This window comes from Cyanistes caeruleus, chromosome 3, assembly GCF_971803275.1.
Source record: "Cyanistes caeruleus chromosome 3, bCyaCae1.hap1.1, whole genome shotgun sequence".
Classification (NCBI taxonomy): domain Eukaryota; kingdom Metazoa; phylum Chordata; class Aves; order Passeriformes; family Paridae; genus Cyanistes; species Cyanistes caeruleus.
In genome coordinates this window covers 54136800-54208888 of record NC_141703.1, presented here as the reverse complement: position 1 = coordinate 54208888, position 72089 = coordinate 54136800, and the positions used below count along the sequence as shown (strand labels likewise).

At 34.3% G+C, this 72089-nt stretch overlaps 1 long non-coding RNA gene across 2 annotated transcripts; it reads right to left on the bottom strand.

Annotated features, from left to right (window-relative positions):
- Window positions 1-30609: 30609 nt before the first annotated feature.
- LOC111932439 (uncharacterized) lies at window positions 30610-63808 on the bottom strand. 2 transcript variants are annotated; one of them, XR_015284559.1, is made up of 5 exons: window positions 63601-63808; window positions 61939-62002; window positions 39437-39650; window positions 33370-33514; window positions 30610-33265 (listed from the first exon to the last, which is right to left on the bottom strand). It is a non-coding gene; the product is annotated as an uncharacterized LOC111932439 (long non-coding RNA). The 2 variants fall into 2 exon arrangements; XR_002866180.2 differs by lacking the exons at window positions 30610-33265; window positions 33370-33514; window positions 39437-39650 and adding an exon at window positions 60423-60511.
- Window positions 63809-72089: the final 8281 nt, after the last annotated feature.

Below are 72089 nucleotides of genomic sequence, written 5' to 3'. Positions count from 1 at the left end.
AACACAATTTTCCCTTATTCTCTGCCAGTCTCATCAATGATGCAATTATATGCTATGAACATGGCTCCAAAACAAGTTTTTTAGGAAAACTTGCCAGCATAGAGAACATAAACTATGTAGCTCTACAGCAATTGGGCACAAATGCAATAGCTCCATACATAAATTATGGCTATTGTTTGTTTGCTTTTCACTTTCTTGGCAACAACATATTGATTAACAAACAGTGACTAGCAAGAGATTATAAAAAATTTAAGGAACACAGCATAGCCTATTTTTCATCTCAGACCCCATTTAAACTAATTTATACATGTTTTTAATAAAGTATAGTAATTTGTAAGGTTTAATATCTGGTAATTTCTAAGTATTGGTTCTAATTTACTGGTGAAGAAAAAAAACCTTTTGTGTAACATTGTAAAGTTATTCTTCCAATTGAACAACCTACTAGAAAGACATGGGAAATTGTTTTGTTTGCTTTTTTTCCCCATTATCTACTGTTGTTCCTGATTATAATCTTTCAATGAATGCAGAAAACTGTATGTATGATTTCTTTTCAGCTAGTACTGAAATATAATTTTAATGTTCTTCCCAGTATATCATTGTGTACAAGTATGATTTATATTTAAAATAGTCTGGTTTGTGTATTTCATTCACCTGTTGGTGTATTAAATGTTTGCAGACTACATCCACAATAGAATTTAAATGTAATAATGTATCTGCAAAGAAAGGAGTGAAATTAAGTTTTTATCCTTTTCAGACTGCAGAAGTAATAGTAAAATGAAGAAAGAAAATAATAAGAACATTCTGTATGTATTTAGAGACAGAAAACATACGTTCACTTCTAAAAAATATAAAACACACTGAAACTCCTGTTGGTTACTTTATGAAAGAAAAGATAGGGTGGAAAAGACAGGCACTGATATTGAAAATTTCCAAAAAGGAAAATGTAGTATGGTGCTCTTTCAATCAGACAGTCTGGGTTTACTTTCAGTAGAAATCAGTAACTAGGAAAAAGGAACTCTTAGTTTCCTGAGTGTTGTTCTGTTAGGGAACAGGGACATGGCTGGTGTGTATAACTTAACTAGGAACCTAGAAGTTTTCTCAGTTCGATTAATATGAACACAGAAGAAAAGATGAGATACTCCAAATGAGCTGACTATAAAAAAGTAATTTATAGATAGAACAGAACCCTGAAATTCTCTGAAGAGAGACTTGGCAATACATTTTTTGTTTGTGCATTGCTTTGTTTAACCTAGCCTAATGTCCAGAATCTCAAGATTTTTCTGTCTGTATTCATAAAGATATAGATTCATCCCATTTACCTTTGGATAGCCCAGTGATCTTTAAGTTGGGAGCCTACATTTTTTTAAAATTTTCAAAGAAATTTTCTCTAGAGGTTATGGGGAGGTCTAAGCCCTTTTCACTTAGAGAGTGAATTTCCTACTGGTAGACTCTCTACTCTGGAATGGACTCGCATAAACTGGCCTCAAACATGCTTGTGAATGCATGTAAACAACATTTGTCCGAAGGTTAGTGACTTCAGAAACTCAAAAGTACTGTGGACAATTTTGCCTGCAAAGTAATACCCAAAAATAATGTGAAGAAGTGACCAGCAATTGGAGATGAAAGAGATAATGACTGATTAAATCATCAATGGTCAAATAAGGGACATTCAATAGGCTGGCCCATGCAACACCCAGGCAAGAAAGTGATTGTACAAATGCAGTGAAATAAAGCAAACTTTGGGGGAAATGTTCATTGATATCAGAATAACTAGTAAAACACCCACCGCCTTGTAGAAGCACAGAAAAATCAAGGCAGGGGGGACAATAGTCTTGCCCTTTTCAGTGAAACTGGGACACAACATACTGTGATTTGGACCAGTTCTGATAAGTGACCTGGGAATTGAGGAAACCTGTGTGCCCTCCTCTAGCTCGTGTAGAAATATGTGCACAGCAGTCAGATTTCCCTGCTGTAGTTGTGATGTGGTCATTAGAGTACTTGTAGGGTACATTTTTTCTCACTCAGGACAGACATCAGAAACACTGATGTCATCTGAACCACAGCCTGAACTGGCTAACACCTTGGAGAGTACAGCCTTGTAGAAGTGAAATGTTGACTTTCAGTTTTACAATGGAGTACATGTTATTTAAAGAAACCACAGTAAATATGTAGTAGTACTTAACAAGATAGAGGTGTCCTCTGTTCTCCAAGTAAGGCATTAACCCAAGGTAATGAGGATGCAACTAGCTTAATGATTCTTGCAGTCATCTGGTACCAGGAATAGAGTACCTGGCATATAAGGTCACCTGTCATTTCTTGTGAAATTGTCCTTGATAGTTGGTGGATTACTTAATTTCCTTCTCTTCTGAGACGTGTAATTATTTTGGTAATGCAAATTCTTCACTATCTATGATGGAAATAAAGGAAAATTTACCATCAAAATTTGAAGTAAGGAAAATAAGGAGTTACTGAAAAGGAATACAGAAACAATTGAAATAATAAAATGTAGTATTCTTTTAGGAACAGTCTTTGCTATTTGAGTACATTTTAATATAGTCTAATCATTGAGTGTTTTTTTTCTTAGGCACTTAAAAAATGCAGAAATAAAATATCACCTAGTTTTTGTGGCTTTGCTGTAAGGGTTTGGTTTCTTTGTTTTGTTTTGTTTTTCTGTTGGGATTGGTTTTCTAATATTAATGAACAATCATTTGAGTTTATCTACAAGGGGAAAAATATTTTGTTTATTACAGCTTCCAATCACATTTAATAACAGTGAAAGGCATGGATACTTTATTTTTTTTTCCGATTTTAGACATATGTGCAGCCTATCACAGAAATTAAGGAGATAGTTAAATGTGAGTTGAAGAAGGAGATGCTGAACATGAGTTTAATGAAATGGTTTCAAGTTGGTGCTCCAATGAACATTTATTATTTATACAAGAAAGAACATTTTTGCCAAGGGAAATTGAGAAATATGTGCCAGCTCAAAATAGCTAATAGAGAATATGATTTCCAATAACTTTTAAATTGCTATATCTATCTTTTTCTATGTGTGATTTTCAGTTTTCTTCTGCTAGTGGATTTTCTATCTCATCTTCCTAATTACACCTGAATTCATTTCTTTGCCCATCACATTGGGCTACAAATCCGCTGCAGTACCTGAGCTCTCTTAAATTACTACCTTCTTTAACTTTGACTTTCTGGTAAGTTACTCCCTAAGGTCACAAGTTAGAAGTATTGGAACATTTATTCCTAGGGAAGAGGAGAGAAATTAAATGGAGTTTGCCAGTCAGGAGACAGTTCGTATTGTACTGCAAGTCCCCAGAGGTCAGCCACAATTTTGGCCATTCCAGATCGTAAATTGTTGTGCAGTGTTCAATATGTTGAGTTTATTTCAGAAGAAGGATCGAAGAGAACATGCCTACCAAGAGAATTCCTCATTACATTATAGATGTCCAAGTCCCTGTTATGCATTTTTAAAACACATTAATTTAAAGCTTAATATTTATGAACAGGCACTATGTACGATAGCTTTCATTAGAAATAAAATTTTACAGAAGAAATATACAATAATAATATTATATTCAGAGATTTTGTTTCAGTCCAAGTGGATTAGAAACAATGGCCAGCACCTTGAAAAATATCCCAGGAGGGAAGACAGCTCTGGTATTCATTTAGTAAACACTATTTTACTATCATGATAGTCAAATAACAGTTGACAACTGTGTATAATGCTTTCAAAATGATTCTTTTTAAAATCAGATTTCAGAAAAAAAGTTTATATAAGCATTAGAAAATTATGATTAGCTTAGTCTGTCCACAAACAAATTCATTTAATCTAATGTTGTTTTCAAAGCAGAATAAAATTTAAAATGAATAGATAAAAACATTTAAAGCTTGCCTTTGTTGGTCATAGGTATGTTTGGAAGTATTAAGGCCTCTTCCTGCACAGCTTTGTGAAAGAATCAATTATTCCTTGAGCTTCCCATGTTACCCAGTGATACAGAGTCCAATTCCTCAGCAAAAAAGCACTGGTACTTTCCACTTATTGTGTTCAGACTGTTTTACTTTTATGTGAATGGAACTACAGTATTTTCCTGTGTCTTTTACTTGAATGACAATGTATTTTCTGCAAAGCTGGGGAAATAGTTACTTATCTGTTATTTTCTTTTCCTGAGTTCCAGAGTTCTTGGTTTCTTAATCCCATATATATTTGAAACTTGGTTTCTTTTGCATTTTCTTTTGAAAACAAAATAGATGAATGCCTTTAACTTTATACATACTTTATTTGATCTTAATTCTACCACAGCTTAGTAGTTAGTAAAAATTGTTCCTTATGGTTCTTCAGTAACTTCCATGAAATTTATTTAACACTTGCAAAGTACTTAAAATAATTGAAATTTGCATTACTTTTTTTTCCTTTTTTTTCTAACTAGAAGTTGAATTAAAAAAACATTTGATTTTTTCTTGTGCCCTGGTTGACAGCATCTAAAGAAGTTGCAGCGCAAAACACTGACTTACCTCAGAAGCTGCCCTTTCAAGTAAGTTGACAAGAAACTTGGAAGTTTAGTTTAAAAAGTCTGCTACTTTGTTTATGGGAAGGCAGATGGATCTGTTCAAAGGTTCTCCTTTTGACTCTTGAAATTCATTGAAAGACTTTTATGAGCAAGGTATTAGAAGTATTCATATCTAATCATTGAAATTGCAAAAGCAAGAAATCAGGACTTCTTTCCACTCCTATATCTCTAATTTTCAATTAAATTAATGGCTTATACTATTTTTATGTTTCCAGCAAAATTATCACCATCTTATAAAGAAAAACCAGTCATCTATAACTACAGTTGAAAGAGGGGTGACAAATCAGTGGGAATTAGTAGGCTAGCACAAAATAAAAAATTAATTTTCTGCAAGATGACTTGCCTTTGCAAAGAGATCCATACTAAGTATTCCTGACAAAATGTTGCTCTATTGTTGCCAGCTGTTCTGGTGCATAAGGTTTCACAGTAATATTTTTGGTTGTGAATATACATCTAAAATTTTTGCAACGTCTTAAAATATAATTCCCCCTTCTTGAGTGAATTTTCTGTTTTAGAAATCTATTTTTTTCCTAAATTAGCATAGTCACCAAGAATAGACACTGAGCTGATAATGCCACAGTTAATATTTTAATTTATTTTTTTTGATATTTGAGGCAAATAAAATGACTTGAAAAAACCTCAACCATACTTCACAGTTTTTGCAGCAGGGTATTTAACAATATATGAAGCATTTAAAATATGAAAGATACTGTTCTTTAAGGCTGCAAGTTAATTGTGACCATTCAGAGTGAACGCAGAACTTGCTGAAACACCTCCCTCCTGCCTTCTGAAACTATGTTTTGAACCATAATGGAAAACTGACATTTCACCTTGTTGTTTTGTCTGAACAAAAGGAGGTTCAGGGGGAAATTTATCACTCTCAACAATTAAAGAGATAGTATTGAAGTGGGGGTAGGTCTGTTCTTTCAAGTAGAAAGAAATAGAGCAAGAGAAAAGGGCCTCAAGTTACACCAGAGAAGGTTTAGATTGGATATTAGGAAAATATTCTTCACTGAAAGGATGACATTGACACAGGCTGCTCAGGGAATTGGTGGAACACCATTTCTGAAAGTATTTAAAAGATATGTGGATATGGTACATGGTCATGGTTTAGGGGTGAACTCAGCCATGTTAGGTTAATGGCTTGACTTGATGATCATAAGGATCTTTTCCAGCCTCAATATTCTATAATAAAACTGTGCAAGCACAGAAGCTGTCCCTTTTTGATTAGGATGGTTAGTTTTGCAGAAGCGTGTGGAGGAGGCTGGGCATACCTTTGAGAACTAGCTGTGAAACAGGGAATTTTTCCCCACAGCTTGGGGATACCAGATTATTCATCTCTTTTACACAGTCTCATTTATTTAGAGACATTCTCCTTATATGCTAAGGGCATAATTTTGTGAAACTGGGGACTGTACAGGGAAAAGAAAAAGAACCCATCAAAAGATGTGTACTATTGATGTAATAACACCCTTGGCTTCCTTTGCTAGTCAGGGGGAGGAAGAGAAAGAATAGTCCAAGTGAAATTCACTCAGGATTTATCTCCATTGTCCCTTAAAAACAATATCCAAACCAACATCAGAATTGCTTAGGTGTGGCAAAATCTCATGATGTGCCGGGAATGGAGTGAGACAAGAATATCATCAAGCACAAATCCTGCTCATTATCTACTAAAATGGGCAAAAACCCCTCTGATATCTCTCTTACCTCCCATGCTGAAGCAACAGAGATTCACAGAAATCCATTTCATTACCCACACAGTTGCATTATACAAACATTCATTTGGAGGTTCTGAAGAGCCATCCCATGAAGTACACCTAATCCTACATCTGAGAAAACTTTTGTTGCCTAAGTACGCACGTGTCAAGTTCCCAGTTAAATCATGGAGGATAAAATTTTGATGTGTAAAACCTTCTTTACCTTAGGTGGAAAATATTCCTTAGAAATTCAGGCTTTTTTGGTGGGTTAATACTTTAGTGCACCAGCGGTTTTACTGCCACCTCCAAACCAAATAGCCTTGAAACAGTATCAGTTACCCAGGGAGACATGCTGGAATCACTCAGTTAAAGTATTGCTGGAGATGGGTATTATCTGCCACACCACTCTCCCCTTAACAGTCCTATTTGGCCCATAAAAAAGCCAGATGGTTGCTGATGCATGATGGTAGATTACCACCTAATAAATAAAGCAGCCTCTCCCCTGGCTGCACTTGTCCCAGATGTATTAAAACTGTTCAGATGTATTGAAAGAGAATCCCAGGAACAATTTGACTTTTCTTGGGAAAGACTACAATATACTTCCACTGTCCTGACTCAGGGGCTTTTGCATAGCCCTACCTGTCTGCCAAGGGCTAGTGGCACAACATCTGGAGAATAATAACATCTCTCCAGATTGTAAATTTTTCCATTACATGGATCTTACTATCATTACTGGGCTCACTGAGCAGGAAGTCAGAGAAACTCATAACAGTATTTTAGACAACATGAAAAACATAGATGGGTGATCAATCTCAAAAGATTATTAGATATTATCTCAAAAGATAATAGAAGGGCCCACTACAGAAATTATGTCAGAAATCCTGACACATTGCCTGAAGTGGCTAAACTATCTTACTTACGTACAAATACAAAAAAAACAAACAAACAAACAAAAAAAACCACAACAAAAAAAACCCAATTTTGTTGGAATTCTATATTATGGGACACAATTTTTCCTCATGTCACACACATCTTATGGCTGTTGTACCATATATGAAGGAAAAAGGCCTAACTAAAATTGTTGGAAAAGGAAAAATCAACCTTTCTGCAAGCCAGACAGGCTGCCTCACATACTGTGTCTTTGGGGCCCATATTTGGCAATAAACCTTTTGAATTTTAATCGCTGTGTACATGATGATACTAGGCCTAGTAGAGCTTTTGGCAATGGGGGAAGGGAATGCAATCCTCCATGGGCTGTAGTCTCAACTCCTCTCTAAAAACTGCAACCTTTTTTAAATACTACTTTTAGCTGCATAGTGAATATTGTCAGAAGCTGAAGAGATGACAAGGCATTGCATTGTCTTCTCCACCAAAGATACTTGATGCACCCATTTTGGAACTATAGCTTTATGAAGGAAAAAGGTTTGGGAATGCTTTCTCCAAGGGACTATTCAAAGCTGAGCCCACAGTGCTAAGTAAACTTGACTCCAACCAGTGACTGCTGATTAGAGAACCTGAAATGCCCAGACCTCTATGTCAGTGCCTTGAGAAGGCCCCTGAAAGAAGAGAAAGTGAATGAAATGCAAGACATTTTAAAAGCAAGCAAAACAAGGATATAATTATTAAATAGGTATTAAATTAAATACATAATAAACATATTAAATTAATAAATTTAGTTATTAATTTATTGATAATATTAATAAACATATTAAGTAGGTATTAAATTAAATAATTATGATCTTTTATAAAAATATTTTTCTTACAATATTACTTTCCTATCAATTGTGTTATAATAAATACTTTGATACCTTTTCTCAAAAAAAAAAAAATCTAAGAAAAACAGGAAAATCTAATTTTCATCTTGTCTTGTGTTTTGTTTCTTCTTGTGGTTCCATTTCAAAAAAGTTTCATAACTTCATTATTAAATAAATACATTATGAATTCTATTTTTTATAATATCTGTTTTCATGTTGATTATAATCTTATGTCACACAAGTGATGAAAACCAAAGCAACATCTTTAAAATTCCTTCAAACTGGTACTTAAATTTTTTAGTGAAAAGGAATGTAGTTTAAAAAATCTTAGTAACAGGTAAGGTAGGATGTGCTGTGTTCTATGCAAGAAAGGATGCCAGAAATTCTCCAGGAAATACTAATGCTTCAGTCACATCAATTTGCATTGTTTCGAATATAGATTTGAGCTGTAACATTCCAGCTCAAATTCCAGAAAAATCTGAATCACGCATCACAGATTGAATTGTCATACTTCATTTCAAAACTTCATCTCTCAAAATCCTTCTCAGCTGCATTTCAGACATTTAGTCAGAGCAGTTTTCAGCATGACATGCAATTCAAGTGTAGGCAATAGTAAGAATTATCCTTGAATAATATCCTTGAGTGACAGATATTCTGAGTTGTTCCACTTGTGCAAAAATCCCTGTGAAGTCTGCTGCATATGTCCCATTGTCTTCCTACCGGGGAAAAAAGAAAATCCCCTAGTTCTGCTATTTTTTCCATTGGTGCAAGCAATGTGCCATATTTGGTTTCCATGCAAAAAGAAGTCTAAATTCTTGAAAGTGAGTTGTATAAATTTTCACATCACATTTCTTTTTATATGATGAAAAATTCTCAATTTTCCATTTTAGTCTGGGGCCTATGTTTTAGAAATAACTATGAGATTTCAAGTGAAAGGTTGTAGAGAACATAAGTTCACTTTTCTGCATTCCTGTGTTGTTCATTCGTGCTTGCTGAGATGTACTGTTATAGGTGAATTATTGCTCAAGAACTTGGCATTCTACATTTCACAGCTTTTAAAATGTAGAGCTCACACAGAACTCATACTTCTCTTACCTATTATCACTTTTCTCCTTTCTTGCCATATATTTTAACATAATGAATACCTCTACCATCACATTTTTATTTATTTATTATATTTTTTGTTTTGCCATCTTATTTTGCTCTGGTCTTAATTCCATCTTGATAATTAAGAGTATAAAAGAAGAAATTATATTTTCTGGTACACTGAACATTGGAAGGTGAAAGCAAAAAATACTTTCTTGAGAAAAAAGAAAAAAGTTGATTTCTTTATTTGCATATAGATTAAGATGCCTTCCTTCCTTCCTTCCTTCCTTCCTGCCTTCCTTCCTGCCTGCCTTCCTTCCTTCCTTCCTTCCTGCCTTCCTTCCTTCCTGCCTTCCTTCCTTCCTGCCTTCCTGCCTTCCTGCCTTCCTGCCTTCCTTCCTTCCTTCCTTCCTGCCTTCCTTCCTGCCTTCCTGCCTGCCTTCCTGCCTTCCTTCCTGCCTTCCTGCCTGCCTTCCTGCCTTCCTTCCTTCCTGCCTTCCTGCCTTCCTTCCTTCCTTCCTGCCTGCCTTCCTGCCTGCCTTCCTGCCTTCCTGCCTTCCTGCCCATACTCTCTCCCTCACTCTCCCTCTTTTTTTAGTTTTCCTTTTCCTTTGAAGAGCTGATCAAGCTGAATATCAGACCGATTTTACAACTCTTTGGACCTTTGATAAATGTAGCTTGTATACATAAATAATTCTGGCAAATATATGGAATTATTAAAATAATAAATGGGAGACAAATATTCTGATAAATTGAAAGATACTGCTTGTATAATCAAAAATTATGGTTTAGCCTATAAATAAAAGTAGCTTGTTTGTCTCAGCTGTTTTCTTTTTGGAAACAGGCCTTTATGATGGTGGTTCACAACATAAATCTTATATATTTTATAACAACTGTCTCCTATACACTGAGTTATTTTCTGAGGTAATGCTGGCCTGTCTAGGTAATTTTAAAAGTGGATTAATTGAACAGTTCCTGAAATTCCATATTTCTTCCTATTTAGGAGCTTCTCTATGGAGTACAAGATATACTGGTACTATAAAAAACACTGGCATTTAAAATACCTAATTTTATTAAAAGCTATTTAAAATAAAAGGAAATTATAAAAAAAATCAGAAAGAAGCTATTGAAGGTTTTTAACTTAGTCCAATTTACAATCTATTGTCTGTCTTCTGAATCTTGTTAGCATTTCAAAAAAAGAATTCCTAAGACTTAATATGAACTAAAATATAATTTTACCTCCAACAGAGAACATGAAAAGCCATCTAAAACCTATTTCTATCAAAATAATCTCAGAGATTAAAAAAAGAGTGGTTCACATTTTCGCAACCTACTTTATATGTTTAATTCTTTGGAGAATATTGAGATTTGAGACACTAACCATTGTATTTGAAACTAACAGCTTGAATTATGAGACAGGCCACAAAGATTGAAATAAAAAATAGACTCAATCTATAATCATGTGCCTCAAACATTGTGAAAGTATTTTTATGTGTTTGTTTTATATTATTTGGTGTATAGAAATACAGATGTTCATATCTGTATATTAGAATTTAGTCCAGTACACTCCTGTTTCCTACATTTTTACTTTGTTATTTTCCAAAGCAACAGTACAGTGATGTTGAGAAAAAGCAATGTTTGCTGAGCTAGTCTTCCAATTCTGCATATGTTGTCCTAGTGAAAGAAAAACAACTAGTACTACTGATAAAGAAAGGTGGAGAAAGCTGACATTTACTCAACATTCAGAGTACATTGTCTTCTCCAGTAGCACAGTACCCAGTTATTAACTTCCTTCATCTCTTCCACAGAATTTCAGTACAACTTTCACAGGTTCTTTCCATTTTCAGACCTCTCTAAGGGTTTTTAATAGCATCATATTTTGTCTTTACATACATCTGCATCTACTTACACTGCTCATTATCCAGGTTCCTTTGGATATAGCTTAAATTATAATTTTCCACTACTGTTTGCTTGTTTTTGTCTTTTGCCCTTGTGTATGACTTGTATCAATAGAAAAAGAGAAGACATGAGAAAGGAGAAATGAGAATAACCAGAGGGAATAAGTGTTTTCCAAAAGGAATTTCATTAAGTTTAACAAGAAGAAATGTAAAGTTGTGCACTTGAGAGCAATACCATGTACCAATATATGCTAGGGGCCATCAAGCTGGAAAGCAATTGACGGAAAGGGATATGGTGATCCTGGTGGCACAAAGTTCCACCGGAGCCAGCACTATGCCCCTGCCAGAAGGAAGGCTAATGGTACCCTTGGCTACTTTAAAAAAGTACTGCCTGCAGTTGGAAGTTGTGTGTTCCTTTATTTTATTCAGCATTGGTGAGGCCACACCTGGAGTATTGTGTCCTCTTCTGGGCTCCTCAGCACAAAAGAGACATGCACATACTGGAAAGAGTCCAACTAAGGATGACAAGGGTGATTAAGGGACTGAAACACCTCACATATGAGGAAAGCCTGAGAGAGCTTAGACTGCTCAGCCTAGAGAAGTGAACACTCCCAGGGTATTTTATGAATGTGTATAAATACCTGAATTAAAGATGCAGAGATGTGTCCAGGCTCTTTTCAGTGGTCCCCAGTGACATGATCAGAGGCAATGGGTACAAGCTGAAACACAGGAGGTTCCATCTGAACATCAGTAAACACTTTTGTTACTTTGAGGATGACTGAATGCTGGCACAGGTTGCCCAGAGAAACTGTGAAAACTCCATCTATGGAAACATTCAAAACCCGTATGGACATGGTCCTGGGAAACTGACTCTAGATGGCCCTGCTTGAGCAGGATGGATAATAGTCTATTCACTACTCAGTAAAATATTGAAAACCAAAAGATAGTTAGCCTTATATGACTGCTTAGCACAAACCACAGAAGCTGAAGTAAACTCTGTGCTTAAAGAGGTGTTATGCACTAAATGGTCAGGGCCTAATAAATACTCTGACTTATAAGGGCAGTGAGAACCTTGTTCTTGACTTCATTAATACAAGTTACTGGTAAAGAGCAGGATCATTAAGCTGCAACACCCACAAAGACTAATATAAACACAGGCTATCCTTTACTCCTAGTTCTATACTGCTCTTAATCTCAAGAGAACCACTATACTCTTACAGAAATACTCGAGCCAATAACAATGAATTGCAGTAAAACCCAGTTTGCAGTCCAGTCCTTAAAAATAGCCAAGATAAACAACCTGATTAATCAAAATCATGTGCTATGATATTTCAGATTATTTTCCAGATCATAACTATACAGAAATGTCAGGCTTAAAGTAAAAAAGAAATAAAGAAAGGAAATAAACCCACACTTTTATTGCTTTGTTTCAAAAAAATTCTATCAATAAAAAGGCATTGTGGAAGAAAAAGCAGGTAAGTCTCATACAGACTTGAGGGAGAGGTGCCATAGGTTGTACTATGCACTTCACAGTTATTTCACATGTAAAAGAATGACTTGTTTATCTCCATGGCATTGCATTTCACAGCACTTTTTTAAAGGCCTTAAAAATTAATTGTGATGAGATATAAAAAAGTAATCTCATTAGTACTGAAAAGAGCCTATAGAAAGAATTGTATATTCCAAACTGATACTGGGCCTACATATGCATGCATCAGTTTTGCAAAAATAATATATATGTATATCTGTTAAACATAGTTACAAAATATTGTTCCAGATGTATTAATTGGCACAGTTGTATCTGTTTTTCACATTATAATAATGGAGGATGCTGAGCATAAAAAGAAGAGTTGTTTAATGGTAAAGTACTTTATAGTGTTTGTCTTATTGACTTGTAGAATATTTAATTGCCATACAGTCTTGATTGATGCATATGCCTTTGTTATTATCTTCTTAACTTGGGTCAAGGAGTCTCTCCATCTTGCATAATCAAATAGAACATAAATGCAGTTGCAACAGAATATTGCTGACATTGTTAGAAAAAAATTACTCTTAAGCTAAATAGGTATTATCTACTGGAACAAAGAAAATATGTACACCATCAATAACACAGTCACATTAATTTAAAGCAATATAATAAAAATGTTACATAGGAATTCATAATGATTACCCTTCCATGGAGACAAATATTAGAAAAGCGAAAGATTTATTCGGTCACCTAGTGAGTTTCTTCACAAAATTATACCACAAATCTCACTTGAACTAACTCAAGTGCTGCAAAATTCCCCTACTTCTAGAGAATTTATTCTGTTATTCAACAGGGTAATAGAGCACTGTTGTCTTGAAGGCTTTTACCTTAATATTCACTTTTTTTCACTGCTCATTTTTAACCCATTTTCTTAATTATGCCTCTAGGATGTACTTTGAGATTGTTTTCTAAATGTACACACTGCAAATATTTACAGACAACTCCATATCCTTATGCCTCACTATGACCTCTTCATTCTCCTTATTCCAGTCAAGTCTGTAATGCATTTATTTAAACTCAAGTATTCAAACACATCCACAAAAAAATTAAAAAAAAAAAATAAAAAAATGAAAGGATGTCCATAGGAAGGTCATAGTGAGGGTAATGAAAGCAAAGTACTTGCTGAATGTACTTTTCATTTCTAAAAAAAAAAAAGAAATCTAGCCAAATAGTCCAGAAATGCTGAATATTTTAATTGAAAGTATTGGTTATATAAAATAATTCACTATTTTTTTCAATATACGGAAGCAATTTTTAGAGCTTAAATTCTAGAAATCAGTTTAACTTCCTCACTGTAGAATATTTATATGCAGAGCACCATTCAAGATGACCTACATTGTCTTGTTTTGTCTGTTATTCCTAACATACCCAAGACTCCTGTGAATTCTTTTTATCAACTATTCATGGACCAAGATACTTAGGGTTTCTCATGGTATTAGGTACTTATGTGTCTGATGACAGGCATGTGTTTAGTGACTGTAGACAGAATTTGAAAATATTAAAATTAATCCAATTTCAGAATAACAAATACTCTTTAAAGTCACTGATGTAGGAACTGTTTCTCTAGGCGCTTAAATAGAAGTATAACACAATACTAGTATTAAATTCTAAAAAACAGCCTTTACTACCATGACCTTTTTTATTGTTTATATTTAATGATGCTTTGATCAGTCCTGCATTTCATTTTCATATCACAATAGAACTATAACTTATCCAGAGTTATTTCTGAAGTGTTATTTCTGAATTATAATTTTGTAAATTATAATTGATTTACTATATTATTTTGGGCTAGACTATTTTATAACAATTGATATTTTTAAATTGCACAACAACTCTCTAAGTTAAACTTCTTTTTTTTTTTTCATTTTTAAATGCATGGACTTAATCAGTGGCTATATAATTTTATTTATTTATATGTTTGTTTTTGTCTCTAATTACAAAGCAGATATGCTTAATCAGATGAATTTCTGAGTATTTAAAACATACAAGAAAATAATCATTTATTATCAGGAGTGTTTTAAACAGGAGGTATTGTTTAATGCAGTGCGTGCATTAATTTTGAATAATTATAGATGCAGCTGCCAGCCAAACAATGGAGGGAAAATAAAAATTTAAGGCATGGAAGAGATGGTTCTGTTCAAATGAATATGTCTTGGCAAACATGAATAAAAACATTAAAAAAACCCTAACCAACCAAAAAAACCCTCCCTCAGAATAAAGCAAATAGGAATCTGAACACAAAATAGTACCAAAACAAACAAAAAACAAAGAACAAGAAACCCCAAAACTACCCATTGACAATACAACTACTTCAGTTGATTGCTCCCTTGATCTTCTGGTAAAACAGATGTTTTTTTTCCTGCAATTGTTATTATTTCCTGCATATGTTTTTAAGAAGTAAAGCTTGGATTACAAATTAGTTTTCTTATTTGATCTGGGGACTTATTCTGGCATCTGTTGTAAGTACTGCATCTCTGTGATGTCACATAAATAATAATTACATGCACCTTCTCTAAAAAAAATTAATCTCTATTTTCCTTTGCAGCATAGCTTGACAGCTATTTCACTGGAAGTTAATTTTCTCAACTTCATAGCCAAGCCTCTTGGTATGAATATACCAAATAAAATCTGCAATTTTATTTTGTCACTCCACAGACTTAACACACATTATGGAAGTTTGGGATAAATCTGTGCCTTCACTTTCACATCCTTTAATTGAACTATTGGCTTTGTTGGTATTACCTTTGCTAAATTCCCTCTATCCATGGTCTACCATGACTTTTGATCCAGTAAGTAATTTGGGATTAGATCTTTAATTTTTAACATATTTTTAATTGATTTTTCTCCATTTGCTCTGTTGATAACTATAATTAATTGAGATGTATCTTTCATGTTTTGGAACAGTCACAGACATTAAAAAAAAAGTTATTGCACTGTATATCCAGTTACATACTGATATCTCTCAGATTTATATTTTGCTCCTAAGACCAATATTGATTCTGGTGTTACAGAAGCAGGCCTTATTTACTGGACATAAAACTATGAGCAAAGCAATATATTTATTGCTAATTAAGTAAAGATCTTTGTGAATTGGTATTATTGGCTCTTCAACAGCTTAAAAGTATTTTTCTCTGAATGTTAAAAAATTACATTTTTTTTCTTGAAAGTCATTAAATCCATGATAAAAAAGCTTGACAGTAAAAAGAAGCCATTTTGCCTTCATTCATAATTTGGCTATTACAGTACCAGCTTTTCTTCCCTCCAATTTGTATAATAATGATTAGATTATTTCAATGCTTTCCTCAACATTTAGCATCCAGCACAGTTCACTTGAGTTTTTCTTGCCTTGAGAATTCAGCTACTAAAATATTCTGCTGGCTGATTTGCTTGACAAATCCTTTTGGCTGAACTTTAGTATGCATAGGAAACAGCTGTTCAATTACTGACACTTACTAAAAGAGAACCTGAGTAATCCACAAATCACTACACTATTTGCCTTTAGCCCTTTGCTGACAATGGTACTTGAGTAAGCAGGGAAAATCTTCCCAAGATGATGCATCTTGTAAAGGAGCATATAAACAAAGACTATGAATCCACTTCAAATGTATGAGGGGACATAAAAGATTATAGCAATATTATTTATACAACATTCAGCCACAGGTTGATAAATAATTTTCCTATGATCTGCTTTGAATGTTCTATTTAACCATATATATAAGTTTTCAGCATGCATATATCATACACCATGACAAATAAGTTTCTTGTACACAAGATACATTTTTGAAAATTAGACCACAATATTCTTCAATGCATAACCTTTGTGCTAAATCTTGTAATCATTACTGTAATGTTATCAAGACCCAAGACAAAAAAAAAAAAAAAACCCAAAAAAAAAAGCCCCTCATGGAATATTTCCTATGCTGTCTTAAAAATAAAAGGAACAGAATCCAACTAATTTTTTTCATATTATATGACAAACACAGTTTCATGACAATATTTTCTCACTTAACAATGTTACTATCTTTATATGCCAATAGTAAAACTTCTATTTTAATATATCTTTTCAATTTCATCAGTTGGTAAGATGAGCAGACAAATTTGTATATGCATGACACCTACAAGTAATACCAATATGCATAAGACTAGTAGAATATTGTTTTATATTTTTCACCTAGCCATAATTTTAAATTGTTAATCTTTGTCCATGCAAAGAAATTCTAAAATATCCTGAAAGAAGGAGGCTTTCCTTTTTCCTAAATGAATTGATTTTTCCTCCTGCCTCACCCCTCATTACATTTTTATTCTTGTTGTCTTCAGCTGGGACTTCTGAGATGATCTTTCTACCCAAAAACCACTCCCCAAACAAAGAAAAAACTCCACAGCTATATTGTAGTTGTAGAATCTATAGATATCTATACAATATATAGAATCGATATTGTAGAATCTATAGTTCCTTTAAAATTCCTTATTATTATGTGTTTTTACACAAGGATGTCCTTTGCTAATATACTATACTCTTTTCAGATTTTTTCATACATGATTAGCAATCTGCTCAATAGAAAAAGTAATAAAAATAACTTTCTAATGACCCAAACCGCTTCCCCATTTACTTGTGTGAAACTTTTCTGTGCACTTATTTAGCTTGAAATTTTCAGCTGTTATGATGGATGTTTATCTCAATGTAATCAAAGTTGATTACATTGGATCTTATTACATTATTACTTATCTGAATTTTATTTACATTGATTAAAAGTACTGCCAGTTTCTTCTAAATTTTAGTTTCTAATATCATACACTGTAAATATCATGATATCATAAATGACCTCTGCATGACACAATTCAAAGGAACCTCAGACTACTTCCTCAGCAGTTTCAGTACCTGAATTTTTTTTGTTGTCAATGAAAGACTGCTGTCAAGAGATATATACTTCTCAAGGAAACCATCAAGACCCCTCAGAACATTCAGTTTTAGAAAAGGAAAAAAAATTCTCTCCTCCTCAGAGTTGTATTTTTAAGTACAAAATACAGAAAGCTGCTAGTCATTTGTTTTACAATTGATTATTTATTAACTCTTCCTTTCTCCCTAATCCCTCAGCATTTCAAACAACCTCTGTTTCCAACTCTTCTCTGTCCAAGAAGATTATTGCCCTTGCTCTACTTCCACTTTGTCTTGCATTCTTCTCTTGTCTTCTCATCCCTTTTCAACATGAATAGCCTTCTGTTTCAAAAATTGCCTAACTGATGCATATCTATTTAGATCTGAGCTGTTACCTTAAATTTACAGCTTCTATTTCAGATATGAAGAATGGCTTGGATGCCCAAAAGCTTGGCTGTCTTTTTCTGTCCATTTGCCAGTCAGTCCAGTAAAAAGATACAGCCTGTAATGGCAGGGCCAGGGCCAGGTGTGGGGAGGTGCAGCTGACAGCAATCCCAGGGCCTGGGGTGGGGAACTGCTGCCCCTGCCTTCCCACATGGCATTTATTGGTGATGGATGCACAGGCTGTGGCATCCTGCTGTGGCATGTGTGTTGCTTGGAGAGGAGACTCGATGAGAGGAGACTCGAGGAGAGGAGAGAGCAAGGCAAAGAAGAAGCATCAGTTACTACCGCCATGTACAAACTGAGGCCTCAGTTCTAAAGTACATGAGATGCCAAACTCACGTCATTAATGTGCTATTGATAAAAGGATGTCTCATTGTTAATAAAGTATTAGTTGTTACTGCCAAGGTTTAATAAATAAGGGACATAATTTTACTTGCCCTATCATTATCTAAAAGTGAAGTAGGTAATAAAAGTATAATCTCATTTGTATAAATTGAAAGGAATGGTTTATGTATTTTAATTAGCAATTGACTAGATAACTACCACTATACTAAAATAAATGCCAATTAACATGTTAATTATTTTTTGGCAATTATTGATACCAAATCAACCCACACAGTTATTTTGTTAATCAACAGTTAAATCCTAAAAGTCCTTACAAGTTTAATTTATCAGTTACAGAGCAAAGACACACATTTGTTGCTGGCATGGTTGGGTTATTTATGAAGAAAATAGATTAGGTTGGTATTACTTTTAAACTATATTAAATTAATTTAAAAGGTTATGTATTAAGTGTACAATAAACATTTATTCTAAATTAAATAGTTGAATTTAATTAATTTTTAAAAGTTTCATGCAGCTTCATGCAATGTTATAGTAGAAATAGTATCTCAATCCTGAGAACTAAACTGTTGTCTCCCCTCTCATAATGGAGAGGTTTATTTAAAGATATGTATAATATCAATAAGAGAAAACTACTTATTTCTCAACCACATACATCCTTCATTATGTATTAGTTTCTTAGAATATACCATTAAACTCTTAATGCTCATAAAAAAGTCTTCCACAGACAGACACTTTCATGTTAGTGAGTATGTATATGCAAAAACATTTGTTTTGTATAATAAGAAGTTATTCAGAGGATGTTATGCACATAAAAACAAAACAGATTAAAATATAATGGTTAATAAAGACAGTAATTTAAGGCAAAATGACTAGATTTTTGTTTCAAATATTTCATTCAATTACTAGTGCAAATGAAGTCACTGGGAAGACAAAGATATAAAAACATCCGTCAAATTAAAACGGATGCAGACTTCTTAATACAGCTAATATTTGCTTTTTGCAATCATATGTCTTGACACTGGAAGTTTCATGATGCTTTTTTTCTTTGTTTCTTCATCCCTTGGAAACAATAAGTATTTAACCTGTATTATTAGAATTATTACTGGGGGTTTGACATTATCATTAGTAGTGGTAGTAGTAGTATACTTATAAATTTCTCATGTTTCATCTTATAGCAGGAATCAATAATAATCTAATTCATCATTTCAGCTGTGCATGTTTATGAAGACATATTTTTCTTGTGGTGGATTTGCCTAATTCCTGTTTCAACTGCTATAAAGAACATAACTAAAAAGCAAACCTGTTCTTTCATAGTATTTGCATTTTGGTTAGATTTATAATTCGTGCCAAAGAATCAGGTGTGCAGTTTTTTAATAGATTAAGACGTTAATAGCAGAATTGTAGTAGAATTGTATTTAAAATGCTTGGTTATTGCTTCAAAGACTTTATAAATCTTAATAATTCATGCAAGTATTTATTTGAGAAGCATACAGGAATAAAGAGATGGGTTTTTCTTTATATAGCAGGGTGTATGAATCAAGACCATAATCATGTCTTCAGAGCTCTTCTAGTTCTAGGACTTTTGTCAGCTTGTTTAAGCTTGTGCTAGATGTCCTTAAATACTGAGACAATCTTAGCATAAATACTTTATTCTTTTTAGAGCCAAAAATCTTGAAAAATACAATTACAAGTGCTATTAAAAATTATGAAACATAATACATGCAAGCCAATTAGAACTGATCAAGTTGGACATTGCCATAACTGGGCATTCATTCATTTACAGGCAAATTTCCATTCATAATACTTTCTTCCTAATAAATAACAAGAATGATGCATTAGATTTAATAAAGCAGAATATAAGTTAAATTGTGTTTAAGCAAGTTAATAAAGATTTCAGAAATAGCTTTTCTTTTCAGTCTGTTTCTTTTCCTTTTTAGATATATGATAAATGTATTTCTGGTCTCAGTATACATTTTTAAATGGTTGGTTTAAACAAAGGAATTAACCATGAGTGGTGAATTTTCTTTTTTTACACATAATAAATGATGTCTGAAAAAAATTTGGGGATTGTCGAGGGATATGAGTTGCCTCTTTGCTTCCTTCTCCCACAGCACCTAATGAGAATCTTTTCTTGAGAAAAGATGATACATGTTAAATAATTCCCAAGCAACATGCCACTTCATGAGCACAAGGCTTCCTGACACCTCAGCTCCTCACTTTCCTAAATCTGAACCATATGATAGATGAATAATTTTGCCTAATAAAAAATATGACTACAAAGATACACATTCTTTAGGTTAGATGGACTCAAATGCAGTGGTTTTAGGGTGAAAATACAAAAAGAATAGAAAGGTTTTATTTAAAAATTTCTTACTAAGGAAGTTAATAAGAAAAATGCAAGAATAATACCACTACATGAATGCTTAGCAGCATCAATCTTTCTCACCTTCTCAGAAGCCTTTCTTCTATCTCCAACCACGTAGATGTAAAGGAAAGATTCTCCCAGTGGATCTGTGGAAATCAACAACAATATTTTCATTGAAACTCCTGATGAGGGCAATTTTCATTACAGCCATACAAGGGATATCTAGAGGGCCTTTGATTTGTTTTCAACGCAAATGAAGAATTTTAGTATTTTTAAAGGAACCTGCTAAATATTTCCTCTCAACAACAGCTTTAGCAACATTGCTGCATCACATTATTAAATGATGCCCAGAATTTGGGAGAGCAGAAGTGATGAGTTCCTAGGTTTCTTTGGGGCTGCATTTTCTTTGATGACAGTTTCTGGTTGGATGCTGATACTCCATTTAATCTTATTTTCTTTTCAAAATGTCCACCATGGCCTTGAGTGCAACAACAGCTGTATTTGCAGCCTCCTTTCCCACAAGGATTTAGCTGCCGGTGTTAAAGGTTAGGGTTTGTTGTTGTTTGGGTTTGCTTGTTTGTTTGTTTGCTTGTTGTGTTTCTTTGTTTAGGTTGTGGGGTTTGGGGTGGAGATTTTTTTCTGTGTTTTATTAGTGTTTTGTAGTGTGTTGTGCTCTTTATGTTTAGCATCAAGAGTTCAAAGTGATGCTTAAAACAAAGAAATAAAATTGGAATGGGACTTATAAATACTATTTAGTGAAAATGTGGACTGCATTAATTCTAGTGGAGGAGCCAGTTTTAGTTCTGGAGCAGACTTCAGCTACTGTGGAATAGCTTCATTAAAATCACCCTACTCCCTCAGATTTGTTCAGGTAGAAAATTTAACTGTGGTAGAACTGATAGCATTTTATGTTCCTAAGAACATAATGAAAAAAATGCTTTAAATATGAGTCTTACTACTGGGTTCACTCAGAAGTCATATGCAATCAGAACAATGGTCTTTAAAACATGCAAATAAAATGAAATATGATTTTAACAGCAAGTATTATAGCAATAATATCTGAGTGAGTAGAGAGAAAAATATGCTTAAAGTGCTGTCACAGTTTAATCATGTATTAATTCTATTTGACTGTATCCACTATCTAATTTTATTCTCATTTATGAAAATATTTTGATGGTGTGAATCTTGGTAGAAAATTAATTTCACATCGCAGACTTATTTTATGATGCAACAAAATATGTCTGTGACAGAATTAATTTCATTTAAAAGAGTTCAGAAACAGTCTTTGAACACAATATTACACTATGAAGCAGCTGATAAAAATATGGCAAGTCTTATATAATGAATCAGTTATATCATATATTTGCTTTAGTCAATTTGTTAGATCTAGCCAAATAGCTCAAACATAACGAAATCATTTCATCTAAATCAGCAATGTAAAAACATGTATTCATATTCTTAAGAAATTAAAGGAAACAAAAGCCAAATTACAAAAACCCAAAGGAATTACTTTAAACCGTGAACTTTAAAATCTGAACTGTGTTAATTTTAAATATTTTTCAAATATAACAACGATTTGCAAAAATAATTTCATTATAGAAAAAGGTAAAGGCACTAAATATGAAAAATCAATTATCCATGGTGCATTGATGTCCATTTCCCTCTTCTTGCAAATCCCGGACCACATCTGGTGTTAGAAAAGCATTTGTTTGTAAGTGAGAGATCAAATCCAGCTGTCTGACAAAGGTGAAGTTCTGCAGTTCCAGGTGCACAGGTCCAAACAGTAGCAAGGCTGAGCACACACACACTCACCATACACAGATATTCAGTGTATGTGCATATGGTCACACATCAGCCACATTGATCAATGCAGACAGGCACACTCAACTAATACTAACACAAAGTGCACCAGTGGCTGTATCCTGATCCCATTTCTGGCTGAATTTGATGGAGGCCTGTTAGTGGGAAATATATACATACACATGAACATATACATTTTGTATATATATAAATACCCATATGAGCATATATATACTTAGAAACATATACATAAATATATAAACCCTCAATACTGCGTGCAGTTTTTAACTCCACAATATAAAAAAGACATTAAACTACTAGAGACCATCCAAAGGAAGGTAATGGTGATGGTGAAGCCGTATGTGGAGTAGCTGAGGTCACCTGCTCTGTTCAGTCTGGAGGAGAATAAGAGGAGACTTCATTGCAGTTACAACTTCCTCACAAGGGGAAGAGCAGGGACAGACACTGTGGTGCCCAGTGACAAGACCCAAGGGAATGGTCTGAAGCTGTATCAGGGGAGGTTTATGTTGTATATTCAGGAAAAGGTTCTCCACCCAGAGGGTAGCTGGGCACTGGAACAGGCTGCCCAGCAAAGTGGCCACAGCACCAAGCCTGGTAGAGTTCAAGAAGATTTTGGACAAGACTCTCAGGCTCAAGGACTCCTGGGGATAGTGTTGTGCAGGGACAGGAGTTGGACTTAATGGTCTTTGAGAGGCCCTTCCAACTTAGCATAGTGTGTGATATAAGTGCACATACACATATGCATATATACATAAATATGAATATGCATGATGTGGAACACTTCAGCATCTTGGCTCAGAAACCCTGTTGAATCAGTATCTACTCCTTTTATCCCAGTCACTCCATTTGTTATTTCCTGCACCTAAGAACTCTCAGGCCTAGAGGCTCACACACAGGGACACACTCACAATGGACCTCCCAGTAGATTGCCTTGGGCAGGCAATCCATTGAGGACTCTTTCCCAGATCCATGCTCTTCTGAAGTAATTCATATCTAGGGACACACACACACACACACACACACACACACACATGTGCTTGCAATCATATCTCTGAATCAATCACCAGACCTCTCAGTTTCTGCAGCAGCTGGCCAGAACTTCTTTTGTCCCTCTAATATCCAGACTCCTCTGTAGTATCAGCCTTGAAAAAACAAACAGCTTTCCTTGGCTCCCAGGCCTTCTCAGCTACTTCCTGGATAGCCCAGCTTGATCTTTGCCAGTGTTCACCTGCTTTCTTGCACACCTGCACTCATTCCAGGTGCTGGCACCACCTACAATCAGGCCTCTGGCCACTGGTTTAGCTCCAGGTGCTCACACCATACATACACACCGTACATAGATGTGCACACAGATGAGAGGCCTTTGAGAGGAAAATAACTAAATATGGAACTTAATAACATGTTGGAAGATACTCTTGCTCAGGTGTGGAGTGTGGCCAGACAAGTGTACTGAGCATCAATCTGCTTACTCCAGCCACTCATTTTTATTCACTCAGTCCTCTCTTTTCCCATGTTTTTTCTTCCCCAAACCATTGAGATTCCTCCCTTTCCCTTCCTTTTTTGCCCTTCTCTAAACATCCCATAATAATTTTATTATGTATTAATTGTATTATATTCCTCAAATATTCTGTCTGTACAGGTGTCCCAAATCTCCCAGTTAGTGACTCCCCAAGTTAGTGATTCTGTAAAATGATGGAAGAACATTTCCTTTTGTCTCTGGATATGAGAGCTACCTCTAGACCCCAGGGCTAAGGTTCTCCTGAGCATTCTTTTCCTGATGCTGGGATTTCCCTACCTTCCATTGTGTTCTTGTGCTCCTTTTTAGTGTGCACAGGTATGCAACCTAACAAAGTTCTTTCGGGATAAGTCAGGTATGTGCGAAAATACTATGCATCTGAAACAAGAGTCACAAGCATTTTTCTTTAATTTTATTACAAATAAAAAAAAGATCTTATATATGAAGTAGGAAAAAAATTGTTCTTATACAAACAACTTGCTTTAAATTTTAACAATTTGCATCCATAGATCTGTAGTGATGAAGCGAGTAGTACTTTCAGTATGCTGACACCTCTTGGTTTATCTCGTAACAATGTAGTTATCAGAATGCAATGTAAAGTAAGACACATACAAAGATATGGGAAAGTATAGACCAGTTATCTGTCTCAGATGCAGCAGCACAAACAAATTAAAAATATTCTAAAAGAAACAACAATAGAAACTAACATAAAAAGGCATTTCAACCATGCACAACTGTGAGAAACTCAAAATTATTCTGTTTCAGTCATGACAGTCTTGTACCAGATACACAAGGGGAAAAAAGTGAGAACAATAAAACAGAACCAGTCTTCCAAAGAACTGCACAAATTGCTTCATTAGTTCATCATCAAAGAGAAGAGATATTCCAGTTTCATCCCTCGCTAGACAAATTCCCTTTTCAGTTTCTACATTCACCTGCCAGTGGGTTTTTTCAAGTTGTTTAGGATACCTGCTGATTGAATCTAGTCTTGAATCCTGCTGCTTAGCTGCATTCCAGATGCTGTAGTTCTTGAATTTGTTGATCCTAAGTGAAACCTTACAGTCAGTATTAAAATTTTCATTGGTGCAATTAATGAGGGTAACTATAAGACTCAGGGCAGAATTAATAATTCTTAATTAAAATATGTATGTATGTATGTATGTATGTATTTATTTATTTATTTATTAATAATTAATGAAGCATGCAATGATCAGAGATTTCTCCAAGATAGGTGATAAACCCATTCACCAGTATTTGGACCTGTTCAAATCTCTACCTATATTTCTTACCCATTCCCCTATCCTGCTGAGAAGTTTTGAAAAAAAAAAAAAAAAGGTTAAAGTTATATATGAATAAATATTCTCTTCCTGTTTTCCATATTTTTAAGCATTGTAGGCATAAGTTTAATCTAAAGTAGTTGTAAGAGTAAGATAACCTAGTCTTTTTAGAACTGCAGGTCTAAAAGAAAAGGTATGGAGGGGTTTTTTTAACTACTTTTTTTTTTATGCATCTCTTCCCAGAAGTAACATTGTCTGAGCTTCAGTACCTAAAGTTGCTGTTGAGTTACATACCAGAAAAATATCTATGTGTTTACATTCATTTTAAAATCCCAATTAAATGTGTTTAACCTATATTACTTTAAAATTTACTCATATATGTACTTTCCTTCAAAGCACATAACATCATATTCATTCCCTTTTATTGACAAAAAAGGTATTTTTCCTACTCATTAAAGGTTAGGTCCCCAGTAATTTATTGCTTATTATAATTTCTACATGTGCTTTTTTTTAAAGTGGCCAAATCTTTCCATTAAACAGGATAAGAGTAAGAATCTTTCCCAATCCAGAATTACAAAAGAATTTGAGAAGTAGTTTCAACTACCCTGTGGTGTCTAGCATTTCTTCCTCCTTTTTCATTAAGGAAGAGTAACATCTTCTCTTTTTCAGGGAGATGTTTTCAAATCACACACATTTTCCATCTCATGATCTCACAGATAAAAATTGAAACCAGTATAACAGTGTTTCCCAAACTTAATTGACAGAAAAGGCTGTTGTTTGCTGTTAAACGTTTATTTCAGTTTATCAGACCTTCGATGTAGATGGTATTTGCAGATTTTAATTTAAACAAATAGACAAACAGGGAACTCATGCTTAAGGAATGATTAAAACAAGCTAAAATCAACAAAAGACAAGCAAGTCTAGAGAATTTTCACTATTGGGTTAGTACAAAGCTCATGGCCTTTTACTAATAATGGAAAAAAAAATCACTATTGTTAGGCTACAATTAAAAGAGGCTGGAACTGGGAATTTAGCTCTTGGAATTAATTCCCAGCATCTCTTCCTTAAAGTAAAACTATACAGTGAGCACAGTCATCAATTCTTTTGAAGTGTCATCTGGCTTATATTATATCTTGACTCCAAACACCTGTGGAGAAGGCAACATGTTTCCAACATGCTTCTGAGACCAGGGAGATATCCCTTCGGCACCTTTGTTTGTCAGTAAAGGAAAAGTAGTGTGTGCTGTTTTCCTGAACCTTAAATCATCTTATTTCCTGTCCCACTGTTATTAGAAAAAATGTTTTTCTTACATGGTTTGAGGATTGCACTAAACTGGTTCTTACAGTAGGATATTATTTTGAAATATCTTTGTGTGTTTTACAACATATTGCTTATATGTTGACAAAACATCCTCACTCCAGCAAGGAAGAGGATCTCAGCAAAGTGAGACATCAGGGGCAAAGTTTGATATTGATGATATAGTCATGAGTCTAGGCTTTTCTTTGTTTTGATTTCTTTTTTATTTGGATATTGCTTTGAATATTGCTCTATTTTTGTCCTATGGATTGGTTACCTATTTGCAGCTGGAGTGAAGGCAGTAGGCTGCTGTACAACACCTTCAGTTCAGTTTAATTGAAAACAAATTCATGTCATGTGCTCTGACACTGCTCATTGTTGCAGACTGAAGTGCACTAAACGTATATGACCATAATGTTTTTCATCTGAACCAACAATGCATTTTTCAAACAGTTCTCCCAGTTGTCCATATATTGAACTTTGATTTTCATCATAGAAATTCTCATAAATTGTAGTCTGGCTCCTTCATTTTGAAAGTGGACTAGTAACAGAATTTCAGTTCACAGGGTGAGACTAGATCTAATTTAAAAACCTCCATGACCTTCAGCAACCTTCAATTTTAAACTTATATTTGTAACATTTGCATTATATTCTCAGCTGCAACTACTCTGTTTTGCATACTGATTCCTGGATGTCCCACGCTATTTGCTTTGAAGTACAGGTATTTGTATTTGGGGGCCTTCTGTCAGATTTTCTCAAAAAATACACTCTTTATCTGAAGTGAAACTCTATTCAGATATGTGCTTCATGTTCTGCTTTAAAATTGTCTTAGAAAGATATTTACTATTGTAGCACTGTATCTTATTTTTATAGTGGATCTGCAAAGAAGGAGTAAGGAATTTTTAGAGGGCTTTGGCTCATAGTCATAGTAGTGTTTGGCCTTTATGTAAAACTTTAGTTACCACCTTTCTGCACTTCTATTTTCCTCAATAGATTCTTAGTTATTTAATTTTTGCTTCACTGAACTATATAATTGGCTCTAGAAAGGTGAAAACGTGATGTATTTCTATTCCACTTCACATTCCTTGTTATTCCATTCAACTTTTTCATTCATAAGCGCCACCTTTCTAAGAAAACTGGTGTCTATTGTCCTGAACTACATTGTGTGGGGAGTCATCACACTGAAATAATTTGCAGCCTTAATGATGATGGTTCTAACATATTGACAATTTATGTAGTGGTTTCCAGATAATAATAATGACACAGTGTATGTGTTTTGTTAGAAAAGTGCCTGCTAGTATTTTGCTTCATGGTCTACTAGAAAACATGTACACCCTGCAAAGTCAGAAAGAAAGGCAAGATACGAAGAATGTAGTTTAATTAAACTGCTGCTTAATTATCTGATGTCCTGTGGGAAATACCTAGCAAAGGTTCATATAGTCCAGCTCACCATTCATTCTCTATTTGTCTTCACCTATGTGGGTAAGGAAACTGCTTTATTGTTGTAACAGATGTAGAATACCCTAACTTTTTTTAGACTAACTTCCTCTGTGAATTGTCAAGGAATTGAGTCTCTGTAAATAAAGGATAGCAGAAACTGACATGTGCCAAAAAAGGGCACAGACAATTAATTGGTTGTCCTTCCTTCTCAGCCACAGCTGGTACTTTGACAGCTCTCCTCTCGCGTCAATGAAAAATCCGTCTGCTCCTTTTTCAAAATCCGTCTGCTCTCTACTATCAGTCTTAAATACCCAGTGCAACACTTTTTTTGATAGGTAATCTTCCAAACTTCTTATTTGCATTAAAATACTGCTACCTGTTCTTTCATAGTTTTTTCTCTGACATACTTTATTCTCTGACAGAATCCTACAGTGTCCTTCTATGCCCTTCATAGATGGCATCCAAGCAAATGTCCCATGTATGTTTTAAAATCAATATACCAATAAATAAACTGTTTAAAAGATAAATTCCAGGCAAAATCTCCAAATTCTAATCAATACTACTTAGTCTAGAAGCTGCCTTGTGATTGACTTATGTAAAAAGCATAAGCAGTGAGAAAACCATATTTTTCCTATTCAGGTATTAGAGAGCTTGAGTCTTGTTGGCAAGAGAAAAACCACAATTTGGCTTTCACAGTTGCATGCTACTAAAAGCTGAAAAGTCCTTATTCTCAGTGATACAGTAATTCAACCACACAATACTACAATGCTCATGTCTTCTAAAATTTCTAATACTGTTGAGAAGCAAATGGAACCTGCTTTTCATCTATGTGCTCATCCAAAAACCCATGTATTTTTAGTTTATATTTTTTTTCATTGTTTCTGTTACTCTATGATGAATTTTATAATAATGATCAATGCAGATGATGAGTGTAAAGTGATAATCTATAAAGAGCTGAGTCAGAAGAAAGGTGGAGAAAAGCAACCTAGATTGTGTGTACATTTCTAGAAAATAAGTTTTTTGGGCAAGAGAAATACTTATGAATTTTCTTCTGCCTATTTTATAATCTCATTTTAAACTCTAACATTACTTTTTCTGTGTGCCTTAAACATTATTCCAGCACTTATAAATTACTTTTATTCACGTCACATCTCTGTTTACACAATATTTTTCCTATAATTCATGTGAAGTTACTAATCTGCAGTTCTAGGATCTCCTTGGAGTTTTCTGAGAGCACTTGCCATTGGCTATGAAAGTTCATTGACTAATTCCTTTAGCACTCTCTGATGGTTTTAATCTGACCCTACAGATTCAAAACATTAATTTGGTCCAGGTATTTTCTCATTTGCTCTTTAACAGTGTTGATGTCTGTTCTCTTATGTTGTTCATCTACTCCCAGCATAATTAATCATTTTACACTAGAGTCCTTTTGAGTGAACTGAAGCAGAGCAAGTACTTACAAATTCCAGTTTTTATCCCCTCCAGTGTATTTCCTTTCTGATAATTAGAGCCTTTACCTTTCCTTTTATCTTCCCTTTTTCTCTGAAGTATCTAAATAATTGTTTTTCTTTCCTTATCTATCACAAAAGTATATTACTACTGAAGTTTGCTTATTCACATTATTTTTTATAACTTCTTATCCTGACTTTGCTTGCCCTTGCAATACAATTTTGCAGTAGCAAAAAATTCTTATCTCTGCAAGTTGTAGAACTTCTACCTCCAAACAGATTCAATTTTTATTTTTCATTTGTTTAATTTGTAAAATATTCATGTGAACCAAGTGACATATAGACAAATTTCAAGTATTATAGAAGAAAATACTTGAGCCACTTGCTACTAACGTCTAAGTATTGTTTCAGGGAATTTCATGAAGTTAAGGGGAAAAAAGGCAGTGGATTGAATGTAACATGGGTACTGACTTTGGTATGGATTTGGACAAATTATGGAAAATTGTCTGAATAGGAAGATGTGAAAGGTTCCAGTATCAATAAATTATTCAATCTGCTACAAACCACAAAGTTTTAGGAGAGGCAGAAACTTCATGTATATGTCATAAAAGGGATGCCTAAGACATAATTCAATATGGCTAAGCAGCAGTAAAACAAGTTAAAAATGATAAAGCTTCACATTTTAAAATGCCTGAGTATATATAACAATAAGCCCTGGACTTTCCAAGCTGACAAAAACAAGAACAAGAATAGAGGATAAAACTGAAGAAGAATTAACAGATAAAATACATCAGCTTACATAAAAAGTATAAAGAGGGCAGGTATACTTATATTTGAATGTGATGTTTGGTTAAAATAATGACTGAAGAGGTTGCTTTCCTCTGAATATTTATCTATTTACTTAGCTTTTGAAAGGTGAGATACTCTATTCAGCATACATGCAAGTGTTGAGCATCATCACTAGCTTTTTAGCTTTTCTTTAAAATAGTTCATGCTTTGATAGAGTAATGAATAGCTATTATTTTAAACAGTTACTCAGCTTCCCTTAATTGATACAAGAAGAGTAAAGTGTCAATAAGAAAATATTTTCAAAAAATCACTTCACAGTGCTCTTTCTAATAAGCACTACTGCTATATATGACCTTTGATCTGTTTGTGGATTGAATGTTTGTGTGTCATAGGAAAAAGAGATCCCGAGGCTTTGTGAAATAAATATCTGTTGTTTCCAACTCTCTGATTCACCAGAATAAAAATTATGTAAGCATTTTTATTTCTGCCTCTTATGATTATTCAAGAACACAACTATTTTAATAGGTTACATATGACACACAGTTCCAAAGGCATAATACTACAGAGTACAAAAAATTCGCTCAATTTATTCATTAACATCTCACTTCTCTATAGCTGTAGAAAAAGTTTTAATAGCTCTGGTCCATGGTGATTCTTGGTTGCACAAGTCCACGTGATCAGGCTTGAAAGTTCTATGACACAAGAAGAGGGAATAGGAACAAGCTTGCCATGTTTCTTGTCCAATTCTCTTTTTGGATAGTGCTTGAGTTTTTTATGTTCTTGTCCCTCTCCAAAAAGAAGAGTCCTCTCTAAAATACATTCTATTGCATTTGCCTGTGCCATTCCGAGTATTACAAAATACTTATGTACTACTGGTAGTTGACTGTTCTAGTATACTTCCATTTGGGTGCAGGGGCAATTGCTACTCATTACATTCTGGTTAGTTAATTTAAATTTTGTAGGTTTTGCAGCATTTAATTAGACTGAAATAATTTGCTTGGTGATATTTTTTTTCTGTTTGAGTATCTTGTTATTTTTTTTCACTCTGTTTCAGTTATAAATAATACAGATGTATTTATTTTCTACTGCAGTGGGATTATGTAAGTGAACTTGTTGACTGTGATTCAATCATTTTTGACTCGATGGTGGCTACCATTAAAACAGGCAGGCAGAGGTGTCTGAAATGTTATTTTTGGTTATATTTTACTTTGTGTAGCTCATAGCTCAGTTTGATTAATTCAGATTGTCTTTCTTGCCAGTAAATTTCTGCCTGTTGTTTAGGGATTAACACTGACAAAAAAATTTCATCTTAATCCACCAGGACTCAAAGAGTTACTTTGATAAAATGATGTCAGAAGCAAAGATTACTTTATCTATTCCTCTTCTTCTTTATATCAAAATCTGAGGTTAATTCTGGAAACTCTGTTTTAATCTCAGGTGGCACATGTATTGTTAAATGGAGAACACAGCTATTAGACTATTTTTTTTTGTCTTTTACAAATACCATATATTCTTTGATGAACATAACCCCCCACCCCAAATTGTGAAAAAAAAAAAAAAAAAAAAAAGGTAAGAAAAAGAACAGCTATGCAAAATTGAAACGCTAGACACATTCAGAACAAAAATGATTTATGGAATCTAAATATTTACGAATATGGCCTAGCAATACCATAGCATTTTGCAACAGACTCAACTCATGAATTGTACTCGTTGTGACAGAAATCTCTAATTCTGGATTTGAATAACTATACTCACCTAGTGTTATCCTTGGGATATACCTCTCATAAACTAGATTTTTAGTAAAGAATATAACAGGGACATGATATAGATATAGATAGATATAGATAATATAGATATGTAACATACCTCCATTAAAATATGCTAGAGAAACACAATACTGTTTCAGTGTCACCTCTAAATTTCAGAAGTATTGATGACAAAAAGAACCCTTTACTGACAGTGACAGAATCTCAACAAGTCCCATGACTTTTCCAAGGTTGCCATAAGCCAAATATAAAAAAAAACAACAACAAATTGCAAACCTGAACAGTTAAGGGAAATAAGTAAGCAACACACAGCATAGTGATATTAAATACAATTTAGGAAATTGAAAGAGCAAAATTAAAAACTGCTGAGGCATAAACAGAAAATTTCATATAGCTTCATGAATCAGAAAGACAATAATAATATACAGGTTGGGTTTTTCACCCAAGTATTTAGTTTGAAGACTGTGGCGTTTTTATCAGACTTGGAAGAGCTAGTAGTCTGGGAAGCCTAGCTGTTGGAAACTATGTTGGGTAGCCTTATGAAAGATATGACCTTTCCTTCAAACTTTTCCTTGTTGCTATTATACATATACCATGCATTCAAAGGGAAAATACTTCTTGGCAGTTTGCAATTAAGAAGCTTCCAACTCATCCCTTCTCCCTTTTTTCTTGCCCTTGCCCACCACCCAACAAAAGGATATTTACCTTAAAATAAGTAAGAGTAATTTCCAGGAAGTAATATAATTTGCAGAATAAATTATAGAGGCTCTCTACTTTTGCAAACTTAAAAATATGTAGCAACTATATATATCTGAAAGTCCTCTTCCATGTAAGCAGAAAGACGTCAAAGCATGTATAAATGTTTAAAAAGGGAATAGGACAGTCTAATATAAAAGTGCCTGTGGACATTTATGGAGAAACTAAACTGAGCAAACTTATGTTGTAAGAAAATGTTTTTCTATAGGTGTTACCTCTCTAATTACTTTTTCATCATTAGTGACAAAAAACTTTATGAAGAAAATATGTTTATTCAAGTATGGCAATATATATATTTTCTTCCTCATGCTTTTGTAGCTATGGAGAGTTCATGCTATAGCTTGTGTTTGCTGTAGTGAAGTGTAATATTTTGTCTATTTTCAATCAGTATTAGCACAAATATGATGGTTTGCAAAGAGGATGGACACGACATTTTTTAAAAGCTGATATCCTTGAGTAGCAGTTTGAGGATGTGCTTTTCAGGCACACATATTGTAGATATTGTATCTTAGTGGTAGGGCTGAATTCTGTTACACTGTGGAAATAATGACTGCTCCTCTGTCAACCTCTGACCGTGGCAAGTGATCTGCAATACAATAGGAAGTAATGATGTGGATCCATGCTGCCCTCAGGAACATACATTGTTTATAAAGCCACAGTGATTGCCTTTCTTGGATTCCAGCTACTTACCGGATGGATCAGACTTGCTTCTTTAACCTTTTTACTTCTTTAACCTTGTTTGGTCCTACTCCCCCTGAGCAACAGCAGCCTGCTATGGACAGATCCTCAACAAAATTTCAGCATGATGACAAAAGGACTTCACCTTGAAAAATATCTGAGAATAGATGATGATGAAAAGGCTGCAGAAAGACTTGGCAGTTACCATACTTTTATCACAGATTGCTTCTGTTCTAAACTTAATGGAAATTCATGGCACTAATGACAGTCAATCAAACAGCTGCTCTGCTTTAGCTCTGTCATTTTTCCTTCTCAGTCTTTCATCTCTTGAACATGCTTCTTAAATATTAATTTTAAATTACAAAGTAAGCTCTTTAAGACAGTTACCATAATTAATTCTGTATTTGTTAAAATTTTTTATGTGTCTAGAACTTTTTTTAGAAATTACCAAAATTATACATTAAATAATTGCTAAAATACTTTCTAATCTTAGTCTCTATAATAGTATAACATTTAGGATAAAATTTTATTTCTTTATTTTCTTTGAATGTTATGGTGACAAGGTGACTCCACAATTGTGATCAGAGTAGAGCTTTAGGATATTAATACTTTTAGTTTAGTCGTTGCATATTTTAACTTGCTGTGTATTTCATTTCAGTTTTATGTTCCACACACCATCTGACTTAAATTTCTAAGGTACTGCTGCATTAAAAGAATGAGTTACACTTTGACAATTCTTGTTATTTATTCTACTTTTAAACGATTTTATGCTCTTATCCATAAACAGTTACAGTGTGTGCAAGTACATCACAACACTACAGGTATAAATAATGACACATTGTCACAGTAACTTATAACATCTAAGCTTCTAAGATTGTATATTGACTTGTAAATTACCTAGCTAATAAATTACAATTATGTCAAACAAAACTATAGTTTGTAGTTTCCATATAAGTCATCATAAAAACCTGCTATTTCATCCATTTCCAGACAATAAAAATGAAATGGAGTGTCTGGAAAATCATGAATAGATCAATTCATGGGTCACATCATACTCATGTTCAATTTTCCTTTTTTGTACTGGGTTCTGTTAGAACCCCTCAGCCCATCTTGTTCAGTGATGAGTGTCTAGAGAAATGCATTACTCTTTTTAGCTAATATGTAAGACTGGTAGATAAGAACTAGTCTAACTGAAGTCAAAAACAGTATTATTCTTTTGCCATTTAGTACCCCATTCTCTTTACAGCAATTAGATGTATTCTGTTCTATGAACATGAATAAATGACACTATATTTTTGTAAAACTTGACTATAATTATATTCTCAAAATCAGAAATTATATAGAATATTGTACTATTCTGAAGTTTCCATTTCAGTTTTCAGACTAATTTCTGAAACTGTTAGGACCACTACAAATCAATTAATCTTTGTTGGTTTAAGAAATTCTAATATTGAAAATGATGCTTATTCCACAGATTAAAAAGGGCTTTCAATGATACTGGAGATGCTGGTCAGAATAGGCAGGAGAGCATGACATCCTAGTAAAGCTCCTAGTAACAGCAACGTGTGAGAAATGCCTAGCAAAGCAATTGAGACACTGTGGAGAATGTTATCAGGAGTTTGGGGATGAGAAAGGAGTGAGGAACCATTGTCAGAGCAGTGAAATGTGACTAGCAGCAATGTCTAGCAATGGGCAAGCAACTTGCCCCACAAGACCAGCAGTAGCTTTCATTCAGCTGTGTTATGTAGAAAGACCTGCCATTCCCAGACTGTGAATGACATTTTAGAGCAGGAGGGGAATGGTATGGCTGACCCAGCTCCTGCTTGACAATATAAGACTATAATTTGTTGTTATTGCAGAAGTTATTACTTGTTCCCTGATGTGGTTAGAGCACCAAGCCTGATGGAGTTCAAGCATTTGGCCAATACTCTCCAAAACATGGTGCGATTCTTGAGGTATCCTGTGCAGGGCCAGCAGTTGCACTCAATCCTTGCAGGTGCCTTCCAACTCAGGGGATGCATTCTGTGACCCTGTGGCTCTATGATAAAGTAGTAGGGAGCAGTGCATATAGACTACAGGAAGAAGAAAGGAGCCTAGCAGAGATTTGAATGCTATTTCTAATTTATTTTTTTTTTTTTAGGGAAAGTAATCTTTTAATTTTCTGTAAAAATACAGAAGGAGACAGACAAGAAAGTATATTTTTACTAAAAGTTTATTACATATAATTTGTCTTTATAATTTGGCAAAAGCAGTTCACTAAAAATACAATATATGAAAGAAGTATTAAAAGCATCTATGTTAACTCTATAACACTCAGGTCCTTTAAATTTTTTTAGCATGACTATATTTTATTTTGACAAAAAAGCTCTAGGGAATTATAATCACTCTAAAATGGGAGGAGCCAATGGAGAGATGCTGAAACTGAAATAACTAGTATAAAACATAGTATGTCATGTGTCATTTAAATATTGCTTTGTGGAATAAATATGATGATATTGAAAAGGTTCTCTCACTTTTTCTTACAGGATGAAGGAACTAGGGCTGATTTAAACTGTTTTAAAATTTCTTCTATTTGTTTGATATCTTTCATTTTAATGGGATCACAGCCTCAGTCATCATTCAGCAGCTGTTTTCTTTCAAGGGATTTTTACTTAAAATACATTTTTTTAAAATATTATAATTTTACTGCTCAATGAACCTTGCAATAACAACATTTTAGCATCTATCCACCATGGCAGATGGCAAACTAATGAGGCCTGCTGTAGCTGCATACTGATATGTTCTGTACACAACACTTCTGTGCTCCAAAGGGAGGTCAAAGAGTAACTTTTATTTATATTCTTTGTTGTATTTGATAGTTGAAAATCATAAGACAGATTATTAGAAAAAAACACTTTCTGAACTTTTTAATTAGATTGCTAATGTTTACTGCATGTGATCAACCTATAGAACTCAAAAACAACACAGTCCATATTTCAGTGTTCTTTAACTTCCATTTTTTAAAAAAGTAATAGTACTACTCCAAATTTTTTTTTCTTCTATTTAAAGTTCACGTAAAAGTTAGAGATGTTTTTGCTTTGCTTGCATTTGTCATTTAGGAAAACTAATACCTTAATGTTTTTAAATACAAATTTTAAAGGAAAATGTTTTAAAGGAAAATGTTTAATATACTATCTTGTTTTGTCTCAGGGCACTTTTGTTACAAGCCTCCACTCTTCAGGGTTCTGTATTTTTTTCTTAATGAAGATTACAGATAATGTTCATTAAATCTAGTGGAGGCTAATTTAGTACAACTTCATGTTTTACTGGCTTCATGAAAAACAGGGTGATGAAAAATCATGAGTGCAATAATAAGTGCAATTGACTTGACCGCAGTCAAAGTGTGCACTATAAATAGTTGATCTGCATTCTTTGATAGTGAGAGGAGAGCAGTGGAAATGTCAGAGGAACTGACTCTTCTAGAAGATTATATATCCTACCCAGTTTAAGAGAATAGCTGAATTGCTCTTTGGAGTAATTTTTCTCCTAGAAGAAAAGCCTATGTGAATAAGCAATATCCTATGTATAGAACTAGATTTTTTTTTTTCCTTATGTTTTTTACATAAATGTTAGTAATTTTTTCCCCTCAGAGGTATGTCCCAAACTACTTGAACCAAGAGCAGAATATCTAGTTCTAGATAAATAAGATTTTGCCTTTACTATTTCACAATCATTTCTAAATCATTTCCATGATCCTATTAATGACTGAAAGTTATCCATGGGCATTTGAGTAACCGCACTAAAGTAACGTCAAATAATACTTAAAATACTGGAAAATAAATTACTTTCAGTTATATAGCCTGAAAAAATATTGCAAGTAATGAAGTAAAGATGATAACAATTTTCCTTATGAAGTGCTGTTCCTCACCTATTGTCAGTGCTGTGCTGTGTGCTTCTGTGTCAATAACATATTACCAAGACCATCATATTTCACAAAAAGGAGAGTCTTGAAGTAATACATTTTAAAGCATTGGTAATCTGTATCTGACCTTCAAATATGCTTCAACTATCAATTTTCAGCTCTTTTGGCAGATTTCTTTTATTATCACTTGCTTATGGGAGATAGTGGTACTCTTAGAGAAATACTGTCATTAACTCTTATCAGTATTCTTACAATATATTGAATAATTGTAACAGTTTTATTATAATTCAAATTTCAATATAGGTTTTCTCCCTGTAAATACTCTAGAGTCTAATGCTGCTTCTAGTGTGCTCATTTTACAGTCATATAATGTCACTAATTTAATAACGTATACTTTGTTTGTACATTGGTATAAAAGGACTTGGAGACTATTTTAATATGATATTAAAAATAAATTCATTTTACATTGGCTTTTTGATTTAACACTGCTTGAAACATCTTGTCATAGCAGTAGGATTTCAAATATCACCTTTGCCTAAAGGAAAAAAACCTATAATTATATATAGCATTGTGTTCTTTTGGTTTTTATAAGATGTTTTAGTTTTCTTTCATTTGAAGGGTTGTTCTGAAATGTCGTGGCTGAAGTAACTCATCACATAAGAAAATTAGCAGTTAAAGAGATGAAAAGAAAGTGTTTGTCCTCATTCTCTCACAGACATAATGTCTTGAAAGACTTTTTTCTCATCTTTAGCATTTGCTTAGTGGAAGATAAAGCAAATAGACTTCTTCAAGAGCTAAAATTACTGTTATTTTATAGTAGATTTAGACATGTTTTATAAAGATGCAAGTACAAAACTTAACAAAATTAGATGGCTGAATATTGCTTGCAGTGTAAGCAGCCTTCAGCCACATTGTCTTTTCCCTCTGTGCCTGGCTGCATATTCAAAGATCTTAGAGCAGGGTTTAAGTGATTGCTTTCTTAAGTGGAACAGCACTACATACTAATTATTGCCAGTCTGATTTTCTGTGTTTATCCTACACATTATTTAAGAGATATTTAATATTTCTACTCAGCATGAGGGGCTTTTAAGAATGTCATTAAATACAGCATAATCTACTTATTATCTTAGTAATTTGCCATAGAACACAAATTATAGTTAGAAGCTGCTCAGTCAGTGTATTTCTGGAAAAGTCATGCCGGGAATCCACATTAGAGAAATGTTTGCATTTTTTTAGGAAGGTGTGGTTTTCTTCAGCATGTCATCTGAAAATATAGTATGAGTGGTACTTATAAATTGCAAAGTCATCTTGTATGCTGGTTGTCTGATAGTGATTCATCTAAAAAATTTGCTTTTATATCTCTAGATGGTGCTATGTGTACCTCTATTAGTTAAAGAAGTATAAAAAAATTTAATATAAAATTATACAAATAATAAGTATGACAAAACAACTCGTAGCATAAAAATTATTGTGTAATGGTTTTCACTGCACTCATTGTAGGCCATGAGACATGTTTTGCCAGGTGATTCTGCTCATAGGAACGTTAATCCTGTGCTGTATTAAATAGGAATCACAAACAAGTGCCATAGAAAGACAACCTACAGTTTTGTAGAAAATACTGGGCTTTCTTGTCAGAAGTAAACTGGAGAAGCTCTTTTTTCATGCAGCTCTACTATATGCAATATTCGTTGTTCTCGCCATACATTAATACATATATATTCCTTTTCCTGATTATTTGTTTTTAAATAAAAAACTATTGAAAAAACACATTCATTAGTGCTAAATTGTTGTATCACTGAGCTTGTTAACAGGCAATATATGAGGTTTGTAATAACTACATGTTTATATATTAAAAAGTCTAGAAAAGGTTTTGAGTTGCAAGGAGCACTTTTCCAGTGGAATTAGACTGCTATGTAGATCAACAGTTTTTGAGTATATTATAGGTGTTTTTTATCCCCTATAAGAAGCTTCGGGGATACCATTGCATATTTCTGTGGGTATTATGTCAGCTGAATCCAAAGAAAATTCATAGACATATTAATTTGAGTAAAAAAATTAATCAAGAAACATGTTCATGATCAGGGCTACCATAGAATACTCTTTACTACCATACTAAATTTAAAAAGGAAATAAGACAAAGAATTTCTTAAAAATATGAACATATTTTGTATTTCTTACCTGAATCCATATTATTTTTATCTTTTGTCCAAATAGTAAGTGCAACACCACAAAGGATGACTCTTGATTGCCCTCTACCTTTAATAGGCACCACGGATGGAAGCTACCTGGTCGGAGTTCATCCACTGTAGATTCTTTTTGCTGCCAGCTGATTTCAGTTGTGTGGCTGATGTCAGTCCTTTGTCTCCAGTTTTCAACAAGCATATTTGTATCACTTTATGGGAAAATAAATAGAGTTTAAATACTGTAAGTTGTTCAATATAGGCTTCTGGGACAATAGTAGACAAGAGGAAATTAAGTGCACATTTCAATCATGATTTTAAAAAAACTTTTGACAGCTTAAAATATGAGCTTAAACATCCTGTCCAAGAATGAAATGAGAAATAATTCAAGAATGAAATGAGAAACCTATTGTTTTCACCAGATGTGGAGGATTTGGGGTCCTTTTTCAGTCACAAGAACTACCAGAATTATTTGTAACTTTTCTTTCAGACTCATCTCTTAACGAACTCCTCTTCTTTAACTTGTGGTGAAATTACCAAGAGAAAAGGAAGAAGTAATTAAAGACAAATATTGAAGTGACCACATAAAACTTAAATAATAGGCACAAGAAGGTAAACTCATTTTTTATTCCAAGATTCGAACAAATCTTCCCAGAGTTGTCACAGGAATAGCACATCTTCTGGAAAGAATTTTTCATTAACATTTGCATATCATTATAGCAATACATACTGAGTTTTTAAAAAAATTGTTTCAAAATAAATTTGGTAGAAAAAGTATGTTTTGTTTGATCTTCATGAAAGCAAACATGATGTTGTGAACATATATAGATGTTCTTTGTCAAAAAAACAAAGGACAAATCTTACGGTGACAGCTGCATCCTATTCTTGGGATCTCTCCAGACTTTTCAAGATATTTTGGGTGTGAATACAAAGCAAAATCAATATGAGCACTTTGGCTAAATCCCAGTGAGGCTAAGAAAAATGTCTCTACAATTTAGTCTTTACCTTAACAATTCAGGATGGGACAGAGAAACAGGGAAATCTTTTGTGAATACCAGACATCACCAGATTTTTAATTTTTTTTTTTTTGGTAGTGCTCTCTACTTCATACTTGGAATGTTTACAGAAGATTTCAGCTAACAGTCTGAGCTCATAACTCAAACACTTCTCAACCTGGGATTTTAAGAGCATGCTGTCATGTGCTTTTAGGATGGACAGCTGAGGAAAATGAGTGTGACACTTTTCCAAGTAAGAATGCATATTCATGCAATTAAACATAATCATTTTTAGGACTCTTTTGACACTTCACTTGCATATTTTAGTAAAATAGAAGAAGAGTAGGATAAAAAAAATCTTCCTAAGCTTGTCATATTATTCCATAGCATTAGATGTTAACCTGTCCTAATTCCTCTTGTAGCTTCTCCTTGCTGGTAGCATCTGTTAATATAAATCCTGTCAGTGAACAGACAGCAGGGTTCCTAGCTTGTTCTGCCCTGTGACTTTTTTTGTGGTAAGCAGAACAATGCATTATGAAAAAATAGAGAGTGTAGGGCCTGATCCAAATAGCTGCCTTTTTTTTTTTTTTCCTATTGAGCTCAATGTACTTTGAAATCAGCTTCTCTAGAGAATCCCTTGCAAAGCAATCTCTATGAATGTTCATCTGAATTTTTAAAGAAGTGCACTTAGCATAAATCCAGACTGTTTTGTTTCTTTTTTTGCAATGCACATCAAAAATGATCGCAGAAATTTTTGCAGTGAAAACAGCTATAATCATGTGTTGGAAAATATTCATTCTTCCTATTTGCATGAATAATTAAGTTTTGACTAGGCAAAGAAACATAATGGAGAGAGGAGAAACATAAAAATTATTCTACCCTAATTGTTTGGTCATGCATTCACAGATAAGAAGTCTAATTTTTGCTCAGAAGAATATAGTAATAGTACAAAGCAATTCCAGAAAAATAGATAGTATACACATCTTCACATCCTTCAAAGCTTTTCCAAAGCTGACCTTATCTTTGTAACTAGTAAATTTCTTATTGTGGAGGAAATATAGCTTTAATATGTCTATAGCAGAATCAGGTTGCAAATTAAGTCCATCCATATACATCTTTGTGCCCTAAACAGCTGAATAAGAGTCACATATTTTGCTTCTCTGTCTGTATCTTCTGAGATAAATGTGTGTCAGGACTTCAGTAGTTATTCTGTAGAAGCTAATACCTGCTTTTGTAATATCTGTCAGAACCCTTAGGTCACTAATGGGCTTTCAGAGACTTCCTTTGATTTGCCTACATCAGCATGTAAACCACTGCACTTTCAGCTAATATATGTGGCAGTCAATGACTTACCAAAGTGAAGAGTCTGACCTGATGAGACTGCACACTGTAAATCAGAGTATAGATAGGTGCTTTTTTATAAAGTCTTAGTCACCTAATTTTCATTTCTGTTTTAAAAACATCTACAGATTTTCCTATAATTTTCTGAAAGCTAGGATAGTTTTCAGAGTTTGCTGGCTTCATTTTGTGCTGACCTCAGATATCCAAATCTTTCCAACTCCACTTGAGATCATGAATTCTAATGGGAACAAGACAGAAAATTATTAACATAAACTATCTTTGGGATAAAGGTCTTTCCACAGCCAACAAACACTTAGCTCTTTTGCTTACTACGTTAATGACTGATTAATGTCCTAGAAGAATATGTTGAAATAGTCATTCCATTTCCAAGATATATGGTTCTAGCCTGCTTTAAAATATCACTTTCTGTCTTTAATTGATGGAATTATACATGTTTTTGGAGACATAACTCTTTAATACATTTTTTTTTCTTTGTGTTGTATTCAAACACAAGCATGTATTTGCAATTATGAGTGCAGAGAATTATTGTTATAGGTTATGTGCCACTTGTCTACTTGTCTGACATAATTTCCAAACCCTAGAATTTAAATAAAAGTTTATTCTAAGCTAGAGGTTTCAAATCATATTTTCCCTAAAAGCCTTTTTATATTTTCTCTCAATTGACTGTGAAGAGATTTAATATAATATTTCAGGTAGAAACATCTTTCTTTTACATATATCAAAACATCAATGGTCCAATCCAACTGCTGACAGACTAGCATAATTAAATGATTAGGAAAGAACAGAGTTTCAGAATGTATTTAATAGACAGAAATTTTCAGGTGTTTATTTGTTATATCATCTTCAGTAACATTTTCACTCCAACAGTAGTACTAAAATTTAATAGAGATGTTTTTATTTTCTGTATTTATGTGTGATAGGAGGTTAATATTAACATGTAGCTGCATGGTATTCACACAGCTGTCACTAACATGAAAGAGATCTAGGAAGTCATACTGAATTCTGCCATACTTTTCCTTCAACAGTGGTGAGCCTCACTTTTTATCCTAATTTGTTCACTGCTGTGAGGTCATCGGAATGTGCATAAGAACTTCCTAAAAAGAAATAAAATATTCATTTCCAGTGGAGCTTTTACTTTTTTGAGAATTTTTTTTACTAATGTGCTGTATTACATGAATAAAATTGTATAAATTCCCCATTTGTGGGGGGGTAGATGTGGGGCTGGGTATAATGTCTGCTTTCACAAATAGTTTTATTTAGTCTGTAAAGATGCTTAGAATAGCCTTACACTAATTCCTATGTGATTTTTATCCAGGTCAATTTTCTTATAATTATTGTTAGAAATAAGAGCTGTAGCCTTCTCTATGGCAGTTTGACAGCAAAACTATTGTGATTGTGTATGGATATTGCAGTAAAAATTATAACTTTTTTTAATAAGAACCTATAACTTAACTTTTCCTAGAATAATGTTTATGAGAAACAAGAAGTCTCAGTATAGTGTTTCCTACTGAGCTAAAGATAGACCTCCAGGTGAAAAATAATGACATGGAAACTGATTTTTGCATCAGTTTATTATCACTGACAATTCTGATTATAGCTCTTATCAATACAATCTCTGTTTCTGAGAGAATTTTCACATATCCTATATTGGACTGGCTTGACAAGATTTTTGTTGGGGGTGGGCTGCAGAGGTTGCTTCTAGAAGATGCCAGAAGCTGCCCTCCATGGTGAACAGAGCAGTTCCAGGCAGATTTAAAGACCCACCACTGACCAAAGCTTAGCCCATCAGTGACATTGGTAGCATAACTTATCTAAGAAAGGATAAAAAGACACTGCACAGAAGCTGTTGTAGAAAAGTGAGAAAATATGAAACAACCCTGCAGACATGCAGGTGTGTGAAAACCAGGAAGAGGAGGTGATCCAGATACTGGAGCTAAGATTTCCTTACAGCCTATGATGAAGACCACAAAGACACAGGTTGTCTTCCTGGGGGTCAAGCAGGAAGAACCCACCTAAAGTCACATACACAAAATTATTGTAGTCCATGCCACTCAAAAATTTGCAGATTTTCTCCCTTCAAATATAACACCTGTTCACAGAGCCAAGAAAGGAACTAGGTTTTTATATCTTTTTCTTCCATTTTTGTAAATGGTGATATAAATTAAGGCTGAACAAGACCCCATGTGCACAACTAACTTAGTTTTACTTATAAGCCTTTGTATCTCAAGCTCTTTTTCCTTTTCCTGTATATTCACACAGTAGCCAGGTAAAATCCATTTTTTTAGATATATGATCAGAATGTATGAATTATAAGACTCCTGCACAATGTATTTTAAAGACATCATATTTACCTAATCATTACGCTATTATGCACCGGCTGATGAGACTGTAAACACAGTCCTGATCCAAATATTGTTAGATCAAATTCATTTCTTATTAGGGTGGCAAAATCATAACTGTAAGCAGAATTCACCTTACTACAGTTTCCTAAGAGAGAATTACTAGACAAAAGCTGGTTGCCACTTTTCACACTGCCACTTCTCAATTAGAGGTGTTGTTTAGGTGAGCTTGCTGTTTCTTTTCTCAGCATCTGGACCTATGCCAGAAGTTCATAGGGATATAATTAAGGTCTTCACATGCCAAAGAGTGAATGAAAAACTCATGAAACATTACCAAGTAGTGTTTAGGGGCTAAGTTTTAAAGAAAGTCCTGGCAGGAATTGAGGAAATGATGCAAAGTCTGGAAGTGGTAAATACCTTTGGGATATTTTAAGAGAACCAGACAGATGCTCAAGAAACTGAAAAAATACCAGCATAGTAATTAGTTCTTATTCCTGAAGAGAAGTTGAATTTGGGACCAATTCAAAATGAGGGGCAAAGGAGCACAGAGTATATCTTATTCTTCAAAATATACTTGCAAGAAAGCTCAGCTGGCATGCCACATTAAACAAGCTTTTATTATGTGCAGAGAACGGGAAGCACTAATCCATTACATATACTAACAACTTCTGCTCTACACTTTACAAGAACGGACCATCAGAATGCACACAGGTTACATGTGGGATTTTATATACACTCTGTTCCATTATTTTCTCTATAAGATAATATTTTTACAATATTCCATGAATTTAACTTTTAATGTAACCATTTAGGTTACGGCACAACACTTGAAAAAATGCATTAAAACCACAGTTTTGTTGGATGAGACATGCAGCCATTTTTGGTTTTAACATTAAAAAAACCTTTACACCCTGAGTTTTCCTGTTCATTTGTTAGACTTCTTCAGTTACTACAGTATGATCAAGAAGTGATGGTGTTGCATTCCATAATTAGTAAGCTTCATGAGGAATGAAGTCTAGTGATTGAGACAGGTATTCTGGGTTAGATTTCACTGTTGGAAAAAAATAGTATGGAGAAGAAAAACATCTGCAAAATTTAATTTTGTGGAAAATAAATTTTGGAAGGTCATCCTGTTCCTTATAAATAGTTGCCCACTTGTAAATAGATTTGAGCAGTTACTGAAACAAGTTAGGGAGGTTGTTTAATGCATAACTAGGGTAAAATCTAATGTCAGAATATTATATTTTCACAGAATCACAGAATCTTTGAGGTTGGAAGATACCTCTGAAGATCACCTAGTCCAATGCCTTTCCCTGAAGCAGGGTCAGCTAGAGTAGATGGTTTATATCTGTGTCCAGTAGGAGTGTCCACAACTCCAGGAATGCATACTCCACAACTTCTCTGAGCAAGCTGTTCCCATATGTTATCATCTTTGCAGAAATATTTTGTTTTCTAGAAATAGTATTTCCTGTATTTCCATTTGTACATATTGCCTTTGTCTTCTCAATAAATATCACTAAAGAGAGTTTGATTCCCTCATCTTTATTTCTAATCATCAGCTGTTTATAAAATCTGGTAAGATATCCCTAAACCACATCTTCCCAAGTCTGAATTGATCCAGTTTTCTCACCCTTTCCTTGTATGTCACATGCTCCAAAATCTTAATCATATTTGTGGCTTGTCATTAACTTATTCTGTCTCTTGTAATTCCGTGTCTCTTTTGTACTGGGAAGACCAGAACCGCAACCAACAATCCAGATGTGCCTCACCAGTGTTGAGCAGAGGAGGCACCACCTCCCTTAAGGTGCTGGCAACATTTCTGCTGATGCATCTGTTTGTCTTCTGTAATACAAGGACAAAAATGTGGCTCATGGATAATTCAGTGACTAACAGAGAACTTGTGAATGGCAGCATTTCTGATCAGGTGAAGAATGTTGCATGTCATCAAATCAAAAAATGTCCCAGGATCTTGAAAGATCATCTGGTCCAATCTTTTGTGGGAAGGACAGCCTTGATGACATTATCTACCTGCCTGTCTAATAACATTTTGACAATCCAGTGATCTCCCTTTGTTGAACTTGATAATATCATTCTCTGACCATTTCTTCAGTTTGCCAAGATCCCTCTAAAGGGCAGAACAATCACCTAATTAGTCATTAACTCCTTCTAGTGTTGTTTTGTCTGCAAATTTTCTGAGGCTGTGCTCTTCTCAGTCACTGAGGTCATTCATGAAGCTTGGAGCTTCATCCATTCTTTTGGAGCCAGTATTTACCCCTAAGGCATACTGCTGGTGACTGGCCTCCAGATGAACTTCATGGTTCTCATTATAAACATTACAAGTCTGGAAGTTCAACCAGTTCAAAGTCCACCTTATTGTCCACTTATCTGGTCAATATTGGTCCATACTTCACCCTCTGGTGCTAGATCCCCTTCTCTTCTGCTGGTGTCATATTTCACACTTTTTTCTTCTTTTTTTTTTTTTTTTCCCTAGAAGTATAATATAGAAACAATAGAATTGAAACCAAGAAACTGTTGAGAGTTTGCTGACACAGAAAGCACTAAAATTCATTGGATTGAAAAAAACCATGTATATTTTCTACAAATTCAAGAAAATATTCTTTCACTTATTTTTTTCCTTAAGATCAGCTGCCCAGAATCTTGTGCTCTCTGCTAAGATCCAGAAATTATATGATGCAGTACTAACCGTCTCTTGGGTATAAAGTCTATTAGGTGCAAAGCATCTTCAATATTCATGGACAGAATATTGAATAAAACCCTTATGAATTCAACTATAGCACCTGTCCTTTTTACATTATTTGAAAATATGGAGGTAGTAACTTCTGAGTTTATACATCATCTATTTATTAAAACTTCACTGAAAATAGTCTACTGATTGACCACTGGGAGAGTTGAGGTTCAGTGTTTAAGAAGATAGAGATTCAAATTTTCTACTGTCTCTTCTCTAGGCAAAGATTGGTTAATATGTCCTTCATATACATCTCAAAAATAATAATTCTGTGTTCTCTCAGATAAGAGACCTTAAACAGGATATATTAAAAGTGCCTTCATCCCAATTCTTAGTCAGGGATTACTCTAGACCAGAATGCAGAAGTGACAATATGCCATGTGTGTTGGATATGAGCCTTACTGGGATACAGAAATGGAGAATCATCCCCAGCTCCATTTTAAAATAGATTGCAAGTTGGATGCAGAACTGCAGTTGATATCTTCTTGAGAAGATTACAAGGGATGAATCACCTTCCTTGACCGTAATGACACTTTTTTTTAATGCAGCCCAGGACACTATTGGCTTTCTGGGCTGCAGGCATTTATTCCTGCCTCATGTACAACTCTTCATCCTCTAGTATCCCCAAGTGCTTCTCCTTAGGGCTGGCCTCAATCTATTCATCTCTCAATTTTTATTCATATGAGGGGTTTAATGCAGGTGTAAGAGATTGCACTTGGCCTTGTTGAACTTCCTGGGGTTCCTGTGGGTTCATCTCTCAGGCCTGTCAAGGACCCCTAGGATGGAATCCCTTACCTCCAGTACATCAACTGCAGCAAATATCTTGGTGCTGTTAGAAAACTTGCTGAAGGTGCACTTGATCCCACTTTTCAAGTCACTGACAATGGTATAAAACACAACTGGTTCCAATAAAACCTCTGAAAAATGCTTCACTAGTCTCCACTTGGGCATCAGTCCATTCACCATAAGTCTTTGACTGTGACAACTTTTCTCCACTGAGAGGTCCATCCATATACGAACATGAGGAAATTTCCTTGATCCCTGTTCTTTAATTTGTCTGTCCTTACCCCAGAAAAGAAAAGACCCTTGTGTCCAGACAGGCTGGGGACTCTTCACTTATCAGCCCTGCTGGATCAGAAGGCAGTTTGACTGACTTATTCAGAACACACACCAACAGCATAAGTGAGACCCCTCAGCAAATTTATGTGCTTTATTCAAGTATGTTACCTTCTGCCAGTGACTTAGGTATTTTTATTAATTGTGTACCTTGAGTTTCCTTAGATATTCATCAACCTGGACTACACCTAAAGGTGGGCAGTTCTTCATTGTCCCAGTCCTTGTCTTTTCAGGAATATATATTCTATACTTCTAACAAAGGGCTCTACTCCAAGCATACCTTATATAAAATCAAAGTAGAAAACAACAGGAAAATAAACACCAAGGTGTCTGCACACCATGGACTGTACAAAACCTTTAACCCAACAGTTTTCCCCAGGAATTATATTTTTCTTCTCCCTCTTGAATGGCCTCATCCTCTATTTCTGCCAAATGGTTCTACAATTATAATTAGGGTTGTTAGCCCCTGCCTACCTGAAGTAATTGCAAGATAATTATCCTTACCTTATGGAACATGAGGTGCCTGGATCAAAATAAAATTTGCCTATTATTAGACATACAAAAGACAAAAGCATAAAAGGATAAGCAAAAGCCTTCTTGTCCAGTGGAAGTAAATTACTTTGGATTAGGCCTACTAGTTGAGAGAACCCACATGCAGAGATTGCAAGTATGTAACTTTTTATTGCTTACCCCTCTAAATGGATTATAGAGCCCTGTGATAGGTGTATGGGTTTCTTACATTACATCTAGCAAGAAGTAAACACAACTCTCGGCAATCTAAGATTCCAGCAAGTGATACGGTGAACAGGAGCTCACCCACAGCTGTAAAGCAAGAAGCATCACTTTCTATATTGACTCATCCTGAGGTTGTAACTCCAGTCAACTGGCCTTAACAGCTTCAAGTGCTATCCTAAATACAGTCTTCACATTCCTTTTAAGATAAGAATGATGGGTTCTAGTGTTTAGTTCATTCACCCTGGATATAAGGTTGCTATCTGAAAAGTTTAAAATTCCATTTGCAACCTTACAATAACATGTCTTAACAACTACATTGCAGGTTATGTCGGTAACCATTTACGGCTGTTCTTTATCTCTCTTCTTGAAGCCTTGCCATGGGGACAAATAAAATGAAAAAAGATTCATCCAGGAATGGAAAAAGAGAAAGGTAAAGAAGCTATTCATCTGAAAGGAGGAGACTTCAAATCTAAGTCCATGCATTCTGCATTACACAGTCACTGAATAAAATATAAATACACTTCAGGTTTTAAGACTGAAACTGAATATTTGTCTGTCCTGTGCACAGAGAGTCTGAAATTAAGATTTTTTTCTTCCTGGAACAATAAAACCTGAATTATTCTTTCTTGTAGATAAACAGTTTTAGCAGACATGTTTTTTGAGTATATCTGATCCAACCTAACCTAAAGTACTGTGGGGAGGGGCAGATAAAGTGTTCTTGAAAAACAGAAATAGGAGAAAACGTTTGTCAACGTACGATAAAAATTGGGATCACACTGTGTTTTGCCAGTAAAATATTCCCAAAAGTTGGAAACACTGTTCCTAAAAGTGTGGTATCTTTTTTTCTTCTTTCTGAGTGCTAGCATTTCTGATTCAAAAACTAGTTTTCAGTTAATAGAGATGACATGCTGCATCTGAAATTTGAGCAATGAAGTGTTGAAGATTAACATGAAGATCTGTGCTTAACATTTTATTTCGAATTACTCTAGATGTTTATTACCATTTTTAGATCCTTTTTGTGAACCACCTTGTCGTGGTTTTAAACCAGTAACTAAAAAACTACTTATTTTTTTGTTGTGAGATATGGATTAAAACAAGAGCAAAACAGGCTTAAGACTTAAAGGAATAAAGACAGTTTATTAACAAACTACAAGAATGAGAATACCAGAATAAACTTTCAGAAAACCTCCTTATCTTCTACATCTTAACTATTTCTCTGTACACATGACAACATAGAGACAAATAACTTTAGGACTTTGGTGGTTAAAAACAGTCTTAATTCTTGCTACAGTCTTTCATCAGTCTTTGTAGAGAAACAGAAGTCTCTTTCTGTTAGCTTACGGAGTTTCTCACGAGAAAACTATTTTTCATCATAGTTTTCTATTTCTCTAATGCCAGCTGCCCGGAAATCTGTCATTAGATCTTCTCCTCCCATTTCACATCTCCAAGGTGTGTATGGGTCACAGAGTTTAGGAATCTTATTTTAAGGATAAGTTATTCAAAGGCAGAAGTCTTCTTCATTTGTCTCTGTGAGCCTTCCTGGAAAACAGTTTTCTCTTTGCCTTCAAAGCTTCAAAATCTTCACTCAACTCAATTCCAGCAACTCACAGTATCACAAGCACTCTCTCTGTCTCTCTTCTGCTCAAAAGTTACACTTTGAATATCTCACTCCTCCTAATACTCTTATCATGAATTAAAGGAGTCTTTTTATACTATTATTGTCCATCTCCATAGCTTTAACAGAAAGATATTTCAGCTGTAAAGCATCTCCTTATTCTCTCTTTCTTATTTAAACTTAACTCTTTTCTTCACTGTTTTTGGTGGTTCTATGATGTCTCCTCTATGTTGATTGTCTCTCTCTCTGTCTTTCTGAGAAAAGGAGTAATCTGTATGTTTATCCAGGTAGTAAAAGAATTAAAAGCTTTAAGAAAACTGCAAGAGTTCATGGTGTTAAGTTTCAGTCTAGCAGCAAAAACTGAAAACCAAGCTCGGCTGACCAGCGCTGCTTCTCTTCTCCCTCCCCCCCCCTCCACCCTGCGGCCTTGTAGGCCTGGAGAGGGGGGGAGGAGGCCGAGACAGAGCCTGCTACCTTGTCCGAAGCCGGAAACCAAAAGAGAGCAAGAGAATTCTGTCTGTACTTCTTAAGGGGGTGTTTACAAGTTGAATTCACTTTTTAATGGTCAGATCTGCTGTCAATTCTTGAAAATGACCGATAATTGGTCAGGAGGGAAAAACTCCCATCAGCCACCAGCAGCTTCAACTTCCTCTCCCTCCAAGCTGTCTTAAAGGTAAAGCTACCCCATGACACACCTTTATGTTCCCAAAAGTACTCAGTGCACACTGCCGTACAAGGTTTTGTGAACGGTACTGAGTTATCAAGACACTTCTTTTATGCACAGTTATGCTGAAATCTAGGCCATCTGTATCAAAGTTCTTTATCTACACTATCTTGTAACACCTGTGATTTAAGTTAACTTTTTTGACTTTAAGTTAGAGTAGAGCAGAACAAGACTGCAAACAGCAAGGCGAAGTCCTCAGGAGGCAAGCAACATCCAGGTTATAGGCAGATTCTTCAGTTCCTAAGGATTTGAATATAAACTGTATATGGTAGACATAGAACCCTTCCTCTCTCATCCTGCTCAATCTGGTGAAAGAAGCCTCCAAGTCAAAATGTACAGGTGCTCAGCTTGGACACAAATTTAGCAGGGCCTGTGGTGACGTAACAAGAGGCAAGGGTTTAAATGAGAAAGAGGGTAGATTTGGATTGCACCCAAAAAGAAATTGATTAAAATTAAGGTGAGGAGACACTGGGACAGGTTGCCCAGACAAGCTGTCAATTCCACCACCACTGCAAGTGTTTGAGATCACATTGGGTCTTTAAGGTACATAATATAGTGAAAAATGTCCCTGCCCACAGCAAATGGGTGGAACTGAAGATCCTTTCCAGCCAAAACCATTCTATATTCTATATAACTTTTGTGAAATGGACCATTTTGATAACTGGTCTTCATCGGGTTCAGTTTCATGACAGATCTTAAGCAGTTTGATGGCTATCAAGACTAAACCTTACTTTGGACATGTGAAAAAGTTTAATTGCATCAAGGGTAATAAAAAGGAATGTAAATATTCCTAGTATTATGTAGTGAGTGTCACAGGGATTTTGGATCACAATGTTGGACCTAGAAAAAAAATGTTTAAATCCCTTACTGGATTTGGCTATTTATATCTTTATAAATTACAGGGACATACAAAATTCTCAGATAGCTTTGGTGAAAGCAGTGTGAATATAGAACAGCACAGCCCCTGCCAGTTTGTTTCAATGCCAGAATTCCAAACTCTGAGTCCAATTCTCTGGTATTTCTTCCAGTAAAATTTCTAAACTGTGTACTTAATAATAGAGTTTAAAATATCTTGTAGCAATAAACATTTCTATTACAGTCCAAACACTGAAGGACTTTTTGTGATTATGGTCACACAGCAATAAAGCTTTCACCATTGCTGTCATAGAGCTCTTAAAAATATTCAGGCCAGCTACTTATCATTCAGTATCATTCAGTTCTTTGACTGGGAAACCATAAAAAAAAAAAAAAAGAAACATGAGCAGGAAGAAGGAGCTATTCCAAATGCTCTTGAATGATCTCCCTTGCTAGGGAAATGACTCTTTGGCTTCTGTACACATGGATTGCTAATTCTTTGCAGCTTTCATTTCTATACAATGAATAATGTTTCACTGTCTTATGTGGTTCACTGTCTTATGTGGAAATGGAAAAAAAACCAAAAAGCCAATTTTTTAATAAATGTAAAATAAAAAAAATTAGAACTTATAAAATTAGGATCTGATTAAGATTCTGCTACAATTATTGATTTATAATTCAATATTTCTCTCCAGGTGTTGTGCATTTCTGAAAAGTCAGAAAGGGAGACAATAGGAAATACAACATATGCAAAGCTAATCAGCCACTGGTTTCCTATGTATTTTAAATGTAAATGCCTGAAGGCTCATATTTGCGTGGCAACAGAAGCCTCCACAAATAAATTATCTTGTATTAACTTTCCTATTTTCCTATTCTTTTTTAAAAATATTTATTTCCTCTCCCAATCATTCACCCCAAAAGAAAAAAAAAAAAACGAGGAAAGGAAAAAATTAATGTGTGTTGTTAAGTATATGAACAGATGATTTCACACTGCTACCACAATGTTCAGAAAATCCTACTGGTAAATACAGGTAATAGGACTCTAAGATAAATACAGAATTTGTCCAATCCATCAGGAAATTTTGATCATACTATGTTCTTCTCTCCCTTGTTGTCAGTTTCCCTTCCTTGATGCCTCTCTTCCTCCTTTCCTACATCCCTTTTGCTTTCTCTTCCTCCTTCTCTTCATTCTTCTTTGGAAGTTTTAAAGGGAAAGAAGGAAGCAAAGAAAGGGACAAACCCACCAGTCGTGTCCTGGGCACCATCAGACGAGGAGTAGACTGCAGTTAAGGGAGGTGATTCTGCCCCTCTGCTCTGCCCTCATGAGACACCAGCTGTAGTTCTCTATCCAGCTCTGGGACACCTAGCATCAAAAGGACATGGACTTGCAGGAGTGGGTCCAGAGAAAAGCCATGAAGATGAAGCACATCTCCTGTGAAGATAGGCTGATAAAGCTGGGGTTATTCACCCTGGAGAATAGAAGGCTTTGGAGAGACCTTATAGCAGCCTTCCAACACCTAAAAAAAAAGTTTAAGAATGACTTTTTGTGTGGGCAGACAGTGATAGGGTAAGAGGGAATGATTTTAAATTAAGAAAAAGGAAGCAGGTTTCTCAGAGAAATTGTGGATGCCCCAACCTCAGATGTGTTCAAGGCCAGGTGAGGCCCTGAGCAACCTGGTCTAGAAGCTGACATTCCTGCCACCGTATCTGACACTTGTTTTCTTGATGAACTTAACTGACAATTAGTTTACCTTTTCATATTAGTTTACCTTTTTCATATTTGACTAGTGTGATTAAACAAAATTATCATATGGTTAGTGTCTCAAGTTTTCTTCATGTTTTATATTTCAGTAAATTAAGAATGCTCTTTTCACAGGAGAAAAATATTCCTACAGCCTTAGGGGTTTAATCTTATATAATACTCTTAACCTTCTGCAAACATAAAACATTTTAAATTTTCTTAGAAAAAGAGGAGAGAGACACATAAGCCTTTTTAAAGACTGAATATAAAGCAAGGTAAACATAGGGATTGCTATATCCCTTCTGAAAAAAATGAACTCATTAAAAACCAGCATTTTATTAGCTATAGAAATAATTATATCTACTATATTAAATTAAAATTCTCTTTGTTAAATCATTAATTTTATTATGTATCATTGACTTTTTCCTCTCCAGAATGCCAGGGATGAATCATGCCGTGAAAATACAGCTTCATTTATTTCAGTAAATACATGCTGTGTTCTGTGGAAATCATAAAAGATGTAAGAATACTGGCATAAACTATCAGTGAAGGAGAATGTATTATTAGCAGAATAGGAGACAAATATCTCTTTTCATTGTTGTATAGAATCTATTTTTTTTCCCTAAAGAAAACTTTTGTTTTTCTAAGAATTTACCTACTACCATTAGTGTTAATTTCATAAATGACCCTTCTGTGCTACTGAATATTTTTTAGATGGAGTATATACACCCAGGTTGCAGCACTCCTTCATTCTAAACTTTTTGCTCCAAGAAATTATAAAATCACATAATTTATCTGCCTAAAAATTATTTAAATACTAGATTATACACTTCCTCTGCTTGTCAGTGCTGCAGCAAGTTAATATGCATGTGATCAATGCTTTGCTAAGATTACAGAAATTTCTAATTGCAATGGGTGAAACTTAAATATCTCTGTGCTGAACAGTTTATAGTTCATTATCACAACATAGTTCATCATAAAAAAAAAAATAAATAAAAAAGAATGTTTTGGTTGTGTTTTCCAAGCTCTGTAATGCTTGCTTTAATTGATGGTATACAGCAGGTGAAGTGAAACTGAAGGAACTATAAATAGCTAAATCCTATTAGGAATAAATAACGGCAGCACTTTATTACAGTTTTATCCATCCAGGGTATATAAGAAGTAAGAAGAATAGAATCAAGCATCCAAAGTGCATGTGGTATATTGAAGGAAAAAATCTAGAAACAGTTGACTTCTGAGGTACTGTTAGAATGAAGTCCTGGGAATGGTATGAATAGAAATACAAGTTAAAAGGTGGGGTTTGTTTGGTTTTTTTGTTTGTTTGTTTGTTTGGTTGGTTTGGTTTTTTTAAGTGAGTGAACAGATATGGTTGTCTTTACCATTCACAATTGCTAAAAAAAACCCACCAGTTATGACTGCAGTGAATTTTATGTCGGCACACATTTTCTGAAACCTGTATTTCATAGGACATTGTCGGGAAAATGACCTGATTCTTTCCTTATGTGAAAAAACTACCCTTCAGTCTCCTTTTTTGTCTTTACTTTGGTCCACTGGAAATGCATCAAATCTGTGATAGATAAATGCATACTAACATTTTGTTCTAACTCTGTAGATGAGACTGACAGTAAAGGTGCTTGTTAGTGTAACTAAAAATACCATCTAACAGAATGGAAAAATTAGTTTTATACTTCCTCTTCTGTTACTGTCAGTGCACTCAGTAGCTATTTGTGTGAGTGTTTTCAAGAAGCCTTTTTCTAATAGGAAGTTGAATCTATGTATCCATAACTTCAGTAATTTTGTAATTATGAAGAATTAATTTGACAACAAGTTTTGGAAAGTAAGTGTCTATAGAAAAGGAACTATTTCTACCAACGAAATGTGGGATTTCTAACTTTATTTAGTGGTCTGGCCTAAAAACAGGTAAACAGTGAAATCACTCTTGTCACATTTGGGAGCAAAAAATCTCTTTACAAGAATCATTGGTATGTTCTAGTAGATTGTAAGATGACAATGTATATATATACATATATCCCTGTAGCACAAATCCCACATAGCCAAAGTATTCATATGAAAATAATAATACAAAGTATAAATAAAATAGCATAATAAAGGTATACCAAAGTCATCCTTACCAAAGAAGATCTAGTCCTTGCCTCTAAAATCCATACTAGGGGTAGAGATCAACGCCATATATACAAAATGTCTGTTTAATAGTCGTAAAACCCATAGTACCTTCCAGAACACCTAGAAGCTGCAAAGCAGTGAAAAGTTCTAGGATGGTTTTGTTTGCTTTTAGCAGACTCTTTGCACCCTTTTAAACTCCTAAACTGAGCAAACTGCAATGATACTATGTGTTGTCCCTGTACTTTGACTGACGGTGTTCTCCATGGAAAGTGGGAGCTTTTGTAACATGAAAGGTTGTCAGGGATGACCATCCTATTTATCCTAAGAAAAGTGAGGAAACAGATGTTAGGTGTTTAAAACATATAATTTATACTCAAAAATTAAAGGATTTTTTCCCCTTAAAATATCCTAAAACTTCCATTCTTTTATTTGGATACTTAGGCACAATGTACCAAGAAATACCTTATTTAATTTTTTAAAAGAGTATTTCTAGACTATCCCAAATTAAGTTTTTACCAACAAATGACTAAGAAAAAAAAAAAAGTAATTTATTATTCAACTACATCAGGAAAAGGAATAATAAAGACCACAAACAGTGACTAAAGATAGAAAAATAGAAATTGCTAAATTTCTGGTAGTAAAGTTATTTGTTGTTCTTTTGCCATACTGGATGTAGTCAACTAGAAGCACATTTTTTAAACATTATTTTGCTTCTGTGACCTTAACTAAACAAAATTTTTCATGTAATTTTTTTCTCCTTCATTTGTTTGTTTCAGGCATAGACTAGATTTTCTCTCCACTCCATGAGTAAGCGTGAACAGGCTGTATGAATTTCTGTCAGATTCTGTACCACTCCTGCCTTTTATTTTTGATTAGTTTCTCTGAGAATTCTACAGATCATAAAGATGCTTCTCTCATGCTTGCCTTACGTTTATGTACCTCACTCTTTAGGACTAGTCTGTGTTACGCTAGAGACTTGGAAATGAATGTTAGTAAATATATTAATAGAATATCTCAAAGAAATATAAAAAAGATATTGATAAATATATTTTTTTTCTTACTGATTCTGTTTTTCTTTTTTATCTTCTACTCTTCTGATAAAAGTAACATCCTTAACAAAAAATCCAATGTAGAATTCCTCTTAGGTTAGCTAATTTTATTGTTACATTTTTCTGAATTTCTGCTATGCTTTGTGGGCCATTTTAGTTATAAATCTTATAGGATTCCTTAATATACAATAGCTGTCTAACTGATCATATGATGTAGTATTTCCAGACCCTTAGAGAAACTGGAGAAATTAAGCGTCTGTAAGTATGAACACTTTTTTCTAAAATTGGCTTGTTTTATTCTGCAGTGACTTGTTAGGTTAATGAAGAAGAACATTTATGAGAAGTCTTCCAGTAGTGAAATCCATTAATCACTTAAAAAAACACTGAATGTATGATCTTTTCCTTTCTTTCATGATCAGAGAAGTACCAACAGTATATTTGAAATTGTGAGAAAGTCTAATATCCTAGATCTTTGTAAGCAGAATGGAGAGAAGACTTGATCAGATTACCTGATACTATTTAATTATCCTATGCACTTATTTAATTATCTAGTAGTTTCTTAAAATTCAGAAATAATTTATGAAGTGACTGGTTTCTGCAGATTATGACAAATGAACCATTTCTAAGGCCAGAAGGGAATATTAAATCATTTATTCTGACTGTCTATATAGTGTAGGTCATAGAATCACTCTAATATTTATCTTCACGCTTTGCGTTTGAATTAAAAATCCCTTTCAAGAATGCACCCAGTCCTGACTTGATGATTTCAATACCGGATTTCCCTTTGGCAATGATGAAAAATTCATTTTTTTCCTTAAAATAAAATACTTTTTATGAATCTGCTCCACTGATTTCTATTACCTCACATTTATTTTGAGTGTTAGCTTTCTTTTATATCACTAATGTGGACAACAACATGATCCAGACGTTTTGGCTTTGATTGATTAACTTATATATTCTGTAAGTGAAAAGTGACTTCTTTCAGGAAGAATTATCTTGCTTACAAGTTTGTTTTACAAATACTATCTCTCCAAAACTCTAAGTAATTAATATATTATATGTTCTCAATGTATAAGTTTTTACCTATTTGATCCCAGTATTAGGGACTTGGTTTTGGCACTCTACTGTGAATTTCATACTGTTAAATATGTACTACTTCATATTTCATACTGTACATAATTTCAATACTGTTAAATTCATGAAAATAAAGTAAAAAGAACAAGATTCTCTGGTGTAGTGAAAAGAAAATGTGTGCTCCCCACCACAAACTGGGCAAAACAGTGACCCTTGCTATAAATTTCACACAGTGAGAAGAGAGAAGTCTCACGAGGGAGCAGCAAGGGCAGAATGTTCCATGATGGGAGTCAAAAATGAAACCAGATGGGTAAAGCAGTGATCTCACTGAAAGGGAATCAAAAAAGTGCACTGGAAAAAAGTTTGTTCAATTACAGTCAAATGAAAACTCAGAATCTTAATTTCACCAGGGTCATAGCAACAATCCAGAATGCTCAACTCTAACCCTACCTTGGTTTGTGGCATCTTAACTCATTGAGTTAAACTCCTATTCTCAAAGCTATTTCAGCATTTGATATCTACATGATTTCTGCTTGAAAAAAATGAGGACTACTGTTTATGTGAACATAATATCCTTAAAATTTGTCCAAAGCTCTCTCTTGCAGAGAGATGTTGAAAGTTTTCTATACCCTGACATCTTGTTCCATTTTGTAATAAATCAATTGCATAATTTCATCAATAAAAAATATTAAGTCATGACCTTGAAGAAGTGGGGTGGAGTAGTTTCATTCACATGCATGAAGCTATTTCACTGGAATTTATATACCTCAGAGAAATTTGCAGTTGTCAGAAACCCAGCCAGTGTGTGTGTACAAGTACAGTGTAGATGAACAAGTGAGCCTTTGAGGTCTGTCTTTTCTAATTTAGCAAAGTACATGTACCATTGAAAAAATCAGTTTGATCTACTGATGACTACACTTTTGGTCAGTGTAATGTTCAATGTAACTGTGTCTGGCAGCAGAAGATGCACTAAAGAGACAGATGAGTGCTTAATAGGAAACAACTGAGATCATCCTTTTCCAGAGTGAGTTGTAAATTCTCTAGGCTCAGTTTTGTTTCCTGACAGCAGTATGGCTAAACCATGTTTTATATATACCAATATGTCTTCATTTACAGATAAATCGAAAAACTGGTAGCATTTTTTATGAAATATACCCAGCGTGGTCAACAACAATTGATTCTACTATCTTTTCTCCATCACAACTCAATGTTGGATCCAGAACTGCTTAGTCTTAAATTGAAGTCCATTCATGAAGATTTCTAAAGTAGTGTTTTGACTAACAGTACTAAAAGATGAGTTCTTATTTAGAACAAGTACTGGATGAAAGTGCATGCTCACTACCCATCCCCACATTAAAGAGATTATACCAATATTGGTGCTTTATATTCATATAGACTTCAAGAGTTTGTTCCCTATTTCAGGTTCATAAAAAGATTAGAGTTTATTTTGGCAGTATTTCTCTCATGTGTTTTGTAAGATAATCTAAGATCAGTAGGGATTCCAAGGTAAGCACATATAATTGCTCTGGGGCAGACATTCTCTCAAGCAAGCCTTGTAATGTTTAATTTCCTTGTCCTGTAGGCATGTAAGAACCAACTCTCAGTTCCTGTTTCATGAGTTACCAAATTAATTTTTCATGAGCTTTTACCAGTTTCAGTTTGCAATTATCCAGGCTTTAGTTAGTGTCTTCATTGCTGTATAGGTTTTGGACTTATTTTATTTTATTTTATTTTATTTTATTTTATTTTATTTTATTTTATTTTATTTTATTTTATTTTTTTCCTTCTAGGTTGTAATAATACATAGTTTCCATTCATTACTATAATGACTAAGAAAATATTATTCTCTGCTAATCGTAACAGCTGACAGGTACTGATATGAGTTCATAACAGGTTTTAAACCAAACAAAGAGGTGAATATTTTCATATGTTGCTTGTAAATGTAGCTGGTAATGAATAGCACTCTTTATAAAAAGAATAATAACTGTTTGTGTCTATAATGATAACTCACTGCAGCTATTTTTAAATTACTTGGATTTTGTCTGCCACAGTTAAAACCAGAATTTATCTTTTTATTTCAGGAAGGTCTATGTGCCCTTTTTTGCAATATATCTTTTTCAGCATGCACCAAACACATTGCATAACTGGCATACATTTCCCTCTGTAGGCACCACAGGAAGGAGAAAGGCATGAAATAAAGCAAGGAATAAGACATGAAATACTGCTTTTTGAAAGGAACAATATAGCATAAAGAGTAAAAAAAACGTTTTATTTCTCTGGTTATACATTCCAGCTCTGTTAAAAGTAAGGACAATATAAGTGTGCATCTTATGTACTTTGTGCTAAGTCAATAAGACCACAATGAAATTAAACTGATACAGAATACATTTTTAATATAGATTATGATAAAAAAAAGACAGAGGTTGTTACAAACAGAAAACAAAACAATCAATTCAGTATATTTCCCTTGAAAGATGGATTTGAAATATTTACTTCTCAGGAATTCATTCTTCCAGAGCTTCTTTGTTTGATGAAATGGTTAACACATTCTGAAGATTCTCTTATGAGATTTATCTATCTCTTTTGCTATTCTTCAGCCTATCAATTTCAAACCACAGTTCAGGATTATTTAATTTTATTAGCTATTTCTATCATACAGAAAACTGCAGTGATATGGTATAGAACACAAGACACACATTTTGTTAATAGGTAAAACATATTTTCTTGAATAATTTCTTGGGAAAAAATATCTAAAGAAGTCAACTTCTTAATGTTAGAAGGAATAAATTCATTTTAGAGCATAAGGTTGCATCTAAACTGAAGTGTCAAGCTGTATGAAAATATTGTACACTAAATTCAAAGAAACAGTAGTAAACTTTCAAGTAATTTTGAAGAACTGTTGGTTTTTTTCAAATGTCAGTAGCATTTTATTATTAAAAATCAATATATTTTGAAAGAACAGCTGGAAGTATGCCTGCAGACTGAGATTTTCTATTTCTCTAATTCTAAAAGACTAAGTTTTCAATTATTGTCATTTCATCTGGACCTCAGAACAAATAAAAATTAATTTTACCTTCTCTTTCCTATTTTAAATTTCTTATTTAAGTGTCAGAGACACTGAACTACCTAAATAATGCTTTGCTGTTAATTTTACTTAATATGCCAAATCAGTTTAATTACAGTTTCTATAAATAATCTATGCAAAATACTTGCCTGAACAGAATGCACTTTTCCTTCTTTTTGAGGCACATTTTAATACTTAAAAGCATTAGAACAGATGTTAGGTGCCTCCTAAACTTGTTTTCAGTTTTCTTTTATTTATATGTTAATGAGAATTTAATTACTTCATGAATACTTAAACAACCTGAGGGTGCCTGATATCATTAGCTTGAACATGACAAGCACCTCAAGTGACCACATGGGAAGAATAAAATTGCTTTTAGTTCACTTGAAGACAGAAAGATGAATTCATTTCACCCCCTGCTATGTCCTACCTGCCACACAAAACTGAGTAAGCTGTGGGCACTGATTCAGTCTCACCCCAGTGTGACCAAAAGTATCTGAGGAAGGAATATGCACCAAAGTGCACAAACCATTCCTTTTCAATTTGCTTCACTGTCCTCTGATAAACAATTGGGGAATGTTTTCTACTGTATCTTATTTCTTCTTAATAGGCTTTTCAGTCGAAATTATTTTGTGTCATGTAAATTTCTGTGTTCCATTCCCGTAAAATTATGCACAATATGCCCTACAGTGATCAAATTATCCAGGATGAAAAACAGTATGAAAAATGTTCAACTGTCTATAAGGAAAATTGCTGCAGTAAAAGTATTATTTCTGGGCATTGCAAAGTAATAGATGGGTCTGACTCCCACCTGTGGAAAGAATAAAGTGGGAATAAAATAATAATTAATTAAAAATTAATTCAAATAATTCCACGGAATAGGATTTTTAACAGTAGCTCTATTTTCTGTATGCTCACTATATAGTCTATAGGAACAAAATATTTCTGACACTTCTCTTACCTTATTCATATGGTCCTCCTCCTCACGATACACACAAGAAAACAGAATGGCAATAATATGAGTACTGAAAAGTTAAAACAACAACAATGAAAAATTCACTTTCCTTTCAGGGAGTGGAGGGATATTTTCCCAATCTGTTAATTAATATTTGAAGGAGTTTATTTAATTTTCATTTAGATCCTGTATATACTCTGTATTCAATAAATTCTACTTCTATAGATGTATAACGGAAGAGCATGTCTTAAGTAAATTCCAAAATATATCATATGATAAATTTTAGCACCTTCCAGGAAGAAACATTTCATTTGTTCATTACTGCATCATATACCCATTTACATTCTTTCTTAATGATGCTGAAACAGTAGCTCAGCTAGGCATGACAACAAAGTTGGGAATAAAAAAAATATTCAAGGTCCTACACTGAAAGCTTTGTCTAATCTATTTTTCTCATGGCTGGGCAGGAAATGGGGAATATCAGAGCAGCTTAGGAAAAGAAATCAGCCAACAGTGAGATGAAAGGGATGGACCACAAACACACTGTAAAAAGAATGATGATTTTACTAATAAAAGAATGCAAGTATTTTCCAAAAGTTAAACCCTTCCCTGAGGAGGTCATATTTGTCAGAGAAGCACTGAAGCATCAAGTCTGTCTCTGACCTCTCAAGCTTTATAAGAATAATATTCTCTTTTCATTTAAGTGACTGAAAAAAAAAATAAAAAAAAAATAGAGATAGTATGCTAGATACAGAGATGTTTTATTTTCACTATATTGGATGCCTATTGCATAGGCATTGATATCATGTGTCCACGTATCAAAGAAAACTTTTGTTAGCTAGGTCCATTAGAAAATTTGTGTGCTTCTGTTTGCATACAGAGAAACAGTTTCCAAAAAAGAGCAGGCTGCAAAAAAAAAATAAACCCAAAACATGCTGAGCGATAATTTCTGAACATTTCCCAGGAACTGAATAACTCCAGGAACTGTCAGTCCTTTTGAAGCTGCAAAAACTGAATGAGTGGCAGAAGCACCTGAATGTGTTCAAGGCCGCTAACATCTGCTTCAGCAAAATGTTCTATAGTTCTAACCACATCCAAGAGGCAACAGCTCTACATGTTGCCTCTGTAGACAGAGATTACAGATTCCCATATATATATATGTCTGGTAAAACATAGGACTCATATAGGTATTTTCCAACCACTTTGTAAGAAACTAGTGGCACACCTCTGTGACCCTTGGCATCTGAGTAAACTGTTGGGGTAGGGTTCTCAGATAATGATCCAAACACATTTCTGTGAGTGAGAGAGATCGGAGCTGTGAAGCAGTCAGAGTTACGGTATAATTTATTTCTAGAAACAACAGCAGCTCCATAAAAATAATGAAAAATTATTGTAAGATGTTCTAATAAACACTGGTTGTGATCTGTTTTCACAGTACAGCCTTCAGACTTGCAAATCCATTTGTGGCAGATAGTTGGGAGCAGAAATAGTGGCCTGCTCCAGAAGGGATGGAAAGCTGTGGGCCAAGGACAGGGCCAAGGTATGTGTAAGATCACTTTCAGGATTCAAGTCAGTGTACAGGCAGGGCTCTATAGGGATCAGTTCCTTATATACCCTACATAGTCAACCCAGAAGTGTCCTGGGCTCTATTAAATAAATACACATTACCGTAATCCCTTTGCTCCCAGCCCCGGAAAATCTTCAGGCTAGCTCCAATCCACCTGGGGGAGGGAGGGGGATTGGCAAGGACAAAGGTAGAAGACAAGGAGGCTCAATCTTCCTGGGACATTGTCTCTCAGTACACCCCAGAAAGAACTCTGGGGAAAAAGAGACTGAGCTGGAAGTGGTAGGGACTTTTATACTGAGGGGAGGGGGTGGGGAGAGTAGAATTACAACCAATGAGGTGAAACTGAAGGGGAGGGGCAAAGCAGAAGGAACCAACACACCACAGACGGGGGGGAGCAACTGGGAAAAACCACTTATTGTAACATAGCGCAACACGGCAACACACGCTCTAACAGCACATGAAGAATCAAAATCCATAGCCTCACATAAAATAAAAATTCATTTTTTAGGATACCAGAGCATTCACTTTAATTTTTCTGTCACAGAGGTAAGTTAATTTCATAGTTCGTAGGATCTCCACTCTACGGAATGTAGCTCCTCTGCACCATTACACCTGGGGAGAAGGAATCACTCTCAGGCACAAATGTAGCCAGTCTTGCTCAAACTTTAGATCATACCTTTGTTTTTGCCAGGGAAGAGGAAGTGATAAAAGTCAGTCATAAAATGTATCTTTCAGAATTAGGGTGGAAATTTAGTCGTATTAACCAAACAACTTTACGTCTTTAAAAGAAAATTCAGAATAGCCAGATGAAGGAGAAAAATTTTGCAAATTTAATCATTATTTTATTTACAAAGTGAGAAAGACTTTTTCATCACAACAGAAACAACACATTTATAAATCTCTCTCTTCCACTTACTGTGCGCCACACAGTTCTCCACAAGTTACTGTTTCTATTCCCACACTGGCTGGGTATTTAGAAGAGATCTGAAACTTCAAAGTCTTGTCCTTCTAAAGCGCAAAACCATAACACTATAGGAAAATTTATGCTAGTAGGATTTGTTTGATCAAAAGTAGTGCTAATCAACGAGAATTCTCTAACAATCAATGCAGACAAATAAGGACTTGAGGGACAAAATAGCTGCCAAAACAGAGGTTGCTGGAGCCACTTAGAGATCACAGTATTTCCCACATATTTTCAAGCTTTATTTCTGAACCACACAGGAGACCCTCAGAGAAGAGGGTGTCTGAGCAGCACTCAAACCTGTTTTGATATTGCCAGAAATCACCCTGTGACTCTTCAACTCCTGTCCAGGTAGGGCACAGCAGCCTTCCTGAAAGCTGCAGTGAGCTGCTGTACCCCAGCTAGTGGGGTGTTACATGGGGACCCACATTTCAGGTGTCTGTGTCTGGCACCATGGGTTTCTGACACACAGGACATTAGTAGTGGGGTAGAGGTCATCAGGGATTCATAAAAAAACAGCACTCACATCTACCCCAGGGAGAGGTGGGTTTGTTGCGTGATTTTTAAATCGGGGATTAGAAATTCTACAGTGAGTTGTGGAACGTTTTTTGGGATATTGATCCTGAATGTGTAGGATGTGTAGGAAACTACATACTGAATGTGTAGTTCAATGACTGATGATTCATTGCATATTGTTAATAAATTGATAGACTACTTCTATCCTGATTTCTTTCAAGCTGAGTGAATTGAGCTTTATTTTCCCTGCAACTTACAAGCTAAATTATTAATGATTTCCTTAATTACTAATGTAGGTATCTGATATCAGTAGAATACTTAAAATTATTTCAGCTGGAAAAAGAGTTTGAGAAATAGAAAGTGTCCATTTGAAAAGAGAGACATGCATAAATCAAGAAATTAAAGCTATGAAATCCTATAAAAGGTATGTAAATCTATAAAATATGACTGCTTTAATTTTCATGTCCTATGCCGTTAAGAACAAAGGGAAGGTAAATAAAAAAGCTGTTTAATTATAAAATCCTAACTATCCAGATGTTTAGCTACTTGCAGGTGCTAGATTTCTCAGCATTTTTCTCACGTCATTAACAACTTACAATTATTTATTTTTTAAAAAATATTCTTCCCAGGGTCCTGAAGTTTCACTTGAGTGACCTTGGACTTCCTCTTGCAATGTTTTTGGTACCTATATAAAACAGTAGCAGTGGGTAGTATTCCAAACCCTGTGCTGATCTAGTCAGTTTTCTGGTGATTTTCCTGATCCAGATAAAGTGCTCTGGTTAACTTACAATATGGGTGAAGTAATAGCAGTACTTCACTCACTGTGTTTTAAGTGTGCTAACATGGCATGGTATTTTACATATATAATCACACTATAAAAATTTCTTTGTAATATTTCTTTGCTTGGGGCTATGACACCTCACAGTCTGAAGTTACAAGAACATATCCTAACATCTTTGAAATCAGCAGAAAAAACATCAATTTTGCAAGGTTTGGGATGACCTATGAGGCCAGCTGAAGTAATGTCCTGCACAAATCCAAATTGCCATGATTTCAAAGACTGTAGCTCTAAATTTTAAAATTTCTGTACCTGACCCATTGTTACAAAATAGATCCTTTTGTTGCATCACTGTTCTTGTCCCTTCATGCTCCATCCTAGTACAGACAGCTTTATACACACTTCTGCTACTTGAGAATGGCTGGGGGCTGGGGTGGAGGGGTTGGGGTGGTTAGAGGGTAGGGGATGTGGGGGTGTGGGGGCAGGGAAATAAAAAAATTCATAATAACTACACTCTCTAACTACAAAATTTAGGGATTTGATTTGGTTGCTCTTTGCCAAAATTAAAATAAACAAGGAGTCATATAGGTATGAAATTCTTCTCTGTAAGTTAATCACCACTAAGAGAAAATAACTTGTTTTTAAATCTATTCTGATTCCGTGAATGTCATTAAGTCCTCATTTTTTGATCATCACCTTTATGAATAGATCATGGGCAAGTTCTTTAAGATAAATGGTAGAGAAAATCGGGCTTTTTACCCTCATTTTTATTTCCATAACATAACTGATTTCATGTCTTAATTGACAATACATTCTTCCACCTTTTAAAAGAAAAAATCCCAAACAGAACAACCATGTCAGTAGTTCTTGAAGCAAGTAACAGAATCTATGATGATTGAGTGCATTCTATTCTGTTTTTGAAATAAAAATTTGGCTTCTGCTTATGTGGAATTTATTAAAATTTTAGGGAGTATAATGGCTCTAAAAGTGGTACATGTGCATCCTCTTGAAATATCAACAGAATACAGTTGACCAGGAACACTAAGAAATGTCTTTGTCATAACAGTAATACATTTTACATGAAGCTATAATAATTAAACATTATTATATTTGTACTAGATTTTAGGTACTGATGATGTTGTTTCTGTATTATTGTGATAAAATATTGTCATTCATTTGAAATAATTCTTGAGATACTTATGTTTTAATAACCAAAAAATATAAGTGAAGCTACAGTTTTCCCTGACATAAGAAGTGGCATTTAATTTGAAATAATCTGACTTTGAATGAAAAATTTAAAAGCTATACATTTAGAAACTTATTTGTAATAATTTTCTTACAAAAATGTATTGTCTGTAGCCTGACTAGATGATGTTATTTTTTAGAGAACAAAACTCAAAGAAATTAAAGGAAACATAAAATAAATGCCTTCAAAGAATTAAGTAAACAGCAGCAAAACCATCAGCTAAGAAGATTTCCACCTGGATGCAAAAACTTGCTTTTCTCAAAATCATATTTAGCACCAGAGGACATTAACTCACTCTAATTCCTCAGGCAAACAATGATTAATGTTTCACAGGAAATCTCCGCACTTCAGAAAGTAATTCCTAAAAGACAACTTGAAAAACCAGTGTTTTACTGTGCCTTATTTATTTATTTTAACAATAGGTGTGACAAACGACTCTTAAGGGGTGTGTCATCACCGTATTTCAATGGAAAGACCAAAATAATTTATTAAGTTCAAATTTTATAAAAAAACCAGGCACTGCCTCTTATTTAGCCAGATGTTAACAATCCAAAGAATGAAAGAGGGAAAATAATTTTTCATTAAGTTTTTCTACATATGTATACATGTTGTAATCAGGTGTGTGCAGAACTAGTTCATTTAACGTGGAAAAATATCAGCAAATGAAGTACATTTATTGTAGGCTTTTTTGACAAAATTAGTAGAGGATATTGCTTGCTGGTATATGCACAAGTTGTTTGTAAAGGAAAAAAATTATTTACAGTTCTGTTAAATACTGGGGTTTTTTTCCTCCTTGGCTGTGACATATTCATATTTAAGTTGTCTTTTCTGGCTTTCTAAATAAGAACTAAGACAGTTTTGTCTGTCAAAAATGTAATTGACTCATTTCCCGTGGGAATAAATATCTATGCTGAATTTAGATAAAGTGATGGGGTTTTTAAAATGTCATATTTAACCAGTTTTTCTGTTGGGTATTTGAAGTAGTGTATATATTTCAAAATGGATGGTAATTACCATCAGTGGCTAAATTCTTCATTCAAGAGACACTGCATCCAGTGATAAACATTTATCTCCAAGCATTGCTCTCTGGTACATTTTTGTGGACTGATTCATTCAGTGATTCAACAATTTCACTGTTGTCCTACAATGCTATGCTCAATTGCTATAACTATATATTAACATGCATAAATTTTGTATTATATAAATGTTTTATCCCTATGGTATAGAGCATCACTATTGACCTGTATTTTGAAGAAGAGGAATCCTTTCTACTGTTCATGCTTAATCTTTCGACTGCACTATGAATTTAATATCTGGCACTTTTAAACACACTTTCAAATGCTGTCTGGTTAGATTTTTTTTTTTTTTTTTTAATTTCTCTCTAACCATTAGCTAGACTCTGCTTTTAGCTTTACAGTAGTATTTCTTTGTACTCATGAGTGGAAAAGAATTATAATACTTGACTTAAGGCTGCGAATTGTACTTGTGATGATCCATTAGAAAGGAAAAAATAAGTAATAAAATTTAAATAATAAAAATTTATGACCACCTACACAAAATAAATAAAAAACAAATGAAGAAAAGCAAAGGCAGTCCCTATGACTGAAAGTTGAAGGGAGTTCTGAGAAGAGATTACCTTTGCTACAAATTCCCTAAACAAATACAGGGTTTCCATAATCTCAGAATATGTAAACACAAATGATATATAGCTGATTAAATGTTATAAGAAACATAAAAATTGGTTAATTATTTGGATTCAATGTTACGAAGAAATTTTTAACTGTGAGGGTTGTGGTGTTGGAACAGGCTGTCCAGAGGGGTGGATGCCCCCTCCTTGGATCTTTCCAAGGCCAGGTTGGATGGGGTTTTGAGTATCCAGGTCTAGTGGAAGATGTCCCTGCCCACAGCTAGGGAATTGGAACTAGATGATATTTAAATTCCCTTACAACCCAATCCTAAGATTCTATGAAGCTATGATTTCTTTTAGCTGAATTTCTCTTTTGGTCAGCCTGAGGCCCTATAGCAATGAAAGGTAATGATGAATGAGCTGTTCTAGGGAAGAAAAAAGATTGAAAAGCATTCAAGGAATAAAAAAGATTTCTCAGTAAATCTATTAAATAATCTATAGGATACATAGTGAAAAATGGGACAATAGCTTTGTCTGGGATTTTTTTCAACCTGCACTTTTTTTTCAATATATTGTTGATCTTTGTGTGTCTCGTGGTGGGGGTGCTAACACAGATTCTGAGCAAAAGAAGTGGTACCCATCCTGCTTTCAACATTACCTAAGTTCTGTTCATTTTCAGTGTCAAAAAATATAAATAAACTCCAAAATTAATATAAATGGCACCCTCAAATATACATCAAAACAGATACTTCTAGAAATTGAACTCTTCTCTTGGCCCCTGATGACTACAGAAGACATTTATTTTTAAATGGTGAAACTTTCATGCCTCTATATTCTTAACATTCAGTCAAGGGATCTGCTATTGCTACAAGCCAAGTACCCTCAATATTGGTCACTAGGCAAGGTTTTACAATTTGGTTCTAGATATCTGAAGTTGTAGTCAAGCTTTGAAGTCTTCATGAGTAGCTGTCTCTGAAACAAATTCCTGGTGTCATGGAAAATGATTTAATGAGAAAAAAAAATTGAATCTAATTTACTCAAACCCAGAATGTCTTATTAACCACTGCTCTTCAAAAGTGCATAAATGAAAAGCAATGAGTCTAAGAATAGTACGACAGTATTTTCTAGCATGATGCTTTGGCACAGAAATGACTGCTGTTTTCACTTAAAGCAAGACATGATAAACTAACTAATTCTGACTCCACACTTTTCATCAAGATCCTTCAGTTCAGAAATATAGGGCTTCATCTTTCTTCCGTGCCTTGCATTGCCTTGGCTTGGCTTTTCTCCTTTTCTTCTTCCCCTCTTGTCTCTTGGGTCAGATGGAGTGTAGGTTCAGGTACTGCTTTTATACTTGTGAAAATTGCTGGTAGTATTTGCTGTTTCTTTTCTCACTGGAAAAGTATGTGATTCATGGCATTACAGATCTTACACTTTAATGATGAAAAAAATAATATTTTGTAAGTAACTGAAAAAATACAACTACAACTTTTTAGAAGTGCTTCTAGAAAATTCTTTATGTGATAAGAGTGTTTTGAAGACTCCTTTAATATACAAAAACTGACAACCATTTGGAGAAAAGTTATTAGCATGGATTTGAACTCCTACTTGTCATTTTTTTAAAGTGAGACTCGTGTGATATGTATTATAATCAATTTGAAATGATCACACATCATTTCTCACCAATTTGCATTCCAATACTTTGATAGAATAACAAACTGTATCTGACATGAACAGAGACATATAAAATAAAAGAGAATTAACAACTTCTACTCTGAAGACAGAAAGTACAGTTAAGGAGCCACAAATAAAATGACAGACTGTGACATGCTAATTGCTAAATATCTCTTTCTATTTAAGCACAAGCAATGCTAAGAGATGGTAGTTTCCAGCTGACATTTCCATTTCATGCTTTGTATTTTGCTTTCTGCTCCATCCATACATTGTTTCTAACCAAGCTATAATTTTTCAGTTGGGAGCCCTAATATGAGAGAGTAGTCTGAGAAGCAGAATAGTGTAATCCATGTATTAAAAATAAATGAAGAATTTTCTAGAGCTCAAGTTTTTCAGAAGGATTGACTTTTGGAGAATAATTATGTGTTTCATTGCTGTACCAATAAACAACATGAACCATGAACTAGCTTAAGAATTTACTTTGTCCTGCACTGTGAGTGAAGGACCTACAAATCCTTTCTGCTTGGTTTGAATTGTGATCTTGCAAGTCACAACTGCAGGTAAGGTAGTCCTCATGGCCAGTCCATGCATCTGGTTTCTACTTGAATACTTGGAAAATGTATGTTTTTATATGTAGATGCCAGAATGACAGCTCAAATTCAACAATGACAACCAGAAAAGGACAAAGAGTAGAAGGAATATGATGAATATGAAAATACATATTTTAAGCTGTATCACAAAAAATATAGTGTGTTTGGCTGCTGTTGCTTGAGCTAAGTCCTCATTCATAGGGGTAAATAAAGATGATTTACAGGTACTCAAATTCTTTCCTTCTTTGAAAGATTTCTAAATCATTTTCAAGATAATAGAAGATAATAGAGTCCTTTACTATGTAGTGGATTTGAGTTTGATCTTTACAATGGAAAAAAAGGGGGTTTTCCTAATCTGCATATTTTTTGTCATTTCAGGAATTGTAATTCATGATGTATTTTTAATGTATCCTATAGATAAAAATTAAAAAAGCATTAAAATTATAGAATCAAAACTGTGTTACTGATGATAGAAAAAATTAATATAATACTACTAATGACTGAAAAGATAAATCTTATTTACAAATGCATATATATACGGTAAGGGAAGTTAAAATTTATGGGAATCTGAATTTTTCTATATTTGATTCATGAATGTCAATATATGTCTGCAGAGAGAATATAAAATGGCTTTAATCATTTAGAGTAAATATATACCTGTTTTCACATATTACCATTCATGTGTCTTAAAACCTGTATAATGCCCTTTGACCCTGTAACAAGGTGTCTTTCACTTCTAACATGAAGGTAATTCCAATGCCATATGTGACCACTGTAAACGTACACTGGTAACTGCTTCTGTGCTGTTACATTATATTATTACCCTTGCCTTGCCTTGCCTTGCTTTGCCTTGCCTTGCTTTGCCTTGCCTTGCCTTGCCTTGCCTTGCCTTGCCTTGCCTTGCCTTGCCTTGCCTTGCCTTGCCTTCCCTTCCCTGTAAGAGATGTCAGTTTCTCCCATGGGTTTCTTTTAAGCATGAGTGTAGGTGTTTAAAAATTTCATAGAGCTTCTTAGCAGCAGTATTTTTCCTTGAAGTAAAAAGGAGAGAATGGGCGCATACACATTCATATTGACCCTCAAAAGTTCCAGGGCAATAAGGAGACAAAGAAAGGTGTCAAATGATGTTTAAGGGACACTTAAGCATACGCATTAAGCATAAGTACCAATACAATGATTTATTTCAAAGAAAGGAATATAT